Source organism: Mytilus trossulus, chromosome 2, assembly GCF_036588685.1.
Source record: "Mytilus trossulus isolate FHL-02 chromosome 2, PNRI_Mtr1.1.1.hap1, whole genome shotgun sequence".
Taxonomy (NCBI): domain Eukaryota; kingdom Metazoa; phylum Mollusca; class Bivalvia; order Mytilida; family Mytilidae; genus Mytilus; species Mytilus trossulus.
In genome coordinates this window covers 43,402,057-43,463,004 of record NC_086374.1, presented here as the reverse complement: position 1 = coordinate 43,463,004, position 60,948 = coordinate 43,402,057, and the positions used below count along the sequence as shown (strand labels likewise).

Below are 60,948 nucleotides of genomic sequence, written 5' to 3'. Positions count from 1 at the left end.
AGTCGTTGTAAATTCTATAAAAATAAATTTCACACACTACTGTTGCCTTTGTTGTTTTTATACAAGCAGCAAGCTATTCAACAAGTTCACGTTTGTCTTTAGTTTTTTTTTTTAAGAAAACAATCAAATATCAAACAATGTTTGAATGGATTTTTTTATTTGTGCACTGCTTAACTAGATTAAACATATTATTCTTAAATATTAGTAAAGTTTATAATAGTTTGAAAAATAAGTATCTACATATCATTGGATAATTTACGTGTTAAATATTAATGAAAATGACTTCACACCGTTTATCAGATTTAAATTGGAAAATCAAAAGATTTTTGTCACGGATGAATCTAGATACTTTCAATTTCCTTTTCATTTCAATTTTCTAACTATCCTTTTCCGGACACATGATTTATTTCTATCATAGTTATTTCACAGAAATCAATGGACAAGTTTCCTTCCTTCAGAAGTTAACTTAAACGTATATACTTATTTGGACATTCGTTGTTGATTGACCTTGTCATAAACTGATTAAAGATACAAAAACAAACAGGTTTCATGTTTTTATTTTAACGGCATAATGCGGTCACTTGGGCTAGTTTTCACATTGATTGACCTCGATCAGTCAAAACATTTCGTCCCTTAAATGCCGAATTTATTTAGTGAGGAATAATATGGTTTAAAGAGATTTACCCCTGAGGTCTTTTTTCAAAATGATATGTTTAAAGTATAATACTATTTATACTTATCATTGTTGTTTTTTTTTTTAATAGCACCAATTGAAAATATCAACGGACGTACATGTACAACAGGGGAATGAACTAAACAAAACATTTGTTTCCGCAAATTTACAAATCTTACATCGTTTGGTTATTTAGACGATTAAATATACTAAATGTATTTTCAGCCTTGTATCACCATCATTGGAGATCTGATGGATGATATCTATCATAGAGTTGTCACTGCTTCAGACGTATTTAATATATATTTAATACACACATATATCTATACATACATAGAGGTTTCACAAACCACTATTTTAAGGAGATATATAATATTCTTAGATATATTATTTGTTAACGTACTGGTAGCCAGGTATGATCTCTGTTGTTCATCTCATAGAATTTTTTTCAGTATAGAATAACAGGGTAGTGCCTAAAATTTAATGCTTAAGAAGTCCAATAGTTGAAGTAGAGTAGTTTGGTATTTTAGTTTAAACTCTTACATTTTCAGGGCATATAAATGTTGAAAATATGCCGCACAGTCCTATATGTTGACTTTAAAAAAAAAAGCTGTGCATGTCAGCCTTCTGTTCTGTGATATAATTTTAATCGAAACTTCATAGTAAAAGTGGCACAGGTGAAGCCCCAAAGGGAGTTTCTATGGGAAATTGCATTTTCTATATTTACAGAATTGCAACCTACAGACAACTTAGTTGTGAAGTTTTTTAATATCTATGTCAAACTGACCACATGAATCTTCTATTTAGCCGATGATTTATGCAAAAATGAGAAGTTTAAAGTGAGAAAACTTTGACGCAGAAATCAACAACTATAGGTCACCATACACCTTCAACAATGAGCAAAACCCATACAGCATAATCAGCTATAAAAGGCATCAGATGACAATGTAAAACGATTCAAACCAGAAAACTAACGGCCTTATGTATATAAAAAAACAACAAATGAACGAAAAAACAAATGTTTAAGACATAAACAAACGACAACCACTGAATTACAGGCTTCTCAATTGGGACAGGCACATACATACATAATGTTGCGGAGTTAAACATGGTAGCGGGACCTCAACCCTCCCCTAGCCTGGGCAGTGGTATAACAGTACAACAGAAGAACAAACTATAAAAACCAGTTGAAAAAGGCTTAACTCATCAGATGGACAAACATACACGTGGACATAAACATTTATCACAACTTAAAATCAAATTGCTGTAAAGTTTTGTGAAAATACATGTTTATAATTTTTGTGTATCGAAATGTATGACAAGCGATTATTTAAATCTCTACCAAAAGGCAAACTTTGTGAGCGTAAAACCATTGTTGTCTTTTGCCGATAAAAGTGTAATGGATTCTGAAATAAAGATTTAAAAAATAAATGGAACAAACTAGTCAATGAACGTCATGGTGTTCAAACTATAAGACACCGGCTTCAGATAGAGATTGATTGGTGTTTCCTAAACACCTCATTTACACAAACTGGCTACATTGCTGGGACAAATGCGATAAAAAATACATATTAAGGAACACTTACTAACGATCGTCACTGAACTCCAGTCCTCTGAAAAATATTAAAATTCTATAAGTTGATATCATTATGTCTTCATTAATCAACAAAGCAATTTTTTTTGAGGTTTTTGAGGTTGGTTCTTATTTTTCACATGTTTTGAATTTATTTTTTTAAATTCGGTCCTGAGGGAGGATATTTCTTTCTGAACTCGAACAGATATAACCTTGTTCTTATTTGAAGTCTGTTCGTCAATAGTAAATATCAGAGCATATACATGTATCTGTCACCAGCAAACAATGACTGGAAATGTAAAAGATTAGATTGTAAGATAATGGTTTCCCCACACTTTAAGCCCTTTTAAAGTACTTAGAGTGAACACTTATTAGACCTTCGGTTTAAATCAATACTATTTTAGTCAACAAAAGTATGGCGAAGATATCACAGAGTTGGCTTCAAGGAATAATATTTCTTTCGTCTTTTCATTTTTTGTTATGTGGGTGAGTACAATCATTTTTTGCTTTGTAATTTTTCAATAATTATTTTGTGTTTTATAATCATAGTTTGTAATTTGTTTTCATGGTAATAAATTGATCGCTCAAAATAAACTTTTTTTTGAAAGGTTAAATAGTTTCATGTTGAAAAAAAATCTTGATTTTTGAATTCTATCTGTTACCGATTGACTAATTAAATGTTGTTGCAATTTTCATGCTTTTTTTAACCTTTAATTTCCATGAATAGTATATTAGCGATGAAGGGAATTTCAAAAACATTTGCATATGGCCTGGACATGCTGAACCTACATTAATGAAAGAAAGATACTATTTTCATTTTATTATTTAGTCTTTACTACGAAAACATTATTATTAACAATGACTTAAATTCAATGTTTAATCTCTTGTTTATCGTTGTCCTTGGCGCAATTTAAGGGATATGCTTATGGCATTATTATGATTCAACCGAAATAACCTAAGATCATCCCAGGTTTGTTTTCCTTTTTTCAAGTGGGGGGGGGGGTCGTATTGCTTAGTCTTTATGTTTCTTTGTTGTGTATTTTGTCGTATTGCTTTATATACATATATATATATAAATCGCAAGTAAACTGACAACGCTATAGCTAATAGCTATATATATATATATATTAGCTATAGCATTGTCAGTTTACTGCGATTTATGAGTATGATTGTCCCTCTGGTATCTTTCGTCCCTTTTTTCTCAATATACAGACAACATTGTATTATACAATTTCATATTGCTAATTCTATTAACTTTTCTGTATATTTTTTTGTTTTGTTGTCTTTATACTATTATTTCAAAGCTGTGTTACTAGTAAAGAGTTTTATTGTTGTAATTTGTTTTATGTACATATACCGTTTAATGTGTTTCAACTTTTGATTGTGCCATTTGGTTAGGGACTTTCTGTTTTGAATTTGCCTCGGGAGTTTAGTATTTATGAATTTTTATTTTTGTTAAACAACGTTTGTCGTTAGTCTGCTGGTACGACAGCATGCAGCCATGTCGGTATAGACGGTCCCTGTACTGAGACGTAAAATTGACATGTAAATGAGATACAACAATCCTTCTGCAGATCCTAAGGCATTGAAAATTACTATGGCTATGACTATGATTAAGTTCTGGGATATTTGTTGACATTCATGAACGAATGTCGGAAAGACATTATTAATGTTTTAAAAAATAGTTCTCCCAATTGTCTTGCGGCTTGATAACCATGCACACTTGTGTATCTTCCGCATATCAGCGGCATGTCATGCCATGACGACGGCATATTTAACCTATTGGTTTCAAGAAAAGACATAAAAAAAATCCTCCGGATCGAAATGAAAAGCTTTATTACTTCAAGTCAGCATCACCAAACAATGTATCAAACGACGGATCCAGAATGTTCAAATGAGTACGATTGTCTAGATTTTCATAATCTAAGGCCCATTATTCCGCTAAAAGTCGGTCAACCGGAGCTATATTTTAGGCCAGCTCAAGATCTCCAGGTATTTTAATTTTAAATTACACAAAAGTCAAAAGGATCTATATTCAGCATTGTGACAGTAACCATTAAGTCTATATTCTTGTGTACAATTTGGAAATTAGTATGGCACTCATTATCACTGAACTAGTATATATTTGTTTAGGGGCCAACTGAAGGACGCCTCCGGGTGCGGGAATTTCCCGCTATATTGAAGACCTGTTGGTGACCTTCTGCTGTTGTTTATTTCTTTGGTCGGGTTGTTGTCTCTCTGACACATTCTCCATTTCCATTCTCAATTTTATCATAATAGCTGTTCATTGTAGAAAAAAAATATTCTACATGTATACCATTATATCGTCAGGAACATAAACTATAAAATATTTATACCAGCGGAAATAATATTCCAAAATAGTTATTCATATGGAACTAATATTATAAAGGAACTTCCATTTATTTCGTGACATTGCTACTCGTAAAAGGAAATGTGTAATTCATTCATGAAAAGAAGAATTTATAATTTTCTTTATCAAAAAGGAGTTATTTCAAAGATATGATAAGTAAATATTTCCTTATAATATTATCTACTGATACACATTGTTCTTATCTCAAGTATATAATATAAAAGACAAAATTTGTATACACAATAGAAAATACAAAGTACATAAATGGAGTTGATTTTAATGTATGTGATAATTTTTCAGTTTCCTTAAAGTGATCATTACACTAGCCTGACGCACAAATATATGATATATATACAAAACGTTTCACATACATAAAAAAAAAGCTTCATTGTTTGTATTTTGTTTTAGACATTTGAATAAAAATTGCATTGCATTTCATGAATTATCATAATCAAAATCCTAGATTTAGTTACGCATTCTTTTGATATTTTGCAATATTTATTGTTTTACAAGAAAAGAAATATCGTATCTAGAATTTAAAAATAAAAAATATCTGCATTTATGACACCAACAAGTATTATACTCATTTCTGATTTTTTTTCTAGTTTTGCGATACTCAATTTTGAACAAAAATCCCCTATTTTCGAAAAAATAATTCCCGTTAAACTTCTCCCACTTGTTTGCAGTATATAAACAGATTGGATAGAAGTACTTTTTCAATACAATAGTGACACTTTCCGTTTGGGGCAATTTGTATTGTGTAATTTGGCTTCCGTGTAAGTTATAGCATGAAGTAACTTTCATTGAAGTTGTTTCGATTTCCTGAAAGCTAATTCTAATCTAAATTACCCCAAATAGATTTTAATAGTAGTTTTTTCTTAAATGTTTATTCAACTTGAACTGACAATTTAGAGTTGGAATATTTTCATAAAAGTATTTTTTTTAAATCACCATAAACTTGTTGTTTTGTTTCTAAAATGACAGGACTTTATTCTTTTTAAAGGTTTACAAAATTGGCTTTGTGAGATAGTTTTGGTTTCTTAAAGGTCATTTTGCTCTGGGGTTAATGACGCTTAGGGTGACTATATTGTGCCATCCCGTTCCTTTTATTTTTTATCAAGCAGAAATTATCTGGTTTTTTTTCTGACTGCAATGATTATTCGTATAACCAGGTGCCCTCTTTTATTAAAAAGCTTAAATAACTTATTGTGATATGTAAATTGTTTGAATTTTCATTTGTTTCTGTTTTGAAATGTTCCCATAATGATTGCATCCTAAATCATGCTTATTAATTCACATGCACCCCGTGTTACACATAGATGTGTCTGAATCATGCTTTATAATCAAACCTTAAAACTTGTTGAAAATTTCTAGAAAAGTATTAAAGGATTTATTGTTATAACGGTCCCATATATATATTTTTTTTTAATATTTCAATGGAGACAAAAATCGCATGATTTTAAGCATGAACCTTGACAATTGCTAAATAAATTTTACTCTACACGGACATCATTCTTGAAAAATAGTTTTGAGTTTTCTGCAAGTCAGTTCAGAATCTAAACTTATTTTATTCAAAATTTATACATTTTTTTTTAATATCTCTAGTATCCAAACAAGAACATATAATAAAGTTAGTATCATATTTTCCGTCTAGAGACCTTAACCAGTATTCACCTATTGCATTCCATTATTCCCAATACAATTATGTTTTCTGTGTAAACAATGCTTTACATATTTTTTACCTGTTTTGATTTTATAAATATATTTAAGAAGATGTGGTATGAGGGGCAATGAGACAACTATCTATCTAAATGTGTAAAGGAAAGTACGGTCTTTAACACGACGCCTTGGATCACACCGAACAGCAAGCTATAAAGGGCCCCATCAATGACAAGTGTAATACAATTCAAAAAGGAAAACCAACTGTCTAATCTATATAAAAATCAAGAAACTAGACACACTAAACAATGGTAAAAAGGCAATGTAAAGAACAAACTTGAAGAGCATTGAGGACCAAAAATTCCTAAAGGTTTTGCCAAACATAGCTTAGGTAAACTATTCCCGAGATAGAAAAGCCTTAGCATTATTTGAAAATTCGAGGTTTTATTAACAGTTAAACAAACTCATTTTAAGACCAGGATTATATTTTGTATTTACGCCAGACGCGCGTTAATTTATAACTACAAACATATTAATGATACCTCAAGTCAACACAGAAGTGCTGTCTACTAGGCTGGTGATACCCTCGGGTTTTCAATATCCACCAAATCAATAAACGACAACCACTGAACATCAGGTTACTAACTTAGGCAAGTTTTCTACAAATACAACGGGTTAAAAAGTTTAAATAGGTACCAACTTTCACAATTACATAAAACAACAATAGTGTAACATCACAACATATAAAGACACAATATGAAATATCAATTGAAATGGTCACATTCAATCAAAAGACATATTAACACAAACCAGTGAGACCATTTCAAAAGCCACTCCATTTTAGACTCGTCCTAAATCAGAAAACTGATGTACAGTAGTTGTCTTTTGTTTATGTGGTTCTCGTTTTGTGAAGTTTTGACCGTTGGTTTTCCGGTTTGAATGGTTTTACCTTTTCATGTATTGGGCCCTGTATAGCTTGATGTTCGGTGTGAGCCAAGGCTCCGTGTTGAATTCCGCACTTTAACTGATAATTGTTATTGTCTTCTTATATCAATATATACTGAATGAATAAATATGATCTATGGCAGAAAGTGAATACAATATCAATAAAATAATAGGCTAAATTCAAATAGACAACCGTAACATTAAAAAAAAATGCCACTCCTATGAATAATGTACACAGGTTAATGAACATAATTTTGTACAGTAATGGAGATAAGATATTTCTATGCCGGACCTACGGTAGAAGGGGTATTATGTTTTCTGGCTTATTCGTCCGTTCCCTCGTCAGTCCGTTCGTCCGTCTGTACCGCTTCAGGTTAAAGTGTTTAGTTGTGAGAGTAGTTGATGAAGTTGATGTACAATCGACTTGAAACTTAGTTTACATTCCTTATGATATAATCTTTCCAATCATAATTAAGTCTTTCCACTTTTCTGTGGAAAGACTTATTGTTTTTCTTCTGATTATTATTTTTTTTTTTCGCCATATTTTGTTCTTGCGATAAATGTTTGTTTCGCAATATGTCGCTTAGATATTTCTCATATTGTATCGTATAGTTTTTGCGCTTTTAAATTTCACCCTGCTAAGCCGAACCATTTTCTTTGTAAGAGTTATCTCCCTATTCACTGTTTATCATCTGTGTGCATCTCCTTCGTAACAAAAAAATATAGCGACAAAATTCTTTTTACAAATTGTTCGTTACATCCTCAGAAAAGTTTGGCTAATTTGGATCGAAGCGATTTGATGAAATTTTATAGGAGTTATCTATCTTTACGGAATAAATTTGTCGGTTTTTTTTAACTCATAAACCGTTAACCGTATAACCCTGGAATATTTTTATTTGAGTCCCCTGATTCCTAACTTAGAAAATTAGGTCAAGGTCAAAGGTCAAGGTCATATTTTAGATTGTCATATGTCTTTGATTTCCCTATAACTCTTGAACGGTTATAGATACAAAAAAATTAAGCAGTGAAAAATGCTTGGTACTTCAAGGGGCAACTTTTTTACATTATGACTATATTGATTTTACAATCATGTAAGGACATAACTCCCATCGATGGTTTTTAAAAAGCTATTTTTAGGCAAAACTCTTAAACAAAAGGTCGTTGACCCATAGGGTCTTTTGCAATGACCTTGTGGAGCAATGACCTTGACAAAGGTTACAAGGTCAAAGGTCAAGGTCATCAAATTATGTGGTTTTGGCACTATTTAAACAGTTTTATGTTTTTTTGAATTTCAACCAACCAACCAACCAACCAACCAACCAACCAATCAATCAATCAATTAATCAATCAATCAATCAATCAATCAATCAATCATGATCATGACCAATCAACCAATAATGATCATGATCAATCAATCAATCATGTTTCCGTCTCATGTGTTTATTATAGGGTTCAAGATCTTCTTCGTTTCTTTTTCGCTGTTTCAATTGACACTAACGAACGTGTTTAACCAACCAACCAACCAACCAACCAACCAACCAACTAACTAATCAATCAATCAATCAATCAATCAATCAATCAATCAATCAATCAATCAATCATGATCAATTAATCATGTTTCCGTCTCATGTGTTTATTATAGGGTCAAAGATCTTCTTTGTTTCTTTTTCGCTGTTTCAATTGACCCTATCCAACGTGTTTAACCAACCAACCAACCAACCAACCAACCAACCAACCAACTAATCAATCAATCAATCAATCAATCAATCATGAACATGATCAACCAATCATGTTTCCGTCTCATGTGTTTAATATAGGGTCCAAGATCTTCTTTGTGTCTTTTTCCGTGTTTCAATTGACCCTATCCAATATGTTTAACCAACCAACCAACCAACCAACCAACCTACTAACTAACCAACTAATCAATCAATCAAACATGATCGTGATCAATCAACCAATAATGATCATGATCAATCAATCAATCATGTTTCCGTCTCATGTGTTTATTATAGGGTTCAAGATCTTCTTCGTTTCTTTTTCGCTGTTTCAATTGACCCTAACCAACGTGTTTAACTAACCAACCAACCAACCAACCAACTAATCAATCAATCAATCAATCAATCAATCAATCAATCATGATCAATCAATCATGTTTCCGTCTCATGTGTTCAATATAGGGTCCAAGATCTTCTTTGTTTTTTTTCGCTGTTTCAATTGACCCTATCCAACGTGTTTAACCAACCAACCAACCAACCAACCAACTAATCAATCAATCAATCAATCAATCAATTAATCATGATCATGATCAACCAATCATGTTTCCGTCTCATGTGTTTAATATAGGGTCCAAGATCTTCTTTGTGTCTTTTTCCATGTTTCAATTGACCCTATCCAATGTGTTTAACCAACCAACCAACCAACCAACCAACCAACTAAACAACTAATCAATCAATCAATCAATCAATAAATCAATCAATCTGTATGACTGTTTTTTCATGAGTTTATTGAAGGAACAAACTCTCATTTATTCAAGAAAAATTGAAATTTAATATTGTTCTTACGTCACTTCTGAAAAAAAAATCAACATGTTCTCTGAAACTACAAGTACAATCGACCTCAAAATTTGCAGTCAGCAGGGCATACATGTACTTAAAGTTTATAAAAAAATTTGGTGCAGATGTCTCTCACAGCTTTTCCTAGAGAAAAGAAATGGCAATGCCGTAAAAATCGCTTGCTAGGTCCGTAAATCTCAGTAAAAACCTACAATAAAATGTCCGCTCCGAGATTAAAATACTAATCTGTGTTACAAACAGGTGCTGAAAAATGTTCATTATCAGAAAATAATCAATAAATGTGTTTTAAAGTTACACCGGATCAATTAAATCCAAAACATGCACTGCCCGTGATTTGTCATCAAGATGTCAATTTCCTACAATGACAAAAGAAATTACATTGTGTACATTCCATCTCTAAACATGTTGTCTGTTTAACGTCCCGACCTAAAGAGAAACTTTTCCAAATCAATCAATAAAAAAAATCAATTATCCATTCATCAGAGGGGAAAGACTGCCTAACAATTGTTTTCAAAACAATTGCTTTATATTTCCAATTAAATTTGTTCCCAAATTTCATGATCACCTAATCATAAAAAATAATTGTGCGAGTGAGGTATCCGTGTTCTATGGACACATTCGTTTTTACCAGACAACCCTAGCCGTATTGGTCACATTTTTTTGGAACTTTTGGTCCTCAGTGCTCTTCAACTTTTTGTTTTGGCTTCAAACCCTTTCCATCTTAGCATCACTGGTAAGTTTTGTATGGTCGAAACGTACGTCTGGCGTATTAAATTTTAAACCTAGCTATTATTCGTGTGTTTCTCTGTCCTATATTTTCTACCATTTATTTGTATTGTATTTCTGTCATGTAATATTGTCATTTTAATATTATATTTAACATGGCCATTAAAGCGGGGGGTTTGGCATGCAATAAAACCAGGTTCAGCCCAACATTTTTCTTAAAATGTCCTGTATCAAGTCAGGAAAATGTCCATTGTTATATAATAGTTTGTTTCCGTGTGTGTTACATACTAATGTTGTGTTTCTGTCTCTTATATTTGATGCGTTTCCCTCAGTTTTCGTTTGTAATCCAGGAGTCGATTTCACAAAAAAACTTATATAGAGAAGTTAATTTCAAAACACTGGTGGGGAAACCGCTCAAATGGTAAATGTTGATCAGCTGGTGATAACATACATTAAATTGAATTGTTTCATAGCCCATACCAAATTCAAAACTCGAAATGTAAGAGTTCGTGACAGCTGAATCTATTACATTTTGCTATATAGAGTAAAACATCACTATTAACTACTGCTGCGTATTCTTCGTCATTCACTGAGGACAATTGAACATCGTGGCTCAATTAATAAGGTTTTTTAATTCGATTAATTGTATTCATATTGACATAATCGTACCTTTTGAAATTCAAAAATGTAGCGAAACATACATCTAGCATGTAATAAGAAAACTCAAATTCGAACAACGCAATGCTATCATACTAATTGTAATATGTTGAAAATAATATTTGATTTCAAATATAAAATGGTGAAAGTAAAATAGAAACACTTACATATGTTAACCTTTAAAGTTACCACATCTTTTTTTCAATATGTTTTTTTAGGTTCATTTCAATACTTCAATACTATGTATTTGAAAAAAATCTATAATATTCCTCGGGGGGGGGGGGGGGGGGGGGGGGTCCTCCTATATTTTTAGTGGCACGAGTGTGCCGAAAAACAGGGTCGCTAGTTATTGCCCTGCTGGTTAGACCAGGGTCTCTTTTTCGTGTCCTGCGCTGGTTAAAACAGAGTCACTTTTTCATACGCTGCTGGTGAGTACATGGTCTTTTTTAAATCAAAGTATTCCTCTAGAACAGGATCGCTTATTTAACTGTTAAGTATATAGTCTAAAACCCGGGTCTAGAACAACATCTATTTTATACGGTCTAGAACAGGGTGTATTCCCGGTGAGCGTGGTTAAAATAGGGTATTTTTTTTAAGGTTTACTGGTTAGAACAAGGTATAATTTGGCAAGTGCTGTCGGCACAGTTTATAATTTGATTTATAAGTATCAAAATTATCTGCAATAAGTGATATCATGGTTGAGGCTTTGTTCGTTCTAGTTTAGTAGTGCGTTACTTTGAGTATAGGTATAGTAAGTAAGGAAATTTAAGTTAGGGTTGAAAATAATACAAAAGTTAAATAATTGACAAATGACAATGCGATGTTGATGTTATCATTAGATTATCTTTTCATACTTTATAGAAATTTTTGCAACAGACCAAGGACCTACCAGTATGGCACGAAGTCTTGTCCTAGGTATGTATTCTGATATTTTACCATAATGCATTGTTTTGAATGAAAAAAAACCCAAACAATACGTACAAACGTATTACGTCCGACACGCTTTTCTAGAATTACCTTCACCAGGAGTGCTCAAAGTCGATTATTTGAAAGATTTATTATCCTTGGCTTACACGCTTTCTGTAATCAGTTGTTATAATAGTTCAGTTATTGAAAACTCAAACGACCCAAATAATAAAAAAAAATGTAGGACTATTTTATATTTTTTGTGGAAGGGGATGATGAAAAGGATTAAAAATAAAACCCAAAATTCAGTAGATAATTGTGTAAAAATGAAAAGGATTAAACTTGAAACCCAAAATTCAGTAGAAAATTGTGTAAAAATAAAAAGGTAATGGCGTAAAACATTATATAAGCATGCATAGCAACAGGTGAATGGGAATATTCTATATAAAAATCTAACCTGCCCATCGTCTAGAATATCAATTTGTCGTCCCTTTATTCTATATATATATATATATATATTGTCTCATGCATTGCATTGCATAGTGAGTGACAATGAAATAACAACCGGTCTTGTTTATAGCAATCTAACGTGACAATTTCTGGCCATATTTTCATGGAAGTAATATTAAAGGTGTACATCAAATATGTCTAGGACTATAAAATGGAAAATTAAAATTTTTCTTCTATCAAACGCGTGACACCCCTTGGAAATAAAATGTTTATGTGTAATTGCAATCCACGCGATCTAAAGGCTACCTTTCTGCTAGTATTATGGAACGCCAGAACTGTCTTGTTATGACCATTTTCATTATATGATGTGCATTTACCTTTAAATGGTGTGCGCTTACCATTATATGAAGAGCAAACACCTTTATATGACGTGCAAATATGCTTATATTATGTGCAAATTTGCTAATAGTTAACAAAAATACCAAGATTATAGTTTAGTTCGCGAGATGCGCGTTTCGTCTACACAAGACTCAGCAGTGACGCTCATATCAAAATATTTATAAAGCCAAACAAGTATAAAGTTGAAAAGCATTGAGGATCCGAAATTCCAAAAAGTTGTACCAAATACGGCTCAGATAATATTTCCCTGGGATAAGAAAATCTTTAGTTTTTAGAGAAATTCAATTTTTTTTAACAGGAAATTTATAAAAATGCCATTATTGATATTCATGTCAACACCGAAGTGTTGACTATTGGGCTAGTGATCCCCTTGGGGACGAAACGTCCTCAAGCAGTGGCATCGACCCAGTGGTGTAATAGTTATCAAAGGTACCAGGATAATAATTTAGTATATCAGACGCGCGTTTCATCTACATAAGACTCATCAATGACGGTAATGATGTGCAAATATATCTATATGATATACAAATATATTTATATGATGTGCAAATCTACTTATATGATGTGCAAATCTACTTATATGATGTGCAAACATACTTATATGTTATGCAAACATTCCTATATGATGTGCAAATATCCGGATATGATGTGCAAAGAATCTTTTATGATGTGCAATTGTACTTAACTGATGTGCAAAGATCCTTATATGATGTGCAAAGATCCTTATATGATGTGCAAAGATCCTTATATGATGTGCAAAGATCCTTATATAATGTACAAATATACTTATATGATGTACAAATATTCTTATATGATGTGCATTTTCCCTTATTTTATGTGCAAAAATCTTGATATGATTTGGTGTTATCATTATATCGTATGCTTGTAATCGCATATCATGTGGTTCAATTAACTCCATTATATGATGTCGAAACGTCAATATAGGATTACCTTTCAACGTTGTTATGGTCAATGAACATCATTACGATTCCAAAGATTACTGTCTACATCGTAACTGATTCCGATCTGCTTCTGTTGAGTTAATTTAAACCCAGCTCAAATATATAGTTATATCGTTTGAAAAATGGTTGAGATTCAAAAAAAGATAAACCTTGACATTAATCAAAAAACTCATTCCGTATCTCATTCAATCCATGTGTGTGTGTGGTTGGGTTTTTTTTTTTGTTGTGAGGGGGCTCGGTGATTGAGTGGTGTAAGTAGTCGACCTACTATTTTTCTAGACTGTCAATACTTAGGTTATGATAACGAATCCTATACTTTACAGGTGAGCCTTTCTCCAATCTTAATTGAAAAGAATTACATGTGTATTAGTTTTTTTTACCGAAAATGGTGGTTCTCTGTGAGGACTTCGGCTTCAATCAATATAAACTCACCGACGAGTATTATCATGATTGTGTTGGAGGTGGCGTTGAACACCAATCAATCAACAACAAAAATTAACCAATCATCTATACCGGTAAACCTATGCAAGAGTAGATAATTTCTACTTATTGTTATGAAATATTGTTTAAACTGACAATACATTGGTGTCTTTTGCAATGAGTAAAAATAAGAAGATGTGGTACGAGTGGCTATGAGACAAGTCTGCTATCAAGTCATAATTCGTAAAAGTCAACAATGATAGTTCAAACTACGAGCTTCAACACGCAGATTTTGCTCAACCGACCATTAAGCTACAGTTATGGCCCCAACATTTGTTTTATCCTATTTCCCCCACAGCCAGGAAATTCTTCAACTAGCTCTTGTATTATTTGATCTTAATCTTCCTCCGAAATGTTTAAAACGCTATTTTTTGTTGAATTGCGCTTTCCAACTTTGTCTTTAAAATGCACTTTTGACATTCGCTTGTAATAGCATAAGATTTGAGCGATATTTTAGTAACCCCGCAAAAGCAGATCGAATCAGTTATGACGTAGAGAGTAATCATTCTAATCGTAAGGATGTGCATTGACCATAACGACGATGAAAGCACATCATATAATGACGTTTCGACATCATATAATGAAGTTAACCGAGCCACATGATATAATATTACAAGTACATAATATAATGACACTACCACATCATATAAACATGTTTGCACATAATATATGGAAAATGCACATCATATAAGGATATTTGCACATCATATTAGTATATATGCACATCATATCAGTACATTTGCACATCATTTTTTGAAAAAGGATCATTGCACGTCATATGAGTACGCTTTTACATCATATAAGTATAGTTGCACATCACATAAGGATATTTGCACATCATATAAGAATGTTTGCACATCATATAATAATGTATGCACATCAAATAAGTATGTTTACACATCATATAAGTATGTTTGCACGTCATGTGAAGGATATTTGCACATCATATATATAAGGATATTTGCACATGATATAATGACAGGTGCATATTATATTAAGGGAAATGCACATCATTTAATTAAAAGATATTTATAAAATGTGTATCATAAAATTATAGAAATGCTAAGCGATATTTTGATGTACTTCAAAGTTAGTGTAATTATTTTTTAAGAGTTTTGTTCTGTGCAAATTTGTATTTTAAGGAAAATAGCATTGAAACATTTCTCGCACCAACAAAGGATTGTCATGATACTTAACTTATAAGTTTGTAAAGGCAATATCTGGAACAAGTTCAACAATTAATGCATATCAATTGTTTTTTGAAAGAGTTATGCCCTTGGAAATTTAGATTATGTAGAAAGTTCTATTCTAGCACTATCACACATACATTTCTTGTTGACTTTTTAATGAAATTTATACCAAAGGTTTATACCAGAAAGATTTTTGAAAAACGGAAACAGACGTCATTAAAAGATTTATGCCTCTTGCAATACAAATTATATGGAAGCGTACTTGTGCCTGCATTTATTGTAGGATATTTTTTTTTTAATTTAAAAGGAGTTTTTGTGTTCATCTAATTCCCTTGGACAGATAAAACCTTTGCGACGCGGGGGACATTGGAACGGTGTCCTTATGTTTCATTTTTTGGGTTGCACCTTTGTATTACTCAAGTGTGCAATTTTCATAACAAACAGATTATGACAAGGCCATGATTGTTTCCGTACACATTAATCGTATATATTTTTACTATTGTGTTTTAGCTTGAATGAGTATAAAACATTCTAAAATAACATACAGTACGTTTACTTTAACCGTTTTTTATAGACTGTCAAAAGATTAGATTATGTCTGATTTTGAAGGTAACGATCATAGACCTTTAGTAAGAATAGAAAAAAGAATCTACCGTAGATTGGAATATGAATCATATACGAAAACGTTGCAAAAGTGAAAATTCTGAACCTCACACAATTTAGAAAATATAATTGCAGTTTTCAATTGAAAAGCACATTTATGCTATGATATTTCTAATGAAATGAACGCGCAATATTGTTGCGCTTTGTTGTTGTATTAGACATGTAAGAACGTCTATATATTTTGTTTATTCAGAATGGGAATACAACCAATGCATGTAAATTGATAATTAAAAATGATTGCAATATTACATGTATGCAGGTGTCGAACCAACAAAATTTACACAGAGACCCATTGCTGCAATAAATGGAATGGGTATACCTGTGATGTTCGTAAGTATTAAAACATATGCAAATAAATAAATATCGTTATCTCATATCAAATGAATTTCTTAATGTGTTATGCATTTAACGATGCATTATAGTGTTACTCTGAGAAAATAAGTATTACCTGGTTGGTTTTCGCTATATATTTTGAATATCCAATTGGCACTTTGGATGCTTCGTAAATATGGATCAGGGGGCTCTCACCATTACTCTGTGCCCTTTCTTCTAAAATTTTGACATTTTTGGGCTATAAAGTGACAACCTATAAAGCGCTCCGTAGATATTGAAGACGACGTTATTCTGAAAAATACAACATTTATATATACAGAGTCAATGATTTGGTTAAATTGTTTGACATTGAAAGACCAAGGGTCTCAACCTCATTTAAGCGGTCTCGGGTTGGTTTTCGCTATATATTTTAAATATCAATCTGGCACTTTGGGCGCTCCGTAAACATGAAAGACAGGAAGTGTACCCAAATTCCTTTTCGTCACGTTTGTATCTACTTGTTGACTAAATTCTGCTTAATATAATAGGCAGATTGAGAGATCAGGGGGCTATCACCATTGCCCTGTGCCCTTTGTCCTAACATTTTGATAATGTTTAGCTGAAAAGTGACAATATAACCCCTTCAAAGATATCGAATATGACAATATTCTGGAAAATCCTTCTAATACAACCTTTATATGTATAGAGTCTATGATTTAATTAAATTTTATGGACACTAAAGGACCAGGGGGGTTCACCATCATTTAAGCGGTCTCAGGTGGGTTTTCACTATATATATTTTGAATATCCAACTGGCACTTTGGGCGCTCCGTAAACATGAAAGACAGGAAGTGTGCCCAAATTCCTTTTAGTCATGTTTGTATCTACCTGTTGACTAAATGTCTGCTTAATATTAGGCAGATTGAGAGATCAGGGGGCTATCACCATTGCCCTGTGCCCTTTGTCCTAAAATTTTGATAATTTTTAGCTGAAAAGTAACAATATAATTAGGCCTTCATAGATATCGAATATGACAATATTCTGGGAAATCCTTCTTATACAACCTTTATATATATATAGAGTCTATGATTTAATCAAATTTTATGGACATTAAAAGACCAGGGAGGTCCCACCCTCATTTTAGAGGTCTCAGGTAGGTTTTCACTATATATTATTTTTTGGGGCTTACCATAAATATTTTTATTTATATTTCCTATGTTTTCTAGATTTAGCGGTTTTTCTTTTTGTTTTAAGAAATATCATTTACAAATTAAAGTAAATCTTGGAAGTTTTTTTTTATTGACAACAATCTATATTATATAAAGACAAATATGCAACTAAGAAAAGGGTTTATATTCGAGGACAACGAGTACTTACAACAGTTTGAAGAGGTCATTTTACGATTTTCTACGTATCTTAACAGTCCTCTTAACTATGAAAATCATGTTATTAATGTTAGCAAGTATTTCTTTTTTCATGATTTTCAACAACATTTTGAATATCATGCCGACTGCTAGCAGCCAGTTGGATATTGAATATCGAATATCGAATAACGAACCGGCTGCAAACTTCACCTACCTATGTTCTTAGAAAAAAATATATGTATACTAGGTCACAAACGTTTTGTGGTGGAATTATTTGTATATCTTTATGTAAGAGTGTGGAAGAATGATTCAGAAGAATGTTCTGGTCAATGCAGACTTGTCTTCCAAACAAATATTAAAGCACGAGAGCAACGTGAAACTTTCCGTTCTTGTAATGCAAAACAAGTATGTTACTTTTTTACTATTTGACAGGATGGCGAGAATATGAAGAGCTTTTTTCACACATATCACAAAAATAATTTCTGCCGCAAAAGATGACACCATGTAACAAGCAATGTCGCCAGCATTTAAATCATTCCATCATTATTTACGGTTCTATATAAACTCTATTGAAAATTTAACGTGCAGCAACCTCTTTTGGTAAAATATATCAAGTGAATAGTAATATCTTTCAATTAATGAACAGGAAACTTTAGAATTGATTGGATAGTCTCTTCGACTGATAAATCATACATTAGACACTAAAAAAATTGGTTATATACCTTTACTAGAGGCTCTCAAGAGCCTATGTCGCTCATCTGTATTTGATGATGCTATGGAAATCGTGTAAAATAAGGTTAACATTATAATTAATAATAGATACTAGATAGTATTAGATACTATAAAACTATCTAAGAAAATGACAAAAAACTGCCAAATGTCCGTAAAATTACTAACTCAGGGGTACCAACCCAACAACGGGTGGTCAGGTTCGTCTGAAGTCTGATGAAAGTTTTTACCCCATGTAAAATTTGCTCTTAATGCTTTAGTTTCAGAGATATATGCCAAAACTGCATTTGATCCCTATTTTCTATTTTAGCCATGTCGGCCATGTTGTTCGCCAGGCAGTGTCATCGAACATTTTTTTTTAAACTAGATACCCTAGTCATGATTGTGTCCAAGTTTGGTTAAATATGGCCCAGTAGTTTCAGAAAAGAAGATTTTTGTACAAGATTACAAACAAATGACGAAAAATTGTTTAAAAATTGATTTTAAAGAGGAAGAACTCCTTAATGGGTCTACTGACAATTTGGTCATGTTGACTTACTTGTAGACCTTTCTCTGCTGAACATTGTTATGCTTACAGTTTATCTCTATGTATAATAGAATTCAACATAATAACCAAAAACTTCAAAATGTCCTTAAAATTACCACTTTTAGGGTAGCAACCCAACAAAGGGTTGTCAGATTCGTTTGAAAATATTTGGGCGGATAGATCTTAACCTGGTGATCTTTTTGTACTCAATGTCAGATTTACTCTAAATGCTTTAGTTTCAGAGATATAAGCCAAAAACTGCATGTTACCCCTATGTTCTATTTTAGGCATGTCGGCCTTTTTGTTTGGTCGGTGGGGTCATCAGATACATTTTTAAATAAGTACCTTAGTGATGATTGTGGCCAAGTTTGGTTAAATTTGGCCCTGTAGTTTTATAGGACAATATTTTTGTAAAAGTTAAAAGACGACAACGACAACGACGACGACGGACGATGGACGACAGACACCAAGTTATGAGAAAAGCTCAATTAACCTTTTAGGTCAAGTTGGTTAGAAATTTTAAGTATCTGGTTTGAACCAAATTGTTACCATTCATAACGAGAGACAAACTCTAAAATTTATGAAAGATTTAATTCTGGAAGAATGAACTACATGTATGTGATAAAAATGACTTGTTAGCGTTCTGAACCTTGAAGGTGTTGACAATAACCCCTATTACATCAACTGTAATTTCTGAAATATGATAATTAAAAAACAAAACAAACAGTTCAGAAACTTTAGATATCAATTTAGTAAGATAACTAAAAGACCTTTTTTTGTTTGTGTTTAATTTCAGCCATCTGTAATCATCCTTGTAAAAGTCATGAAACCTGTTATGCTCCTGACACATGTCGCTGTTCAAACAAAACTATAGGAGGAGTATGTGCTGGTCGTAAGTTAAGACTTATTCGATATATTTTAGTTTACTTATGATTGATTCAATTATGATTGTTAATTTTTTTTAGGTGAAACAAAAGCACGGCTAGTTACTTTTTCATATCGAGAAGCGTTTATCGGACGACCATTTGATATTATTGGGGGGAGGAGGATTTTGAAATAAATACCTGACTTGCAATGAATTGAAAATAAATAACTCAGCAGGTATAATCGAAAGTATGAGATGGCACCAGATTCTTCATAAATTCATCTTTTTTCCAAAAAATAAATCGGGAAACTCTTCCCAATTCCTTTAATAATAAAAGTATAAATATTATTTAAATATAATTGAAATGCTTAAAAATTGCTTTCATTTAACTTGAGGTATATTTTCTCAAGAACACTTACCTCACTTTTAATACAGGGGCCGTAGCTTAACATTGAGACAAATGCGTCATATAGCAAATTCCACAACTAAACGCTTGTCTCCATATCAAATTGTGGTTACGGGGAGTGCCTTGCAAGAAGCAAGTTTTGTTCTCCCTTAGACGTAGCCCTGATTTTTCGGAATCACTGTTTCTTATCTATTTGTCTGTTGTTCATTGTTTATCCTTCTGTATTCTGTTAGTGTTGCATTCCTTTTTTAATTCAGTAATTTTGTTTTATTTAGAAATAACTTGATCATCATCATAAAACTTCTTTTTTTCTGAGTGAAAAAATATTCTAAAAATGAATTATTTTACTCAGCTAAGAATGAGAACTTTTTCATTTGCCATAAAACATTATTCTCAACGTTTTTTCTTTGCTGAGAATTTTTTTTCTCAGTGATGTAAGCGGTAAAATAGGTGATTGAAAACTAAAAAGAATACCAAACTTCGTTCAAACTCAGTTTTATCTGTTTAGCAATAATGTAAAACATAAAAAGAATCTATGATAGATAAAATGACAAGGGGCCTGGTCTTTTAAAGTTGTCCCTAGAAACTTAAGTCTTACACTGAATCTATTCATTTTGCTTTGAGACCAAAATATTGTCAAAAAATAATTAAAACAGATCTTGCATTTTCAGATTAAGAAAGAGTCTGGGGGAACGCCCAGAAAGCATGGTTTTGCATCATTTGTTCTTTAGCTTTTTGGGCTTTCAAAAACCCTTCAAAATTTTTGTTTGCTTTGCTCCACTCGGCGAAACATGATTATCAATACTTTAAAAAAAGTATAGTTAAAACAACTTTTATACTGTGTATGAATACATGTATACATGTATATGCAGTTAGGAATATAGAAGATTCATTTCTGCAGAGTATGATGATTAATTCTGATTAAATGGTACGTAATAACTTGACTATACATGTATTATTTTTATTAAACAAATAATTTAAAAACTTTATGTTTTCGATTTTCATATAGTTGTGAAAATTAAAAAAATAGTCAGTCCCTTGCTTTAATGAAAAATCTTGCTTCACTACTGCAGAAAATAGAAAATTTGTCCTCTTAGTTTACAAAAATAAATAACCGATCCAAAACAAATCCTTCTCCCCCCCCCCCCCCCCCCCCCCAGCATATCAAATGGTCGCCCCCTTACAGTGATTTTGAAACAGGTTGATTTAGTTGGTTATTGTTTGATTATGTAACTGTCAGAACTTTTGACACAATTCTTTTCAAACGTTTAAAATATTTTAGGTCAAACGATGTACAATATATCTATTAACACAGAATAAGCAAAGTATCGCTATTGTTATTATGTGGTTGAACGATTGACTTTCTTCTGTACTAGTCATCCCACGAGGACACGCTTTGTGAGCGTAAGATCAGCCCGATGGCCGGAGGCCAAAGGTTGATCAAGCACTGACAAACCAAGCCCAGTTGGGATAACTATTTTACGTTCCAGCTGATTTAGAGTAGACGATAAAACATTTACAATTCATAAAATCTAGTTTAGAACGCCACACAACCATGATATATTTCATATATAACCGTATAATGAATACCCTTTTATGGCCCCCGAACACGATGAGTAGATATAAAGAAAAAAAAACACTGTTTAAAAAACTTTGAATCAGACAAAATACAAAGAATTTTCTAGTTTTAGGCATAGATTATCGTAGTCCTTTTTGGTATGACTTTATCATTTTGATTTTTTACTGAGACATCAATGCTCTTCTACGGAAGCCCTGGAGTGCCATGCAAAAAAAAATCAGTCAATAATATCATGAAAATATCATGTGTTAGCTGGGTAGTCAAACTTTTTACATTGTGTGATTTCAATTTATACATGTGAATTTTATAACAAATCTTTTAATATAATTCTTTATTTGCAAAACATACAAAAACCAATTTTGGTTATGGCAAATACATTGACAAAACAAACATGAACAAACATAATGAAAACTCGACAATATTATAAGAGATATGATAAAAACAGTTACTGTTCTACTTTCCGCAGTTCTAATGACTCTTTAATAAAAGAAACAACTGCTTTTACATCATTTGGTGTTGATGGATTTAGTATAATCACGAGTTTACCAGAAAAATTAAGTGTATTAAAATTTACGTATTTTTGTAAATAATATTTTAGAAGGATTTCTCTTTTATTTTTATTTATTTTACAGTTAAAGAAAAAATGAAATTCATCGTCTAAGATATTACATATTTTACATTTTCTAATCAGATTATGTCTATTCTAAATACAAGACAATCTTGAGGCTATGCACCAATGGTACAGTAATACAGCAACAACTAACCTAGCGATATAGAGGGGACACCATACAGTCTTCAACAATATGTCTATCTCTTAATCGCCCAAATAAAGATATAAGGAGATGTGGTCTGTTTTCAAATAAGTCATGCAACTTTCAAGCACAATTCAAATGAAGTGAATGCAAGCATTTATAGATAACCGTACTGCCTTCAACAATGAGAGAAAAAAACCAGTACAGTTTGGTCGGCTATTTAAGGCCTCACCACGAACAAATATTGAGCAATTCATTTGAAAAAACTACAGACCTACTTTATAACAGAATAATGCAGTTTAAATTTTACTTACTGTTAAAAACCGTATAGCGACATGCAGTTGCTAACATCTACGTCAGTTGGTCTTCTGTGGGCGGTTGTTTGATTTAAAATCCTACGCCATCTACTATTAAATAAATGTCATGTTTCTGAGGGATATTTTTTTATTCGAACTGAAACCATTTTAAAAGAAATTCCCATTAGATATATTATACACATGATTTCTTTACAAATGCATGTATTATAGAGTAAACATTTTTACTGTTAACGACTTATAATTGTCTAGACCGATTAAATTTTCGCCAGTAGAAAACGAACGTAAAGATATGAAACCTAGGTCTATAAACATATAAACATTAGAATATGGCATCTATATTTTGCCGCGAAAAGGGTAAAATAGATTAAGATCGATAAGGGAATCCACGAAAATCAGTTTTTGATTCACATTATTCAAATAGTTTAGTATAATGCATGTTTACTTTGATCGTTACTTTTCTTTATACACAATAAGAATCACAGAACTGAATCAGGTCGAACATGAACTACATCATGAAACTTTTAAACAAAACTATGACACTGTATTATCAGTAATCATGAATTATGCGCAAAAGTAGCAGTTCATTCAGAAAATATGATATTTGTATATCCTAACGAAATATGTGATGCAAGAGACACAATCGTTGTTTATGTCTGTTAAGTGAATGAGAAAATCTGTCAAATTATCAACTGCATGATACATACTAGTATTCGAATAAACTAACATATCGGCTTTTAACAAAGATAACTACTAGCTTTAATTCATGTACATAAGTTCCTGAATCAAAAAATCAAAATGTTTATATTGTGTAATATTTTTATCATTAAAACACTTTACACAATCATACCCAACTGAACCAAACTGTGACAAAATGACTGTACTAAATGTTCCTCGATATGATTTGGGATGCTGTAGTGGTGAGAAAGATAAATGTTTTTAGATGTCAGCAAATTTAGTGCCTATGATGTACAAGAAGTACAAACAGAAACAGTCGAAAAGGATTGTATAATGTCTACATAAACTTTTATTTAGTGACTCTGAATGCTACTGTTTATCTATAGCACTTATATACACTTTCTGTCACTGCAGAGTCATGATCACGGACGCAAACCTCACGCAATTCTTTGCAATAAAGCGCAAACCTTTGCGAAATAACACAAACATCTTGACTTTAATTATTCATTATCGTTTGTATGTATATGTATATGGCCGAATCATTATGATAAATATGCATACATGCATAAGAATAAGGGAATTCTAGAAGTGCAATTATACACAAATCAAGAATAGTTTGTGTATCAGAAAAAGTATATTATTTAACAAGAAAATAGATATGTTATAGGCATATTTTAATTGGAAGGCCAAAATTTTGATTTTTTTTATTATGTAGATAAGATCAAAATAATGTCATACAATTGTGAATCTATCAAGTCAAATAGACAAAATGATTTAGAGTGAATTATTAAGAAAGAAACATTTTTTTTCAGATATTGATGTAAGAAATCCTTTTTTATTTCTCAGTAGAAGATAAAGATTTTTCCGATAAAGTAATGGAAGTTTCATTTCAATCTAGTAACGAAACTTTTAGATGCTTGGATAGCAATTTGAATGGAGAGAATATAATTTGAATAATAAAACATCTTCATTTTACACACCATTTTACAAAATCCTCAAACGAGAGGTTACTTTGGAAGTACTTCTATATTCGACTATATCTGTTTATATAAGCAGGGTAGATTTTTTTGATTTTTTTTTCGTATAAATTCATTTAACTCAATTATCTTTGTAATATATAACTTGTATTATCGAGTTTATATTTTTGAGGTTCTTTAAAACTTGCTGTTCAGTGTGAGTTGTCTCATTGGCACTCATACCACATCTTTTAATATCTATAACCCTGTTCATTTATAGTTAATGATATATTCTAAATATTGAAGCTTTTTACTTTGCAATGAGTACAAAGGGGGTTACATTTTGATTTATGCCGCCTCCTTAATTAATAACTGCTCTTTGAATTTTAAATAAGATAAAAAATAAAATTAATGTTTGCATTATTTCGGAAAGGTTTGCGTTACATCGCAGAGGTTATATCACGTGGTAACGTTACCGCAAACATAGGAAGAAACAATAAAAAGAAAGTTGTGCTGCTAAATAAGGACAACAATAGTATACCGCTGTTCGAAATTCATTAATCGACTTAGAAAAAAACAAATCTGGTTACACACTAAAACTGAGGGAATCGCATCAAATATAAAAGGAGAACTACTGCACAACTGGAACATTAAATGTAACACACACAGAAACGAACTATAATATACCAATGGCCATTTTCCTGGTTTTAAGTTTTTACCAAGAGATTATTCATCCACTTAGCTAACGTATTAAAGAACGAACAACAAGAAGGTAACAGCTCGTCCCAAATAAACAATGAAATAAAGGACAAACATCAGTCAATCACAGTAAGGTATATTGATTTATTGATGTTTAAAGCCACTTCCAACTACAGTGACTAATTCCTGCTGGTCAGCTATAATTATTGGATGAAGCCGGAGTGCCTGTAGAGATCTACTGGAAACTGAAAATCCTAACGAATAGAGGGACATATCATTTTATTTCATTATGACGACGATTCGAGGAACGGGCGATATTCTAAGTCTTGCATATATATGAAATACAAATTAGTGTTTGAAAAAGAAGGTAATGTTCAAATGCTGTATTTGCAGATGCGTGTTTTCCACCTTGTCAGCATGGCGGGGAATGTTATGGGCTAAATATATGTAGTTGCCGACCAGGTTATGCAGGTGATTTCTGTGATGTTAATCGTAAGTATGTTAGTCAGTTGTCAGTTTAAGGATGCCATTGATTAGCATACTCTGTATATTAAGAAATATATGAGTTTATTAAGTTTACGCTTAAACTCAGTTGAAAGATATTTAGTATAAATGTATGGTTTTCATTATTCTAAATATAATAGAAATTTAATATTTCACTTGTAAAAAACATTGTCTAACTTTCTCATTTAGTTGGCATTAAAATATAATAAGAATTCTTCAGTTTTTGCCATGCAAATATTCTATATACATGGAACTAATTTATATGTGTTATCGTTTGTGTTAATCCTTATTGGGATATATATACCGAACAAAAGTTGTTTGTAATACTTAAGGTGGTATGGGGGTCTTCCTCCATCTTGGATTGTAAAAAACAGAGAACCAAAGGTCCAGATTTTCCATCAAGTTAGCAAAGTTTGATACAGGAATGCAGATACTTAATGTGAATTTTCATTTATAAGAACCAATTCATAAGAATATAACTTAAAAATATTAATATTTTTGAAAATGTTAATTATTTTTGATTGTTTAAAAAAATTGAATTGGAAGGGGAGGTGACTCTAAAACAGAAGGATTCTACATGGAATTTTCCTATTTTGTATTTTAGCCGGGAAAATGTACGGTGACCCTATCTTTTCATTTGATATTCCAAAAGCAGTGTCTTAAAGCTATATTTTCCTGAAGTATTCAACAATTCTATCTTTTTGTTTAGTGTCTTATCACAAAATTGTGTTTTTTCCTGTATAATCCGTACAACATGTGTCATTTTGTCCCGTCCTGTAGCTTTAGAAAATGCGCGGTGACCTACCATTTTTATTATATTTTTCAACATGTATCAATAGATACAACGTTTTGACAAAGTATGAACATATTCTATCATTTTTATTTTAGACTCCCATACCGCTTTAAGGTATACTCTGTTCATTAATGTTTCGAAAGCTGGTATTTCATATAAGAATAATGTACTATTTTTATGAAATATTGAAATATAATTGAAAACCAATTCTTTCTCTTCTTGAGATATGCCACAACTTATGACTTTTTGAATTAAGAAGAAGAATTCGATGCCAAATAACACATTAAAATGATATCTGCAGCTATGAAGTTGTCATAGAATGTTCATATCACTACAAAAATTGCCATTTGAACATCACGCAATAATATTCTCCTTTTTCAGCATCTGATATTATATTTGTGGTAGACGAATCAGGTAGTGTTGGGAGTAGTAATTTTCGTGTAACAATGGAGTATCTTGCCAATGGTGTTAATAGACTTCCTATCAGATACGACTTACTACGTGTTGGTATGGCTTTATTCCAGGGCTCTGTTAAAACAAGATTTCAGCTCGATCATAGCTTCGATAAGTCTGTCATTACAAACACAATATTGGAGACAGTTTTCGGAATAGGCGATTCAACAGACATTGATGGTGCTATTGGTTACGCTTGCGGCGATATGTTTGAACTTGAAAAAGGAGATAGAAAACATGCCCAAAATATTTTAGTGTTGATAACTGATGGACAGTCATCTAGTGCAAACAATCCTGGACTGCAAAAGTGTAAAAGAAAAAACATAACAATAATTGGGATAGGAATTGGGAGTAGTGTTAATGAAAAACAACTTCGATCTTTGGTCTCCAAACCGGAATATTACTTTGATACAACATATGATAACTTGGAGAAAACTTTACCCAAACTTATAAAAACTATAACAGGTATTTTATAGCCTTTATGAATATTTTCTGTACTTTTAAAACGTTATTTAAATGTAATTAAAAGTTAAAAGATTGCAAAGTAAAATTGCTGCACAAAAACGCTCACAGAAAATGTATGCGCTGGTACTCAGTTTGGCCATCTAAAGAATGTGTCCTGTTTGATTGAAAGTTTTTTATGATTTCATTACGTGGGTGGCTTGTTGTCCTGTATTGAACGTTATCTGTATCACGGTGTCATTTTAAACAAATTGCCATCGTGTTTTTTTTGTCTTTTTCCTACGTCCTTCGACTGTAAACCTTTACCAAAACTTTTCCTCTTTAACAAGAGTCTATTGCAACAAAACATGCTATAACCATCCTTCGAGTATTCGGTTTGCAAATTATGACCTACCAATCTGTTTGTTAAGCGACATGACCGTAATGGCTGAACATATATCGTTGCATAAAACAAACAGAAAAAAATATGATTGGGTGTAGACCCTTTAAAAATTTATCAACTGTATGCAACTCATGATGTGCATTTCGTCCCCGCGGGTATCACCAGCCCAGTAGTCAACACTTCGGTGTTGACACGAATATCGATAATGAGGTCATTTTATAAGTTTCCTGTTTACAAAACTTTGAATTTTGTTTGGCTTTCTCAATATTTTGATATGAGCGTCACTGATGAGTCTTATGTAAACGAAACGCGCGTCTGGCGTACTAAATAATAATAACTATAAATTGGTTAAACTCAAATTTACTAGCGAAACAAAAAAATAGAAGAACTGCACTTTACGTCTTTTTGACGACATATATAGGAAATTCAAATAAATTAGTGAAATGAAACTTTAGGATAATCGACCTCTATCTATCATGTCACAGAACTAACAAACTAAAATAAAACAATATAAACAGAAAATATCATCAGCATGATAAGTTCTGAAAATATGATCTACTAGAAAGTATTTATTGCCAGAATATTAGGGCACATTCTGTTGCGAATTATTACCTTTAAATGGCGATTGTTATACATATTTAGGTTCCTTTTTGGTCATGTATAAACAAAACAAATAAACAGACAAAGATAAATTTGAAATTGCAAAAGTATTTTCCGGCTGTTTATAACGTCGTCACACATAATTTATCAGATGTGTACTGATTGATATTTTCGTCCAGGATACGTTATATGTTTATTACTTCTAGTTGGGTTTGAACTATTTTTACATAACTGCAAGTACCCTCAGCTCGACACTTTGCGTCTTTCTTCTTTTTGAGTGAATTGTGTAGATCTGATAAGTTAAGATTTTGCAACTGATTTTTACAGTTTGTTTTTATGATGTTATGTAACACCACTCGTCTAGATAAGCTGAAAGTTTGGCGCACGCAAATATGTTTAACTGGTAGGCATTCCGCATATTCCGATCCCAAGTACTAGTAGTAAAGGTTGTTTTACATTGTCCTGTCAGTGCTGTTATAGCTTGCTTTGTCCTATGGGTATTTCTAATTTTTCAAATTAAGACGTCAGCAGTTTACCACAAAAAATCCCATAAATTGAATCAGAGTGTCATCCGAATGAAATAAATCAATAGAAATTAAATTCTTTAGTACAGAAGGTTAAAAAACAAATGACCCATTTGGTACATTTCAATGTTTTTACATCTGTTCCTATGTGTTTCAAATGTTTAATGAAAGTACATATGTTAAGATTTTATACATCTTATACATGTATATGTGTTTTAACTCAAATTATAGATCCTCAAAATATATGTAAACTTTTAGATTAAAGACAAATTTTCACAAAACTGTAGATTGTAGCAGGTGAAAGAAACCCACCGAAAGATGAAAGAGTAATTCATCTTAAACATTAACTTGCACGTGTGCCTCCGGCGATATTTTTTTTTTTAGGAAAAGAGATTTCATCGAAAAAACTACAGTGTTTTGTTTATTGTTGTCTTTTTTTTAAAAACTATAAGTAATCAACATGAAATCTGTGTAGCAAAAATGTTCAGCTTGATTAACATATGCCTTGCCTAGTTTCCAGTTATTATAATTTGTTGGTGTATTTTATCAATTTAATGCTATAATGTCAAATTTTTCTGCTTTGGGAAAGAAGGGAGCTCAACTCTAAGCTCAGTGAAATCTTATAATCATAATCGTATTTCTTTAGATTTTTGCCCACCTGGCTGCAAAAATAATGGTATTTGCATATCTCGGGGACTATGTCAATGTCCAGGAGGATTTAAAGGATTACTTTGTGAAACTGAAGGTAAGGTGAAATAACAATGTTTGATAAACTATTGTTGTGTATGTTAAATCATTTATACACATGTACCTACCAAACAGTTGTATTGTGAATGTTTGTATAGGTTGAATGCAGGTTTAATATAGTTATTCCCTGGTCAATGTCCTGCTCGAAAAAAATAATAGCTTTTATAATATATTAAAAAAAGATTTAGATATTCAAAGCTGTAGCCTGATGACATCCAAAATCTACAATGTGTATCGCTATAACTTTATATATTGTTAAAACAAAAGTAAAGCATAGCTCGGATTAATTTTTCAACATGCTGCAAAATATATATTTTACAAGGAAAATTGAAATGGTCAATTGCATATTCGAGTTTTCACAGGTGATTTTTAAAAATTTTAATGTCCGTTCTTTGATTTTCCTCTCTGTAACTCATTAAAAATGCATACAACCTTTTTCGCCGAAAAACTTTGCTAACGTTTTTCATGGTCAACTGTTACACTTTTGCGAATTTAGGAATCAATTTTGTATATTTTAAATCATCACAACATTAAATTGCTTCCATGCCTAGGTTGGACCCTGCTATTCGAAATATCGGCATAGGTTATAAAAGTCCTAAGGTGAAATAACAAGAACTGACAATGTAGACCAGAGCACAATTTGCGACTTCGGAACATATGACACCAGACTGGCTGAACTAATGATTGCCCGATGAGTCGACCATTTCACCATCAAGACTCCTGTACGTGATCTATATGCGGTGCATCTTTACAAGTGATGTTCAGTTACAGAGACGAAATTCTCCAACCTCATCTTTATGCATGTTATAATGATCAACAGAGATAGTTATTCCTGCAGGACAATTGTAGGTCTCACCAAGCGAGTTTAGCAATGGCCTACCATATCCAGAATAACACCAATGTGCTACCATGGTCTTTAAAATCACCGGACCATATTGAGCATCTATGGATTAAACTGAACAACTGTGTGCGTGAGCTTAAACCCGGCTTCAGACTCTCAATATGCTCTTAAAAATGTTGCAATCGGAATGGCGGGCAATCCAACGCAACAACATTAGAACATTGTGATACATTTACTTTTGTTAATCAATCATGACAGAATTGACTTTCCTCTGTTCAATAAGTGTGAATATCTTTATTAGTAAAAATTAAAATCACTAAAATACTGAACTCCGAGGAAAATTCAAAACGGAACGTCTCTAACCAAATAGCATAATCAAATGATAAAACACATCAAACGAATGGTTAGAGTGTAAGGTGTAAAATAACCATTCAGAATATCTGTTTTAATATATATTATGCGGGTTTTTTTTGCAGAGTAAATATCAAAACTTGCAGCAATATGTATTCCCACCCTTAAACTATTTGAATAAAAGGTTTTTTTTTTTTTATCCTTCATTGATTTTTTTATGTCTTCCGTTACATGTTAAATTATTTTTTTTTTTCATTTTGGAATTTAAAATCCGTTAAAATTTGACAGACCCGAATTTCCGGATAATGTAAATTGAACGGTCCGGAAATTCGGAGCCATCAAAATTGACCGGATTTTAAATTTTATATTCACCGGAAGTCACGTGCCGTTGGTAATTGTGGGAAATCTTGGCCAAACAAAATAATTATTCCCCCACTTCAAATAGAATCTTATCTGGTTTTATCCTTTCTTTTGGATATTTCTGGAAATATTTTACATCAATAAGCATAAAAAAGGTAGGACTTTGTTACTACGTAAAAATTTCTAACCGGCAATAAAAATTTCTTGTCAAAATTAGGTTTCGAAGTTCCCCCCAAAATTTGCTCTCAAACTCCAGACGTAAAAAATGGCCTCAGCGTTATGACGTTGTAGGAAGGCGTCCCAGAAAAAAAATAGCCTTGCCAAACGTTATAATTATTTGGACTATATCAGGTTGTGTCTTGAAGATATGAAGCATTGATATCATATCTGGGAACTAGTAAGTAAACAAAAACAAACATCTATGAATATTAAATTTCTCCCATAAATAATTATGGTTTGTGAAACAGCTGCATTTTCAATGAGCAAATTCAAAATTGTATCGCGAGATACATATCAAATATATAGGAATTCATAAGTTAAAATTTATCACAGGTACCAGGATTATAATTTAATACGCCAGACAATGAGGTATAAAACTGTAATGAAATATAAAAAAAGAAGATGCGGTATAAATACTGATGAGACAACTCTCCAAAATGCAAAAATAAATTAACAACTATAGTCCACCGCACGGCCTTCAACAATGAGCATAGGCCATACCGCATAGTAAGCTATAAAAGGTTCCAAAATGAGAAATGTAAATAGTTATCAAAGGTACAAGGATTATAATTTATTTAATAGGCCAGACGCGCGTTTCGTCTACATAAGACTCATCATTGACGCTCAGATCAAAAAAAATATAAAGCCAAACAAGTACAAAGTTGATGAGCATTGAGGACACAAAATTTCAAAAAGTCGTGGCAATACGGTTATGGTAATCTTTTCCTGGGGTAAGAAAATATATTTTCTATCTTTTTTTCTCATGACTTAGTGACATGTAGCCCAGGATGCATGAACAATGGAACATGTTACGATACGAACAAATGTAGATGTCTCCACGGTTATGAAGGAAATACTTGTACGATTCGTAAGTATATTTATATACATGTTTGTTCGAAAAATAAATAATTAGTTCTGATTGCACATTTTCATTTCTAGCCTTGAACATTTGGTAATATTTGTTGACGGAAAACAATACTATAAAGATGAAACGTTACCAATAACTATTTGAAATATGTATTATTACTTTTTTTTCTCAGATTTGTTTCCTTTTTGGTCTTAACACAAGTACCGATTGCATATAGCTGACAATGTGTGCTTAGATCTTATTCGTGTCCGAAATATAAAAATTCGTGATTGATAACAATGATAAAAGATATAACTGTATATTTTATATTAAAACCCATATCGTTGTATATAAATATATATTGATTTTTTAGCTTTGTTTATATTTTTTCGTTTGGACTTGTATCATATTTTCCCTCCGGTATATATGATCCGTTCATCCTTAGTCTCTTAAAATTCAAGAGTCTATCTAAAAATGAGGGTAAATTATATATGGCCTTCCAATTACCGTTTCGATCCCTAGCATCACTGAAGAGACATTTATTGTCGAAATCCGGATCTGGTGTACAAACATTATTGACACCTTATGATTGTGGCATAACATCTTGGCTACTAGTTAATTGTTTTCTGTTTAGTATTAAAGTTAATATATCAAACTCCATTTTGTTACATCTTGTGATCAATTTTATTTGGCAATCGCCAATGGCAGTCGGCAGGGTTAAAGAACATTAGTTGTTCGACCTGTTAGTCAACTGTTTTTTGTTAAAATATACTTTTCACTGTATTGGTCTTTTGGAAAATGTTGTTTGTGCTGTATATAGACCCTTCTACAACGAAATTTGTGTTACATGCACACGTATAAAAATTGCGATTTTTATCCAACGCAATCATAGGTTTGAACGTAGTTTCAATTTAGACTTGTTAATTATTTATACACAAGTCTACACTGAAAACTATGTTCAAACCTATGATTGCACTGGATAAAAACCGCAATTTTAAAAAACAAAATAAAAGGACTTCAATATATTTAAGACGTAGCGCATTAATTCTAGTTTTCATTTTGACATTTACTGCAAGATTTTGTCTATCTGTAGCTGTCTGTAATCAGAAGTGTGAAAACAATGGAACTTGTACAGAACCTGACACATGTGTATGCGAAAATGGATTTAGTGGAGGCTTGTGTGAAGTGGATTGTAAGTGTTAATAACACGCAAAATTTTCAGCTTTAAACCTGAAGACAATGTACTGTTTCAATTACATTGATACGACATCTATAAATATCATTACATATAATGGCAAAAAAATAACATGTTAGAATTAAATGAAAACATCACTTCATGAATGTATTGCCTCCGATGTGCTGTATATAAACAATTATACACCAATCTCTTTTTAACAGTGTTTTTTTGCAAAGAGGTTTTATGACAGAAGTCATTTCATTCTTTTTTTTTTTAAACACATGTTGTCAGTATGATAACAAGGACCAGCTAATACAGATGTCACGTTATAAAATAAGAGAACGATGTGTAATACCATACGTGTTGAAATAATTGCCACATGTGGAGCAGAATCTGCCTACCCTTCTGTACACCTGAGATCAATCCCATTTAAGTGGGGTTCGTGTTGCGTAATCTTTTTTTTTATGTTGTGTTTTGTGTACTATCATTTGTCTGTTTTCATCTTTTTCGTTTTTAGCCATGGCGTTGCCAATTTATTTTTTATCTATGAGTTTGAATGTCCCTCTGGTATCATTCGCCCCTCTTTTATAAAGAATTTAATCCAAATGTACGTGTTCTATCATGTTGTATTCGTTTGATTGATTCACCAAGAGATTGACAATGCTTTATATAGAAACAGATAATGTCTGATAACTAGAAGCATATATTATTCGTGTAAAAGCCGGTTTCCTGAGGCCTTTAGTAATAAAGAACTAAAACTTCTGACTATAATAAATTAAAACTAATGTTCGTAATTCATTATCAGGCAATCTTATTTACCTGCATACATATGAATCTGATCACAAAAATATATAATGTGGATACCATAGCAATTACTTGTCTCAATTACAGTTATACCAATTCGACTAAATTATTATAGTACATGTTCTCATATGCTGTCTCATACTAAAGTCCGTTGAACAATACTTGTGTTGATAATATAAACTACACAAAACGTAAGCTGCATGATTGTAACAATAAAAGCAAAGCAAATATTAAAACCTAAAGCTAGACGAAACAAGAATACAAATACACATAGCTTCCTCACATATCGTGCAAGTGGCACATTTCTATATAACACACTACATCTTATACCTGTAAAACAAAAATTATTATTATAAATCTTTGTTAAGCAATATTAATAGTTTATAGTAAAAATCAATATCAACTTAGATATATATTTTAGTTCTGATATCGATTTACTATAATTCGATTAACCTTTAAACATTACAACATTCTTTCGGTCCACTAGACACTCGCAATCATTCAATTTATATGTAAAATTTATCTTTAAATCATTATGCAAGATTTAATAGGTTATTGAAGTATTGTTTTATATGATCGTAAAATTCAACTCTTATTATGTTTTAATATACATTTACGATCTCTTTTGTTATGAAATTTAGCTCTCGTTCTTGACGTTCAATCTCAACATGCATACGTGTAAAATATGAACTATAGGACAGTTATTGCAAAGTTAATAAAGAAAGATATAGGACTGACCTTATAAAAGAAAGTCCAATCACAGAATTGTTATTGTATTATAGATTCATTTCTAAAGTTGTTAATTTGCAGGTAGATAAATATAAGAGTTGACAACAAAATGTTTTCCCATAAGATATAGAACAAAAGAATTAAACCGCCAAAAGTACTGACCAATAGTAGAAATGTCCGAAAGCGCCCAAATCAACCGTGAAAATAAAATAATAACTACAGTGAAATCAGACTTAACCAAAGCATAAGAATAGAATTCGTCCTTCAATAGTACATGTCAATAAGTTAAAATAGAACAACACATAATACTAATCCTTAATTACAGAATGTAATTAATAAGCTAACAATATAACTTTATTCAAATATTTACTTATATCAATTACTAATGTTACCAGGTGGAATAAGGCTCAGATAGATTGAATGCAGAACGTTCATACATTTAATAAATATAATATAGAATAGAAGGCAACGACAGATCTGAAATATACAGATAATGACAAATAAATACAACTTTACATATAAATGCATATGCATATATATCATTGTGTAGCAAATAATGTATAGTTTGTTTAATTACACAATTGCAAATAAATATTAATGCAAATCACAGTTAAATGACCACTCTGAATGTAAACAATTTGTTCAATCAATGCTAATGAAAACTGTTCACTAAAGTAAGTTGACTATACTACTATATAAAATACTATATAACATTGAAAGTTAATTACAGGTAAATAAGAAAATATAAAGTTTGAAATGCAATTAGCAAAGTAAATGAAACTAAATAAAGTATTTAAGTCAAAAACATTTAACCATTAACTAATTTGAAAAACCTTTAAATGTAAATACCTTATAATGATGCCTACGGCTCTTAATGTTGTTTCTGGTGTTTCTTATTCTGCATTGACAATATAGTTAAAAAGTATAATATATATAGTCAAAGGGTGAACTGTTAAACAAGATAGAACCAGATAAAACAACTATTAAGTAAGCTAGTTTGTACAATAGCCAGTGGTGAGTAAATATCAAAGAGCCCTAATACAGTATTTTGGATTCATTGAACGATATAATACAAAATATGTTCAATATAGTAGGATCATTATAGTATAGGGTAAAATAGATATAAACTAAGTATAAAGTTGGAAATAATATCAAATAGATAATATGTATATAAATGAACTTGTCCACACTACGAATATAAAAATATACAAAATACACAAAATAACAGGCTATCACATTCTCAAGAATGACTAGTTAAAACTTAAGAAGTGGCACATCGAAATGTAAACGAACTTGCCCATTATGAGTTCTTAGAACGTATCAAATTGTGCAGCCAACCACACGATTGAGATTAGAGGTGTCACAATAAAATACTCTTCATAGCTTTACCAATCATGCATTACGTCGATAGCATGTTTTGTATTATATACTTTTTCTACATTTATTCACTAGCTGTATTCTTTAGTTTAAGTGAAGCATTCGCAAAATCATTGATAACCTTGAATGTCTTCATGATAGAAGATGTATAGAATTTTGAGCTCATGGCAAGGGTCTAATAGCTTTTTCCATGAAACACTAAAACGATAGAGCTGTGAATAAAATAAGCCCTTTCAACTTACTGGTTAACTGTGTTCGCCAAGATCAATTTCTCACAAGATACTTTACTCAAACTTCGGTCAGTTACATATTTTAAGATTATTTTTTTTTAATATTTTTTTTTCAAATTGCTCATCTTATTTTTCAAAACAAAAGTCTGTCGGGTGTAACTAACTTACGTCTGGACGGTTCACACCTATAAATGGAAGGTCATGCACATTAAACTATTGTAAGTGTGAACCCCTGATAATTTTGAGACAGATACACACGAGACTATTATACTTGTAAGTAAGTAAGTAAGTAAGTAAGTAAGTAAGTAAGTAAGAGTAAGTAAGTAAGTAAGTAAGTAAGTAAGTAAGTAAGTAAGTAAGTAAGTAAGTAAGTAAGTAAGTAATAAGTAAGTAAGTAAGTAAGTAAGTAAGAGTAAGTAAGTAAGTAAGTAAGTAAGTAAGTAAGTAAGTAAGTAAGTAAGTAAATAAGTAAATAAGTAAGTAAGTAAGTAAGTAAGTAAGTAAGTAAGTAAGTAAGTAAGTAAGTAAGTAAGTAAGTAAGTAATAAGTAAGTAAGTAAGTAAGTAAGAAAGAGTAAGTAAGTAAGTAAGTAAGTAAGTAAGTAAGTAAGTAAGTAAGCAAGTAAGTATATCATTTATTATAGTGACATGTGTAGTTAAATAAATTTGCACCGGCCCGGTGGACATATAAGTCACTTTAAACCTAATGTTCAAATTTGTAATATGCAATGTGGTTGTTACTCATAAAGAAGTTCCTTTCTTTTACAGAAAAATAAATTTAAATATTTAGCAGTTTGTCTTTGATGCAGTGTCATTAAATTCGCAAATATTCTATTATCAATAAAATGTCTATCAAGGTTCACTGATTCAAATAATAATTGTCTAAAATCATGGTAAGCTTTACAGTACAACATTTTATTTAAACAGGAAAACAATCTGATAGTACTCATAAAATGTTAAAAATAGCAACTATTTTGTCTATATTATTTACTTAAATTTTTACAAGAAAACATTATTGAAATGAAACAATAAGGGAAATCATCTTCTCCAACAAATTGACTTCATCTATCTGCTCATTTGAAAAGAACGTAACTATATATGTAATAAGAAACATTACGATAAGCTGGTGTTATGTTATCTTAATTTTCACCTTACAGGAAAACATACATGACTCGCCTTTTGACACTATTGTGAAGCTATCATTCTAGTAGTACTCATAATTATGACTATGTATTTTGCCTCTGTTTCACATGTAAATATGTGTCTGAATGTTTCCAAATAAAGTATATTAATTGTTATTGGTATTGTAGCATATCTGAGTAAGTTTTAGATTAATGAATGTCTAACATTCGACTATAATAATAACATTTATATATTTCTTTTCTTATTTACAATTTTAGTGTCGAAAACGGCTCCTGTGTATACTGAAACTCATGTGAATGTTATACAAGGACTTCCCAAGAACATTGTCATCGCAATAGTTACAAGTAAGTTTGCCAAGTAAATCTCAGAGAGTGTCAAATATCAATTAACATGTGTTTACACATCTTCGCTAGCCTAGGGCTCCGATCCACTTCCCTCCTCTTCTTCCTTTGTAGAATTTCGAAGACACAAGGTAATGATGTTTATGGGTTGCAGTCGAAACTCGCTGCATCCAATCAAATAGCGCCTTCAACATGACCACGTGTAAATCTAGAAAGTGAATGCAAACAATTGCCACGTAGTTTTTGTGCAAACGTTTTTACATCTCTAAACATACGACTATATTTAGTGACAATTTGAATGTTTTTTATTGACTAAAGAAATTCCTGTGTATGTTTCTTGTACAAATGCATGAATGTCAACGTATAATTTCGTTTCCTGCTTTACCAAGTGTGTAGAATCTAGACGCTACCGTGTTTTCACCTCCAAATTGAAGAGTTCAAATGCTACCATTGGTCAAGAATAATGCATTCGGAAAGGACATGACTTTAATCTATCGATAGATGGCACAACATTATTATCAAATTATGTTTACAGTGTCAATAAGAGAAAACAACTCAGTGGCAACAGAGTGCACATTGATTGTAAAAACCAAATATGAAAAGAACAAAAAATGGACATCTAAAAACAAATCAAAACAATGTCGGTACTTTATACAAGCTCTAAATTTGTGAAAAATGTTTATATCTTTTCAAAATGTTTTTGTTATCAAGCTCCACCTAACATACCTGAAAAATACATACAATAATAAGTCAAATCAATTCAAGTTAAAAGAATTACAGATGTCGGCGATTTCTAATGATGAAAAGCTTTTAAATAAGGTTCAATCTTTTTATACAAATGCAGTTGAGATCAGTTGTTTTACTGTCATTGCGGAGATAGAATTTCAGGCACATATCGGAATATGAATCGAATTATTAATGCCTAGCATTTTTTTTTTCGATTTAATATAGAATGGACAAAACTATTACCATCTTGGTGAAATTAAATCGTCAAGTTAATTATATAACAATATGACATTTTGGGCATGTACCAGTGCAACGACAACCAGAGAAGAGTTTGTTAAACAATGCTTCAATATAATATTAATTTGATAAGTTACCTTATAAAAAATATGTCTTATAACATACTATTTAAAAAAAATGAAGGTTAAGTTGATAGAATTCAAAAATGATAATAAAACTAAGAATCCAGCTCCCGCAGGCAAACTTCCCTTTTAGTCAAATAGCTCCTTACATGTTTTGATATATAGATTCATGGCTTTCGAATATTACGGTTTGAGCGTTACTGATGAAGGTGATTGTGAAAAATTGCTTCAGACGAGCGAAATTTATATATATGTTTTGTTTATTTATATACAAGTATGCGCATCTTAATATCATTTTCTAGTTCGATTTGCTCGAAGCAAAGTCTTGCAAACACGTAGAGTTCAATGACTTAAAGAGCAACACAAATTTATTCATCTTTTGTGGATGGCATACATTTGTTTTTAAAGTTAATTGTATGATTCTAGATTTCTTCAAAATGATATATTTTTTTTTCAAAAAGGAAGAGAACAACATATCAATCAATTTAAGTGAAGTCTGGAGCTGGCATGTCATTTAACTGCTAGTAGTCTGTTGTTATTTCTGTATTTCTGTATTATTGTCATATTGTTTTTTTTCTTTGGTTACATCTTCTGACATCAGACTCGAACTTCCTTTCAAATGAGTTTTACAGTGCGTTTTGTTATGCGTTTACTTTTTTACATTGGCTAGAGGTATAGGGTATAGGGTATCGATGGGCATTTCCATTCTCAATTTGATTATCAATTGTCGGTTCTCAAATAGGATCAACTATTTGAATATAATTTGCACGAGTACAATCCCTGATTTAATTTGATATGTTTTTAATTTAATTTTTTCGGGGGGGGGGGGGGGGGGCAAAATTTAAATTCTGGTATCTAATATGATTTTATGTAAACCAAATGTATATTCGTACAAAAACAAACTTTTGTTTACAATTTAGGAAGAGAAAAATCTTTTGGATATTCGTACTTATTTCAATATAATTTCAGGTTTATGTTTACTATTGTTTATCCTGGTTGCTGTGATCTTGTTTCTATGGAAAACCAGAAGATTACAAGCTGGTATACGAACAATTAGAAATACCATCAGAGTAACTGAACCAGCCAGTGGAAATGTAAATATACTTTATTGGAAATTAAAGTTAACTGGTACCAGTAATATATAAATCAAATTATGAATACCAGTTAATTGATAGCACTATTTTGTTGGCGATGGGGTGGGGTCTGTTTTTGATGATTTTTATATTACCTAACAAAGAAACTTTGTAATCAAGTGAACAAATGCAATAGAAAACATTAAGAGTAGAATTGACGTGAGAACGGTAAAAAATTACTTCCAGTAAACGATGAATTTCAAAGAGCAAAAGAAAAATATAAACGAAAGTTGAATTGTCAATAGGGTTCGTTTTATGATCAATTTAATCGGTTCATTGATCTCGGTATCACTGCTGTATGTATCTGCCATTACAATTTGTTAAGACTTAAAGCCCCACTCACACGCTCACGTTTTACTACGTTTTAAAATGATTCGTTTCAACTATGTTTTGCATAACATATTTTTTAAAAGCTAGGTTTTACGTTCTACGTTTTTTTCACGTTTTGATTCGAACAAGAACGTGAAGTTTCTATACGCTTCGTTACGTATATTCACGTGTTCAACGCTTTCAAAACGTAGTAAAACGTAGCACTCAAGTACTACTTTTTACTACGTTTTGAAAGCCCAATCACACCCCAATACATTTTACAAAAAGTAGCATTAAACTCTTGAATATTTCTTAACAAATAGATCAAATTTCAAAATACATGTTCAAACTAGGTGTTAGGAATTTTGTTGTCCATACGATAACCTATTATTATTAACTTCTTTTAGTTTTAATTGTCTCTGGTATATGGTTGTCTCATTGGCAATCATACCGCATCGTGTTATTTGTAAATTATGAATTGTTTATGAATGTGGCTATATGTAATAAACACCATTTTGCTATTTCTTTTTAAACTTTTTGAAATGTCGTTGAAATGCCTCCAAGTAAATAAACCTACATATAAAAGAAGTGTTCAGTTTGTAAAAGTTTCATAAATTATATGTTGCATGAACCTGGAGTTACCAAATGTGATGTGCATATTTTTTTTTTAATAATATGTAATTTAATAATAAAATACTTAGCAGTTTGAAATAATGAGCAGAACCGAAACCAACTTAAATATATCATAAAGACAACTTCCTGATGTTGATTTCATCTTTGTTTTTATAAATATATTGATTGGTTGTAGTTGTCTATTATAGCGTTTGTTTTAATGTATGTTCGTCCACTTTTTATATACATTTATTTCCTAAGTTTTTTAGGGTATATTATTTGTTTTTACTTACATATTATAAAAAAACAAATTAGATTATATAATATATAAAATATATTTTACATTATCCATTGCAGTGAATTTGATATCAATAACATTTACATTTTTTTCCATTCCCTAAAAAGTTGAATTCGCTTTTAATTCCACTCAATCATAGATATCAGATAATAGATATGACCAAATGACACAGCCAAAAGATGCTAAATGTTGTTTGAAATGCCCTTTCAGCTTGCTATTGAACAGAGTTCAAATGAAATAATGCATTTTTATAAAAGAAAATTCTAAAGTTTACATACCAAAAAATGAATATGAGGATGATTTGACTGTTTTGAAATCGAGCGTCACTGATAGATTCAGATATAAAAAATCATCATTAAAAATCAGAAGAACCAGAATTATATATTATGAAGAGTGTAATTAGAACATTATAACATGTAAACCAATTTTGGAAACTTTAATTTCTGTTTCAAATTTTATATTAGAACCGAGCCCAGATGTCGAATAACGATGATGATATATATTTTTACGGTGCAATGGAAACACAAGGACGAGATACATGGACGATCAAAAGACAAGATTTATCTTTAGAAACAGAACTTGCACGTGGACGATTCGCTATAATTTATTTGGCTCAATACTTTAACCACCAGGATGTCAGAAAAGTTGTTGCAAAAACTTTAAAAGGTAACTTTGAAGTAGATAACTTATTTTGTAAATTAAATAAAATCTTCCTCTTTGGCAACTACATAACCATTCAAGAAGTTAGAAATTACAATATTGGCAACATAGACGATTTTTTAGAAGAAATTAGGAGGCAATGTCTACAGTCTTTGTCAATAGATCATCGACAAGAATAAACTTACGTATACTATATCTAAATAAATTGAACAGTAACTATAAAAGATCCACCATCAACAATCATCTTTCAAATAATTAAAACTATAAATGTCAATAGGTTAGTGTTAGTGTATTTGAATTTAACATAGTTTTTTTTTATTTTAAATTTACCATCCTATGGATTTCCCAATAGTAAACTTCGGCTGAAATTATGGTCTCGGTCGAATGTTACTAAGAATTTACAGTGGAAATTAAAATATTATTGTTTTGCTCGATAAATAAATATAGATAGGCATAAATGCCAATGAGACAACTATCAATCCAAGGCACACATTTGGTAAAAGTAAACCATCATATGTCATAGTACGGCCTTCAACAGCCTTTGTTCACGTCAAAAACAAGCTTTTAATGGCGCCAAAAATGATTAATATATACAAATATATCTGAATATTTGCACCACATAGATAGTTCTGTCCTGTTTGATGATTGAACTGAGTGATATTGTTTTGTTTTGAAACGTTGGATTTAGTCGCACGTTTATTTCTCTTCTTGAAGATGATCAGAATCAAGATAATGTCATAAAGATGAAAGGAAAGATCAATTTTTATGGAACTAAAATTGGACATCACAAAAATATCTTGGATTTTATTGGATCTGTTAACGATGATATTCGTGAGTATAGACGTGATAATGAAATGATATTAACAGGTATGCTATCGATTGAGGTGCATACGTCATTTGATTCCGAATAACTTTTCTGACGGTACACTCCATGCAAGCTTAATATGCACATAACATTAAGGAACATCAAAATCAAACATAATGTTTATGTTTGATTAATTAATGTGATTTGATTAACTCTTCTTTCTTTTAATGTTATTGACGATGAAATACTGATTGGCTTACGCAAACATAAGTATCCAAAAAAAAAGCTATCACTTGTGATAGTGCTATATGTATTGAACTACGAAGCCGACCAGCGCACAACAAATAATTGTAGAGGAGCACATATACATGGAAAACTTGACACAATTTCTCTTTTTTAGGTGGTCCTATCATGGTTTTAGAATATTGTTCTAGAGGAGTTCTGAAAGAGTTTCTAGAGTCCGCCAGATCAAACGTCACTGTGGATTTAGAGGAAAGATTGTTTCGAATAACGCTTGCTATTTGTGAAGGAATGGATTATTTATCCTCTCAGCAGGTGAGAATATCTCTCAGATCTTAAAGAAAACCGGGTTTTTTTCAATTTACTGGTGAACCATAGAATTGTTATTTCATTCAATTGGGTTAGTTAAACTACGGAGTATAAGGCAATATAATACTTAGATGGTGTAACCATGATAACAGATATGAAAATAAATGAAATAGGACAAGTTTCAAGTATTAATCGCTCTTTACTGTTTAATCCACCATTTTCTACATTTGAAAATGCCTGTACCAAGTCAGGAATATGACAATTCTTGTCCATTCGTTTTTGATGCGTTTTGTTATTTGATTTTGGCATGTGATTATGGACTTTCCGAATTGATTTCCCTCTAAGTTCAGTATTTTTTGTGATTTTACTGTTTACTTGCAGTCAAATATAAAGTATATCTTTATAAACAATTACTCAGTGATGAGTACAATATAATTACAATTCAAAAGAGCTAGGTTTTGCACATGTATGAAATTATTTTAACCAAAAAAGTCATGATTTATTATTTATATATCTGTCACTTATGGTATCATTACCGTAAATTCAGATAATGGATATAAAAAGTAAAATCATAAAAAATACCAAGCAAAATTCAAAAAGGAAAGTCACAAATCAAATGCCAAAACCAAAATCGCAAACACATCAAACAATATGATAACAACTGTCATATTCCAGACTTGGTATGGCATTTACTTATGTAGAAAATGGTTGATTAAACCTGGTTTTAAAGCTAGATAAATCTCATTGAGTCAAATGCATCTATTTTGTTTGTAGTTTTGCCTTTTAATTGATGTTGTGTTTCGTTCAGCATTTATGATGAAAGGGGAAGGATTTAAATTGTGCTATGAACAAAATAGATCAAATTACGTACTAGTTATGTGCAACCTATCTGCGTTCCATATCGCTTGTCACTCTAAAAAAAGACTATTCATGTTAATTTCACAGTTTTATATGAATAAAATATAATGATAAATAATGTCAAATACGCAATATTATTGAGTTTGCTTTTTTAAGAAAAATGGTTTCACGAAGGAAGCACATGATGTCATCAAAATGTAAACTGTGTGTTTCCTTGTGTAAAGTTAAGGGCATATTTCGATTGTTTTGTCACAATAAAAAAAATTGAAAGTTGTTTAAAACCAACTAAGGTTTACTCATTGTTAAACGCCGGTCTTAAATCCGGGTCATTTTTACTTTTTTCGATAATTGCCTCTATGGTAATCATACATTGTACTGCATATATTTGTAACACAATATATTCGAATATTAAGGCGCCAGTTTGATACTCTTAAAATAAATTGACGTTTTGAGATATCATTAATGAACAAAAGTTTTATTTAGCGCCGTATATTGCTATGGTGAGCAATTATAAGGCAAATTTTACACGTTTTGTAAAATTTTGCATTGAAATAAATCATTCAGCAGAATGAATTCATCTATATCGTAAAGACAAAATATATATGAAGTTCCTACCAAAATTATAGTTCAAAACTACAATATGGAACTCGGAAATACGCCGTAATGTTATGTTAAAAACGCTTAACATTCAGGTTATAATTCTGTTAACTTTAGTAAAGATTCTAGGAATTTCAGAGAATGGCCTTAGTGTGGAATAAATAGAATTATGTCGTACCTCTTTTACAACAATTTAACAATTGTTTTACGTTTTTTTTTCTTATAAAGAAACGAATTTATTATTGTTGTAGGTGGTACATAGGCGTTTAGCAGCACGAAATGTGTTACTCAACGATCAGTATGTTCCAAAAATCACAGGATTCGGCCCTGATCCGGAAGCAATTCAAACCGAAACCGGAGACACCAGAAAATCTGTAATATTTAATTTTAATGCGTGGAGATTAAATTTATTTTAGTACCAGATCTTTTCAGATGTCGTAGTTTCAAATATGATTATCTTACATTTTAACCGTTCACACAAAGCATACAAACTCTACTCTATATTTGGGATCTTTTTGGGGTGGGGATTGAGGAAGGGGGATATTAAGTAAACCAGAGAGATATATTTACATTATATGTACCTGTACCTGAGTAAATATTCATGCTAATTTTGAATGAATTATAAGAGACTATCTTTAATATGTATTTGTACCTCAATGAGACAACACAAAAGAAACACTAAATACCAACTAGATGTCAGTTAAAATACAGGTTTCAGGGGGTTTCGGATGACTATATAACAACTAGTTTTTTTCAATTGAATGAATTTGAGATCCACTGAAGACAAAAAGACAAACAATAAAGATGAACATAAAAAAGGTTATCAGAGAAACTAAAAAGTGTCTATTGCTATATCTTTTATTTGTATTGTAGTCCTGTAATATTTTGTTTTCATTTCAATGTTATATTTAACTGTGCCATTAAAGTGCGAGGTTTGGCATGCCTTAAAACCAGGTTCAACCCACCACTTTAATTCCCCTTTAAAAGTGTCCTGTACCAAGTCAGGAAGATGGTCATTGTTATAATATTGTTCGTTTCTGTGTGTGTGTTGCATTTTAACGTTGAGTCGTTTCTGTTTTCTCTTAATTTTGAGATAAGACGTGGCACGGTACTTGTCTATCCCATATTTATGTATTTAGTTTTGATGTTATATTTGTTATTCTCGTGGTGTATTGTCTGTTGCTTGGTCCGTTTCTGTGTGCTGTTGCTTTTCGGTGTTGTGTCGTTGTTCTCCTCTTATATTTAATGCGTTTCCCTCGGTTTTGGTTTGTTGCCCCGATTTTGTTTTTTGTCCATGGATTTATGAGTTTTGAACAGCGGTATACTACTGTTGCCTTTATCTATATCATTGGTGATGGTTCATTACTACTATACTTCATATACTTTACAAACAATTTTTGTAGGAAAGAATTCCAATCAAATGGATGGCTCCAGAATGTATGAAAACAACTAAATATGCTAATGAGTTGAGTGACGTGTGGTCATATGGGATCGTTATGTGGGAAATATTTTCTCTTGGTAAAACCCTATAGATTCATTTATTAAAGATTCAGAATTAAATTTAGAAATAATAAAATCAATACCGACACGATTACACCGAAAGACAAACATAATGTTGCAGGCTGTTCTTGGTAAAATGCATGCTGTTAAAAAAAACAGTCGTGAAAACAAACACAAAACATATTTATAAAAAACGCATATATATGAGATATTTTAAGTAGATACTTCTAATTTATAATTCAAATTAAAAGACGTATTTTTCGGTATTCAAGAGCTTGCAGCTCCTACTCAGACTTTGTAAAACGTCACCAGTGTCTGCGCAAAACGTTGATGAACCAGGGATATGTCACAGAACGTCTCGTCATTTTAATTTTCAATAAATATGAATTTGATGAATATTCTGTTTCAACTTCACAAATAATACACAATGGTCTTGCAGTATAGATTATTGGTACTGACGCTTTTTATAATCTAATGAATATTGTGTTATAAATGCATTTGATAACTTTTAACACCACTGGGTCGATGCCACTGCTGGTGGACGTTTCGTTTTCTATTCTAATCTAATCGTATTTGACACAACTTTTGGGAATTTTAGATCCTCAATGCTCTTCAACTTTGTGCTTGTTTGGCTTGATAAATATTTTGATTTGAGCGTCACTGGTGAGTTTTATGTAGACGAAACGCGCGTCTGGTGTACTAAATTATAATCCTGGTACCTTTGATAACTATAATTTATCCTTGTGAATATTACTTTTACTATTTAGTCTGTCTCTATTGATATCTATTCGATGCGGCTCGATACTTCTACACCCCGTCATTGTGTTATTGTTCTATGATAATTCTCGTATTCTTGACTTTTATTAACCGGATTTTTGTGACAAACATGTCGGTTATTGATTTGGGTATGTACGGCGGTTGGGCAGTCGGGCGGTCGTGCGGGCGGCAACCAAATGTTGTCCGTGCATTTACTCATGAACCGTCCAACCAAAGCTTCCCAAATTTTAATATGTTATTACTGATGAAAAAATTGAGGTCAAGTTCAATAATGACGATTTTGATTTTTACCGTTCAGTAGATATGGTTCTTGAAAGAATGAAAATGTCATGTCCGTCCATTTACGCATGAACTGTTCAACCAAAGCTTCCCAAATTTTAATATGTTATTACTGATGACAAAATGGAGGTCAAGTTCAATAATGACGATTTTGATTTTTACCGTTCAGTAGATATGGTTCTTGAAAGATTGAAAAATGTCATATCCGTGCATTTACGCATGAAATGTTACACCAAAGCTTTTCAAATTTAAATATATTGTTAATGATGACAAAATGGAGGTCAAGTTCAATATTGTTGATTTTGACTTTTACCGTTCAGGAGTTATGGTTCTAGAAAGATAGAAAAATGTCGTTTCCAATCAATGTTGTTACATTTACTTATGTACCATTCAACCTAAGCTTGTTGGTACTGATGGAAAAATGGAGGTCAAATTTGATATTAACGATTTTCACTTTCACCGTTCATCAGTTATGGTTTTTGTAATATTGCCAGGACACAAATAAATGTTAATAAATCCGGTTTGCTGTCGTTGTGACAGTCTCTTGTTTTTACTAATGTGGTTTGTCTATATGCGTGTTGGTGTTTCTTTGATACATATGACGTGGCTCTGTGCTTTTACCTTCTGTTATTGTAAAACATTTTTGTATTCTTGTTTTTCATGGTTGCTTATGTGCTTTGTCAACATGTCTGTTTTTATGTTTCTATGAAACATACATGACGTGGCTCTGTACTTATACATCCCATCATTTTGTTATTATAAAATTACATTTGTGTACTTTAATATTCTTTTATTTTTGTTAATATGTTTGGTCGATATGTCATTTTGTGTTTCTTTGTTACATATTTGCTTGTTTTATTGTGGTTAAGATGATGATACAATTTTGGCTGCTGTCCCCCTATTTGTGAAACTTTTGCCTATTGTATCTATAAAAAAAAAGATGTGGTATAATGCTAATGAGAAAACTGTCTACAAAAGACAAAAATGACACAGAAATTAACAACTATGGGTCACCGTACGGCCTTCAACAATGAGCAAAGCTGATACCACATAGTTAGCTATAATAAAATTAACGGTACCAATTTTCTTGCACCAGATGCGCATTTCGACAATACATGTCTCTTCAGTGATGCTCGTGGCCAAAATATTTGAAATCCAAAGCTTACATAAAAGATGAAGAGCTTTAATCATATAAAAGGCCCCCAAAATGACAACTCAAAACAATTCAAACGAGAAAACTAACGGGCTTATTTATGTACAAATGTCTGTGTGTTTTGTTCACACATCCTTGTCAATATAATGAATTTGATGCGACTGTCATAAAAGTGAGAAGATTAGCTAACTTTAGAACCAGGTTTTATCCATCATTTTTACATAACAAAATGCTTGTACCAAGCGAGGAATAAAACAGTTCTTATCTATTTGTTTGTTGTTTTGAGCGTTTCATTTTGCCATTTAATTTTGACTTTCCTTTTTGAATTTGTCTCGGAGTTCAGTATTTTTGTTATTTTACTTTTTTCTAGCCTGTAGCTTGGATTCATTAAAACCTCTGTAACATGGATAAGTGTGCAGATCTGAAATTAGAACGAAGAAAGATGTAATGATGTCTCCAGAACATTTGAAAATATTTCTATATACCTAAGATTTTTTTCATACAAAAGTGCCTGCTGTGAACACCCACTACATGATAATAATTTCATACGGAAAATCCCTGAAATTGCAAAATTGTTAATAATTCGTCAAAAATACTTTTGAAATTTAAGTAAATAAATAAGATTTCATTACGTAAGTCTTGATTTTACCATGAAGATGAATTGAACAACTCCTCACCTGAAATTAAAAAGTTATAAGATCATAATAAATTGTCATAATATCAACAGTTTATTGTGTTTATTTTCTAAAAATAAACTCATTTCTTTTCTTTTTCATATTTTATATGCACAGTGTAAAAACGATGTTTTTCTTTCCATAGGTGAAACACCATATCCAGGTATAAACAACACAGATGTATTAAGTGTGGTTAAGCGTGGCACTAAAATGAAGAAACCAGAGTTATGTGATGACACGTATGTATTTTATTTTATTTTTGTAAAATAGTTATACATACTTTTACTCTAATTTGGCAAATTATATTTAGAGTTTTCATCATAATATATGATAACTAAGTATAAATGTGATTTGACCACAACTGCATATTAGAATACCTTGACCAAAATATTCAATCTTAAACAAGACCGAAGCACTAATTGCCCATTGAGAGACAATCAACAGAACGTACTAACGGTAAGATAGATGTACCGACGCGACGATATAACCAAACAGTTCTCTTTTATGCCGCAGGCTGGCATTAACAAACTGAGTAACACCAATTTCCCCTGTATTTGATTCACTTCCTTTTGTAGACAAAACGCGCGTCTGGTCCATATAAAAAAAATCCAGTCCTTGTACCTATGATGAGTGTATTCACAGGGACAAAGGCTATAAGCTGTCAATCATACTGGACATTTAATTTTTACAAGTCGACATCCCCCCAAAAAAATGTTTTAAGCACTACACCCCACCCTAAAAAAGCACTACATGGTTTTGTTTAAAGCATTTTAATGGTAAAAATTACAAGTTTTACACGTGCTTTGTAAAAAAAATATCGTAAAACATTGATCACCAAAATAAGAATTAAAATCACAAAACTCCGAGGAAAATTAAAAAAGGAAAGTCCGTAATCAAAAGGCAAAATCCAAAGTTCAAAACACACCAAACGAATGGATAACAATTGTCATTTTTCTTACTTTGTTCAGGCATTTTCTTATATATAGAAAATGGTAGATTGAATCTGGTGGATTGATTTTTTTATCACCATTACGATGTCCTTCTGACTTATAAATATTTGGGGGTAATACTCAAAAGGAGGCGGTGTTATAAGAACCATTATTTGGGCCCTGAAATTGCAAAAAATTCGTGACTGTATACCTTTAATGTGGTATCAGAACTACGGCGTGGATGACGACTTGACTATAAACCTTCATTATAAAATATTTTTTATAGATTTTACAAAATCATGCTGAAGTGTTGGCACTACGATCCACGTAAACGGTCAGGATTTGAACAAATCAAGGAGGAATTGAGCAAGCTTTTCACGGAAGAAACTGGTGACGACGACTATTACATGTACTACAAATCAAACGAGAAGTGATAATTTTTCTCGTATTGATGATTGAATATCAAGTTCTTGATATCAAACAACAGATTCCTTGAACAGACATTTAAACAAGCAATGTGTTGGTTTTTTTTGTTGTTGAAATTCAGTTTTTGATTCAGCTTTGTAAAGAATTTGCATTTTTCTTTTATCATGTATTTGGAAACCGATTCTGTCATTTCACGAAACGTTCCAACATTAGCAAATTTATATATAGAACAATTATAACATGAGAAAATAAGGCATAGGTTAAATAATATAGAAACAGATTTTGAAATTGAAATACAGAAAAAGTTATTAAAAAAAAATAAAGGAATTCGATTGCTTATCAAATTATAACCAGATCAAATTAAATGTAATCATTTTTGCTACACGAACAAAGTAAATGTAAGTAAATGTTCGTTCTCACTTTTGAATTAGGAGTGAACATGATAATGTATTATCTTATATTCTCACAATGGAAATTGAAATTTTTGATTTTAGCAATAAAAATTACTTTTGTGTAAAAATTAGCAATAAATTTCGGTGAATTGTTTTTTTTTAGCAAAATTAATTCATGTTCTACAATTACTAATTTGTATATACATATTTTGTGCTAGGTTTTCACTGGAAATTGCGCGATATTTATCTGTTGAAAAGTGACTACATTTGCGCGGATTTTTACAAAAACATATGTACCATTAGTAAATAACTTTAACTATTATTCTATAAAACAAACTTACTTAATATTGTTCAGACAAACTGCAAACTGAAATTAATTTGAACAAAGGAGTAGTTCCGATAAGACCATTATTTGGCCCCAAAATAAAGCAGTTTTACACAATTATTAAAATGTAAAATCTATTGGAAAGAAGAATGGTTCTGCTACATAAATATGTGCTGTTTTTGACAGTACAATGCACATATATCGGGTACTAGCATCATAAAGTCATGCTAAATTACTGAAATCTTTACAATTTTAGCATTTTAGTTAAATTTTTGACGGTTTTCGTCTTAAATGAAAGTGGCCGCATTTGTGTTCATTCAGAATATTGAAATGTAAGTTGTGTTTAATGATAATACATAACATATATAAAGGTTGAGGATGAACACGGATGCGGCCACTTTCATTTTTGACAAAACTGATCTGAAAATTGACATTTTTTTGCATATTTGATAGATTTTCTATAGTTTAGCTAGAATCGGAGCCTTTCAATGACACAAGCAGTTAAAATCTTTCACATAAATTGAAATAGACACTTTATTGTTTAAAAAGTGTTCAAAATCTTTCGTCAGATGAACCTGAAATTTGAGGCCAAAATCGGCCCTTTCCGTACTCCTTTACTAAACAAAATGGCGAAAATAAATTAATCAACAAATTTGCCGACTTCTTAGTGGAAAATAACGTTTCTGTCCACTACAAATTGCAATGTTGATTGCTGTGTCCAAGGAAGGAACAAAACGTACCATCAATGGACCAGAGTCTTGTCATAGCCATTACAATCTGTGACTTTTAGACTAGTATAATAGTCCCAGTTACAATGAACAGTTTTATTCAACTAGTCTACACTTTCGTTGAGTATTCAACAAGTTCAGGCGAATACTTAAATTAAAATTTGCTTCAGCGATAACTAAGCCTTAACAGGTCAACAATTTCTGAAATTTTACAATGCTATCCCGAGTCGCTAGGATGCAATTACCGGGCAAGAACGGATCTATAGATGTTTCCCGAATAGATAGCATCAGCAAGTTTATTGCGGTTTTTTTGCATGCCTATATACTTATTCTTTGAATGTATGTGCCTGTCCCAAGTCTGTAAATCCGTGGTTGTCGTTTGTTTATGTGTTACATTTTTGTTTTTCGTTCATTCTTTTTTATACATAAATAAGGCCGTTAGTTAGATATTTTAAAGATATTTTGTATGTTTTTATGTTTTTATGTTTTTGCGTTTTTGTGTATTTATTTATGTTTTGCTTTTTTTAGGTTTTATTACGTGTATAGTAAGAATAACAACACCAAGCATATTTTAAGTTTCTTTATTTTTTATTTTCCTCTATTATTTTAGATCATCTGAACCGAATGCAAAAAATAGCTTTTCTCATTACTTTGCGTCTGTTCTCTGCTGTCGTCCGATATATATATTTACAATCATCTTCTCCACGGAACCAAAGTTGGACAGACTTATCCTTGATATATCAAATTGTGTCCGATGATCCTGCTTGCTAATAAACATGACCAACATGGCTAATTTATTATAGTTTTTTTATGTTGCAAATGCTTAAAATCATGAAAAACTTAAATGTTAAGAGTCAATGTCAGAGAGCACCGGGCAGGACTGTTCAACTAAATAAAATGGCAAATTTTCAATGTAATGTTTGGGGGAAAAGCAAATTTCGACCAGTTTTTAATTATCCATCGCCGCAAGAAAACCTACATATATGGATATCTTGTACTGTTACAGTAATAGAATTAAAATTTTGGGATCTTTTTTTTTATTTTTCTAGATCAAAAATAGAGAAAATTGTAAAAAATAAGCAAAATTATGCTTTGCAAACCGAAATGGTAAATGCATGGAGATAGACAGAATAATCCAAAAAGTAAAAATAATCAGCTAGGCAGGATAAGTATACATGGCCCAAATCGTCAGTCAACATCTTATAAGAGTTATTGCCATTAATTTAGATTTTTAACTTGTTTTTCATATTTGTTTGAAAACTACAATTATAGACAAATATTAACTTTAAATAGCACATATGATCTGCAGACAGCATTTTTAAATACTTAAAAAAAAAAAAAAATCACTCTTTATGAAGTTAACATGGTTAATGCACTTTCGTGCTGAATACTATCAAAACAAAAAGTGGTCATTGTTGAAGATGCAGGTGAGCGACACAAGCTCTAGTTCATTTTTGTAATTATTGCAACACAATTTTGCAAGTATTAAGTCGTTAATTTATTTGTTTATTTTTATGTATATAGTAATTTGTCGCAGTTTTTGACAGTGTTGTATCGCTTATAGATTATTACTTGTTATAATATATATATATTTGTACTTTGTTTGCATATGCTACTTTGGTTGTTAATTTCTATGTCATTTGGTCTCTTGTGCATGGAAAGTTGTTTCATTGGAAATTATACCACATTTTCATTTTAATATTAATATATTTTTCTATATTTTGTAGTTAGGTAGAGCCTCTAAATGAACACTAGCTTCTAATGTTATTTTATAACGGTCAATCGTAGGCGTTTAATCAGAGAGAGAAAAAATCCTAGATACAAATCGTAATAATTTGCTTTTTAATTCATTTAATTATCATTGTTAAAGAGCAATTCTTTCAAAAACTTTGTATTTTTCATTTATATGTTTTGCTAAAGCAGAATAATTTATAATTATTCCGGTTAATTTTGTTAAGAAATGGTATTTTGATTTCCCAAATGGCAAAACTAAAGACAGATTAGAAAAAGTACTTTGATTTTCCAAACATGATAAACGTTTGATTTTAGATACTTGTGTTTTAATTTGTGAAACAAATCCTCTCGCAGCTAGCACACGAATGTGTCTTGAGTTCATTTCCAGTTTAGGCAGTACTGCTTTACTTTAAGGCCTATGCCACAAGTAGATTTTGTTTAGTCAATTTAGTTTGCAGTTTTACCAATTTCATTGACAAATAATTCGCTTCAAGTGTTTTTTTTCTTCACCAAAGTAAGTGACGATATCTCGATTATAATAAAGGATAATTGAAATGATCATTTCATAAGCTTATAGAACTTCGTATAGGTTAGACAAAACTTTTATCAACATTTTAAACCCTAGGCGAAGATGAAATATATCAAAAGCATCAAAGTACAACATTTTCTTTATACAAAAATATGACTTTAATACACCACTGCAATTTCTATAGTATTACTTTGCAATGTTATGTATGTACAATGTTCAATTTATGCAATTTTAAAATAAACTTTCTGCTTTTCTTATTGTTTTTATTTTATCAACAACCTTTGCCTCAGTCTTGTCAATATTCGATTTTACTTTTACAAATGTAAGTTCCATTTCTCACAATATTCGTTTAAATTGTTAAAACAATTTTGCAATCTATGTTTGGATGCTGATATTAATTATATTAATTAAACCACGTATCAATCCATGCGTTAAACTATAGTAGGCCTATCTCCGTTACTATTAATGGATTTTCACAAACGAACTTTCAAATGAATTTGACACACATTGGCCCAAGAGGTATGAGTGTAATCGACTACCAGTCCTGTTAGCTTAGCCAATTGGAAAAAACCTAAGAAACGTTTTTACATTCATTTCAAGTAATTTCACAACATACAATGATTTTAATTTGCATCGAAAATAAACACATTTATTCTAAAACAAGTTATTGGCATGATACGAGTTATGTTCTTCTCATATATCTTATGATGGTTTGATACTAAACCCATAACGAGAGGGACTTTCATATGATGAAGGCATCATTTTCAATCAGTTTAATTGAGGTCTGGAGCTTGCATCTCAGTAACTGATAGTAGCCTTCGATTAATTTATGTATCATTGTCGTTTTGCTTAATCTATTTTTTAATCTTTTCTGACATCGGACTTGGACTTCTTTCAAACTGAGTCTAACTCTGCGTATTGCTATGTTTTTTTTTATTCTACATTGGATAGCTGGGGAGGATTGAGATCTCACAAAAAAAATGAGTAGGTAAAGGCGCATTTTTGCGCCTTTTCCTACTCAGGAGCCTCTAGCCTTCGTTAGTCTGGTAAGTTTTTTTTAAGTTCATTTATATGTTTTGGAGGTGAGTGTGAAGTTCATTTTCATTGAACTAGAACACAATTTCATTTTTTGGCCAGCTGAGGACCACCTCCGGGTACGGGATTTTCTCGTTGCGTTGAAGACCCCGGATTGATTGCCTATGGCTATATTGTCTGCTTTTTGGAAGGGGTTGTTGTCTCTTTGACATATTCCCCATTTCCACTCTCAATTTTCTCATTCACACCTACATGATGTACAACTTGATGTAAAACTGACTTTTAAGGAGTCTTTTCTATGCAATCCACTAATTATAATTAATATCAACATGAGATTTTAAGGGCAATTCGTGAACTTACATGTGACAAAAACCATGTTCCAGCTGCCTGTTTACTGAATGAATTTGTCATTCGGAATACAAGGATTTTATCAAGAGTGCATTAATCAAAAATTAAATTTGTGCAAAAATAAAAAAACAAAATAACTCATTTACATATAAGTACAAACAGCGTGGATGACTAAATATACTGATTTTGGATTAGTATTTTCAACTGATCCAAAGAGTCTACACTAATGATGTTTTGAGGAAGTGAATTCCAGAGTACAACTGTGTATGGAAAAAACTGTACTTAAAATAATCTGTTCTGGTGCTGGAAGTTTGATATTGTAGTGTGAATCTGGTGTGTTTGACTGGCTGTGATAAAAGGTAAAGGTTTGGGTCGACTGCTATAAGTCGGTGTGTGATCTTATACATCATTGTTACTCGATTGATGTTTCTGCGAGTTTCCAGTGACTGCCATTTAAGATGGCCAATCATGGAAGTGTCACTACTGGTGTTATAATACCTGTTGATGACGTAACGTGCTGCCCTTCTTTGTAACTTTTCAATATTATTTCTTCGTAAAAATCCTAAGATCTTGTTTGCTTTAGCTGTGATGTTGTTGATATGGGTATGCCTTGACATGTTGTTGGATAAGGTGATACCAAGATATTTTTCTGTGTTAACTGATTCAAAAATGTGTACATAGTTATGTTTGTATAGTGACTGAGATCTTGTTACAGTTAGTGAGTTGCTTTTTTATGGCTTGAATTGCATACCCAAAGTTTGATGAAGCTAACGATGCCGAAACTATCGTTTTTTAAGACTTATCGGCAATCTGTATATAACATTATAATCAGTACAGTACGTTTTATACTTTTCTTCACATGATACAAAATAATACTTTGTAAAATGGGAAACTTTTGTATCCTTTACTTTTCGAAAGAGCTCTTATGAAAAATGGACAAACATAAAAGAAATTAAAGTTATCTTCTATCGCCGGGTTCTCCACACTCAACTATCGAGGCAACAAGACAAATTTTCAAAAGCATTTGGAAGGGAGAAGATCAAAATTTAACTTTTCCAAAAGGAATATTTATATTTCTAAATATATGAGGAATTACTATATAGACCCACACTTTTAGTATCATGAACTTTATAAAGTAATGTATTTCATCGATTTCAGAAAGCCCCTATGCATTTCTATACATTTTACTTGGGCTTGGTACGGGTGATGCGTCTGTGTCTGTCTGTCTGTCTGTCTGTCTGTCTGTCTGTCTGTCTGTCTGTCTGTCTGTCTGTCTGTCTGTCTGTACAGGTGCCTTCTATACGAACCTCCTCATTAATTGAATTATTGAAATTTTTGTCTGATCGTAAAAAGTTTCTTGGGTCACTTTTTTGTATTTTATCCCTTTAATGTGGGTACCGCTCAATTTACGATTTTGGGTAGTTACCTTAAGATCCCAAAATATATTTTTTGGTTAAATTTCTCGCTAATTTCGTTAATATTTTCTATGCACATATCATCAAGGATCATCGGAATGATATCGATGAAGACATATATTAAATACCATCTCCAAGTAAAACTTTCAAACTTAAAGTTGGCTGTTCTTTTAGATAGAAATTTAACGCGTTTTTCTTTGAAAACGAGAAAACATATGATTCAAGAACAGTATTCGACATTTGAGAGGACAAAACATATGATTGCGATACTGCATACACATTTTGTTGGGCAAATTCCATTTGAACAATTTTGTCAAAAACTCAAAAATAAAAACATCATTTGTACCTTTTTTAATTACGGAAATTTTCTATCCGTCAATCAGCTCCACAAATTATTTTTCCCTTCACAATGAATTTGATAGTTTCGATGTGATTATGTAGATTTTGTAGGAGAAGTTAATTTATTTTTGAGTGATTTGAATATATATAGTAGTTCTTTCGTGTATTTTCTGTAAATAAGTTATATTTTTGTTAATAAAAGTTTAACTTTGTATAAAAGATAACCATATCCTTCGGATAAGAGGTGTTTTCTGGATAATGACTATAGTGGATGTTGTGTGAAATACAGTGTATGTCAATGTTTAACCTCAGAGAAATTAATATGCACACAAATGGTTGGGGAAAGGCAAAAGTACTACTGAAGTTTCGCAGAGATTTGGTGTGAGACAAGGTGATGCTACAACCAACTAATCTTGATATTATGCTTTCCTTATGGCGAATCATCAGTGATGTTATGAGACTTGCGCCAGAAATTTTACATTGCAACAGGCCACCTACAGACCCCTCAAAGAGTTATTGCAAGGGTTCTTAAAGTGCAAAGAACGTAGCACTCTCTTTACACGAGGCATTGGATTTAACTTCCCCATTCTGACCGGACGTGACTGCGAACTTGATACATCCCGCACAGTTAAACGGACGCCCTACTTCGTTTTACTGCAGGTCGGGGGAAGACCAAGTGACCATATTTCGTTTCCCCAGTCACCCATGGGAAACTTTTAATTAGAAACAACAGAAATCTAAATATGTGATCAAACTGATCGACATGTATCCTCACAACCTGACACTTTTCTACGATGTCGCGCTCAGTTTCCTCCTTGAAGTTTGAACAGGTTTTATGTGTAAAAGAAAAACCTTTCAAAAAACACCAGAAAACTGCACAAAACTGAGTCCTCTAAACGTGTTGAAAGACTTTTAAGTTGTGCTAATTAATGTGAGTAATCGTTTGTCCATGCATTACCCCATGTACCAAATACTTATTGAAGTCAACACCTGTGCAATTAGGTGAAAACAGTTACTGAAAAATTATAATTTGAACTTCCTGTCAGTTCATTGATAACGATTGTTGGTGATGATCTGTTCTTCCAGAAGAAAAATCTTTCTCGTGTAGCACATCCTCTAAATATACCGATCACTTTTACCCAAGATTGTCTCTGATGCTTATCAAACTGCCCAACTCCAGAACTACAAAATGTAACTAGACATTGTAACACCTTACAATTCAGACACAGTGCCATATCTCCTTTAGCAAAATTGAAGTCTTTGAAAGACTTTCAGAATTACACCAAGATGTGTCTGAAAATATCAAGAATACATTAAAAGAAGACCAATTAATTCACCCTGCCGCCAGTGCTCTTATGAGCTATGTCTTTTTTGAGTATTTCTATGGAAATTATGCCCGCATAGCTTCTTGATAGATATAGAAAGATGTGATATGATTGTCAATGATACAACACACCATCGTAGTCACAATTTACAAAAGTAAACCATTAAAGGTCACGGTCCGGTCTTCAACACGGAGCCTATGGGATCTTAAGTTCATTTGTTAGTTGATTAATGAAAAACAACACAAAGGCGCTTCTGAACCGTATATTGCCCCTAAAGATAAAAAAAAAATCGTAAATGAATGGCTATTACAAAATCAATCGTTTCTGTAGCAACATTCGCCCCATTACATTTGGGATTTGCCGTGCAGATATATCAAGCATATGCAAATGGGAATATGGGTCACGAACATTGATCGAAACTTTGTACTCACATTGCTTTTGTGTTTCCTATGCAAAGGTGTAAGACTATATCTGACGAGTTTGACCGAATCAAGACGATATTTACGCTACAGATGGCAATTGTACTCAAAAACTGTGTTTGCTTTGAACAAACTCTGTCCTGCGCCGAACTTGTTCTTGTAAAAAAGGGAAGTGGGTTGTAATGCTAATACGCGTACTGAATCCGCATATAATGACTAAGAGATTGATGCATGTCCCTATTTAATGAATAGTTGAGGTATTGTGTGTCGCTTTTGAAAGTTATATAAGGATCATGACTGATTTTGAATTACAACATTAGAAAATTGGCATTACATTTTTTTCACCAGGATTATCCCACTAAGACAATGTTTATGCACCAAACTGACTTTGTTTTACACTCAACCAAACCTCTAATCAAGGCAAGTAACACTTATGATTTTTTTAAACCTCGCATTCGCCTCGGGTACCTTTGGTATATTTTGTGTTATAACTGATCTGTCCAAACTTTGCAAATACACAATATGTATTTATCTATAACTAGATACTTATTTTCACAAAATACACAACCTTTTAGATGCAAAATTAATATCACTGTTTCAAAGATAGAAAATATTGAAATAATTTGATAAACTGGTGTTTTATAGTTTAGAAAATAATTCTGTAATATACTGTAGTGAAACACTAAACAATATGAAAGTTTATGGATGTGAAAAGGTCAAGACCATTTCTTCTTTTGCTATGTCATAAATGGAAAAAAATCAAAAGGTTCCAAATCAACGCCATGTTGTTATGGCAGCTCTTCATATAAGTAGTCAAATTTGTCGTTTTAATATCGTTTATAGCATATGCTTATGATTGAATCGTTTTCGTAGCATTCTATTGAATAAATATCAGAAAACTTCTCGTTTTGTCCTGGTGGTTGAAATATTGATATTTTTAAGTTTGACCTTTGACCTCAGTTTCACAAAAATGTGACTACTGTGGATTTTTACGAACCAACTTTTCTTATTGTACACGTTTTCCTCTTTCCATCGATATTTAATTTAGGTGTGTGTTCATCCGGACCATTAAAGTTTTACAAAATGAACTCTGGTTGTAGTACTATTTCGGCTCTTATGATTAATTGTCTCGTTGACAATCATGCATTGTACCATAAATACTTGATGAATATCAAATGTGTTTATTAATGAACCCTATGCATATAAACTCATCATAGACATTTGGTAATGAAAATAGATATTGTCGATTTCTATATGTATATATGTAGGCAATTATATGACAAATTTCACACGTTTTTATTAAATTTTGCATTGAAAAACAATCATTAAGCAAATGAATTAATTTGTATCGCAAAAATAGTATATATGTATACAGATGCTTCCAATACAATTTAAATGTGCTATTCAAAAGTGTTAAAATAGTAC

General features: G+C 31.6%; 1 protein-coding gene across 1 annotated transcript; it reads left to right on the top strand.

The window, feature by feature from the left end:
- The first annotated feature begins 2,649 nt into the window (after positions 1-2,649).
- LOC134705785 (fibroblast growth factor receptor-like) lies at positions 2,650-53,348 on the top strand. The gene is made up of 17 exons (XM_063564501.1): positions 2,650-2,732; positions 12,039-12,092; positions 16,487-16,557; positions 19,955-20,050; positions 25,801-25,899; positions 27,086-27,622; positions 29,772-29,870; positions 33,584-33,682; positions 38,207-38,293; positions 40,345-40,469; positions 42,192-42,393; positions 43,102-43,218; positions 43,593-43,747; positions 45,448-45,570; positions 46,600-46,714; positions 49,725-49,818; positions 50,795-53,348. Exons 1-17 carry the CDS (start codon positions 2,662-2,664, stop codon positions 50,940-50,942), a joined length of 2,292 nt encoding a protein of 763 aa, XP_063420571.1. The 5' UTR covers positions 2,650-2,661; the 3' UTR covers positions 50,943-53,348.
- Positions 53,349-60,948: the final 7,600 nt, after the last annotated feature.

Coding starts and splice junctions, on each gene's coding strand:
- LOC134705785 (XM_063564501.1), top strand. CDS start 2,662: ATGGCGAAGATATCACAGAGTTGGCTTCAAGGAATAATATTTCTTTCG. Junction 20,051..25,800: donor AGGAGGAGTATGTGCTGGTC/GTAAGTTAAGAC, acceptor CTGTATTTGCAG/ATGCGTGTTTTCCACCTTGT. Junction 40,470..42,191: donor CTGAACCAGCCAGTGGAAAT/GTAAATATACTT, acceptor ATTTTATATTAG/AACCGAGCCCAGATGTCGAA.